Genomic DNA, 72089 nt, shown 5'->3' on the forward strand with positions numbered 1-72089 from the left:
TTGAAGATGGGTGGTCATAAGGGGTTGATGTTGGTTGTAGTGGGGTAGTGTAGTGTGTGTGAGGGCTATCGAATGGGGGCTGTTGGGAGCTTGAAGACTCGTTAATGGCGGTCGGGGTTGAGTTTTGGATGTAAGGGGAATCGGATTATGATGGTATCGATAGATGGGGGTTTTCATGAGGGTTAAAACCGCTGGGTTTTGAGGGGTCAAATGTGGGTGGTTGATGGTGGTTGATCGGTAGAAGTGGTGGAGGAGAGGCTGCTGGTGAGCTGAGGGAGACGACCTGTTGGTCGGTTGGGCTGGATTCTATTATTTTGTTTAGGCCAACATTTCATTTGTTTCTTTGGGCCCGGTTTTAGTTGTTTGGTTGGGCCAGTTCTATTTTGCTCTTCGGTCAGACCACATTAATTTTCTTTGGGCCGAACCAATTAAAGTTTTGGGCCAGTTTCAAGTTTGTTTTGGGGGCTGGTCCACAACTTAATATAGATCCAAATTGGGTCTTTAAATATTTAGACTTTTGGGTTTTGGTTTTGGGCTTTGATTGTGGACGTTTGACTGTTTAATTTTGCTACGTTTTATGTTGTAAATTGTATGGACAAATCAAATGATAGAATGTTGTGGAAGCCTGTATAAACTTGGTTGTCATTATCTAAGACAGATGTGACATTGATATTTTTTATTCTTGACACGTGACGAGATAGAAATTTTAGGAGACATAATATTCCTAAAACACTATAAAAATATTATGTGATATGTTTGAAGCAATTGTGACATTATGTGGTATGTTGAAATTATTGTTCTGTTAAATGATATCATATGTTAGGATATCTATTAAATACAATATTTTTTGGAGATGCTACTAAATGTAAACGCTCCATCATGATATCTGGGAGATGCTACTATGAGGTAATATAGTATTTGTGGATATTTCCCACGAGATTATGGTTTAGTGCAATAATATATTGGCACGTGAAAGAATGAAAGGTGTTATGAGATGTATTGAGATATTTCTAAATATTGTAGCTTAGTGCAATAATGTATTTGACATGTACGTGATATAGGGAAATGATTATGAGATATTTATGTACGACACTTGAATAAATTACGTAACGAAAATCCTAGAACCTAGCTACCACAACTCATGTGATTTGGCCCTTGTGATGGGCGTATGTGATATGATTGGCCCTTCTGGCATTTCAGTGAATCTGAATGGCCCTTCGGGCGTAAGTAATTTAATTGGTCCTTCTGGCGTTTCAGTGAATCTAAATGGCCCTTCTGGCATAGCCGAATAGTGGCTTGATTATTCCATTCGTGAAATTAGAACGAGATGCACGATATTTTATGCCGAATAGTTGCACCTAGTACTCACATAATGGCTTTCGTGTGAGGGTTACCTGGTATGTGATATCCCGCTTAGGGTAGCTACGCACGGAGTGGTTCGGTATATGAGGGGAGGCATGTGGATGTACATGTTCGGTGTTGGATAGCGATTGTGGTAGCTAGGGAAAACTAGGTAAGACATAGAGACAACGTGATTCTAGAGACACTTGAAAAAACTCTAAATAATATTGTGATGACATAACAAAGTGTACGTTAAAGCTCTAATAAATTATTTATCGTAATTTAGGTTGCATTCACAATGGTTTTGCAGAATGGTGAGTTGAATTGATTTTTTATGCAGGTGTGACCCACTCTGTGATTTGGCCTATACCAGTATAAGTAAAGAGTAAGTTTATGTTTATTATTTGATTATTAGATATAGTTGATATAGTACGGTTTTAAGCTAAGGTGCATCGGTGGAGGAACTAAATGTCTTACTATTAATGAATTGGAAGCTAAGGCGCCTCAGTGGAGGAAATACCTGCCTTAATTATGATATTTAAGAATGTTAGATTATTCATTGGAAGTTAAGGCGCCTCGGTGGAGAAACTAACTGCCTTATGGATTGTGTATATATATGTATAAGTATATGTTGTATTTTAGGGCAACTCATACCAGCATTGTTTATAATGATGACCCGATTTGCATGTTTGCTTATCGGGTGTGTTCATTAAATGAACATAGTTGATAAGTCTTGACAGGATTAGTGTTAAAGAAGGTTGGTTGCTGCTTGTGGTTTGGGTTAGCGTCGCATTCATGATATGTTTTTGTATTTTCATTTGTAACTATAATTAAAGAGTTGTTGAAAGGAGATTTGTAACTTAATCAAATTCGTTAATTTTTTAAATGAAGAGGACTGTTGTTTATTTAAATATTTTTTTATTAGTTTCCAATTATTAGAATTATTAAATAGATAATGGGTTTTTTGGAAATGGAGAGTGCATCACACCTTGAAAATCGAAAAGTTGGTAACAAATATTGTTTTTCCAATTCTGTCGAAATTCTGGGTGTGACAGCTATGCTATCTATAGAAAAAGCTTTGGCGGAAGAACTTGACTATGCAAATGTAATAACTGATTTTGCAGCTAAAACTGTGAGACGGGGAAATTTTCGATGATACTTTACTTGATGTAATTAGTCTGTGACTTGGTGGGGTTAGATTTCATTTCCCCTACTTTCAAAATAAATAACGATTTTTTTTTTTTTTTTTTTTTTGCCTATATAATTTTCTTCTTTCTTTCTTTTGTTAAAGCTTAAGGCCCCACTTTGAGAGCTCGCCTAGGGCCTCTCAAATCTCAGGGCCGGCCCTGGGAGGCATGGGTGGAAACGTGAATAATAAGAAACAAAGAATCCATAATGTTCTAGGAAACTCTCATAATTTTTTAGGAGGTAATAGCTTCTCAACTTCGTCTCTTTTGAACGTACAATGAGAAACAGGAACCTTCGACCCATGAGAACAGAGAAGAAAAAAATGGTGCCAAATTTTATGCTCTTGTCAAGAGTCAAGAGAGATCATCAAAGGTTTTACTCTCAATAATCCTGGAACAAGTTGATTAGAATTCCTTCTTCATCAAAACACACACTGATCGACCAAAAAAAAAAAAAAAATAGATAACCTTAAACTACTGCTTAACATTGGTGGTTACACATCGTTGTGGTAACTGAATGATTTTTCACTAGATATTCAATTCTCTCCGGACTATTACACTGTCTCCAAATGGTCTCATTCTAGTTCTGACAAAATATGGTAATTAAATCCTGCTACAAGAGAATACAATGGAGGGTAGCTATAGAGGTAATGTTGGTTTTGGATACGCTGCAAAATCGGATATTTAAAGACGACGTGAAGCTCCAACATGAAGCTCCATCTTTATAGGGTTGACTTGCTAAAGAGACTCTAAATAATTAGGTCTTCAATGCGCTTCTGATGTAATCAACCTGCAGAAGACGTCAAAGGTAAGCAAACTATATGATAAAAAAAATTATACACATAATTCAATACCTACTTCATATGTTAATGGACTTGAACGTACAAAATTCCAGCAAAACAGAGTGTACTATTAGCATAATACACCTTTATAAAAATTAAATTTAATGGATCCAATAAATAGTTAAAACTTATGCCCAATAACAACTCCACAAAAAGAAAACATGTTTCAAAAGGATATTGAAGCACCCAACAACAACATGAGAAGGAGGTATTCTTGCATTAGGTTATTATTGGAGGTAAAGGACGGATGGATAGGATATAATAACTAATAAGAGAGGACAAAAAGACCAAAACAACACTATTTTTTAACACAAACCTACCAAATTCATTAACAACCAAAAGACTGTCATTCACAAAAAAAAATGACAGATCTTTTCAACAACACTTAGTTAAGTGGTAATGAAGTGTTTTCTTTTCAAAGGGTTGACATATATGGCCGAGAGGGAGTAGGAAAGAAGATTAGGACAACTAAGGTTGGGATAAGTGGTTATTGATACTATGAAGATTTATTCAATGTTTGTGGAGCTAGAGTTTATATTATGATTACGACAATGATCACTTAGATACAACCGAAAGTACCCGAATCGAAAGCTTGAATAGAGATTTACTTCTCTCTTATTGTAAGCATGGTTTTCCGCTTTCCAAGTCATTTGTGGCTCTCAATGATGTTATAGAGTTGGCCCTGCATGCCCACTATACTTATTTGTCGAGTTGTTAACTTTTCCTCGACATTAAATGGATAAGCTCTTGATCTCAAATTAATAACTGATTTGAGATGTTTTGAAGCTATCATGTAAGGTTGCAGAATTAAAGAGAATAGGGGCTGCAGAGCAAAATAGAGGAACCCAAACTCAACAGAGAATGAAGTTATCCTGATTTGTGAATGTCCCGATTAATTTCTAGTGAGAAACTAAATTAAATCGTCATCGGTCCCAAACAAAATCCAATAACAATTTACATGTAACTGGCTCTCTTCGGGATCACATAAGATCAACACAGTTTTCAAGTATATATTTTAGGGGTTGGGAATCTGCCACTCACATTTGTTGACTCAAACCACATCTAGACATTCATCTGGTTGACCGGCGATTATATGTGTTTATTCCTGTTGCTTTATAAGTGTATGCATATTCAACATTTGGGGTCTCTAAGTGTGTTGTATAAGTGTATGTATATTCAACATTCCATGAATACAAATGATAAGTATGTCTCTCCTCGGAAGTTCTTGGACCAACTTTTTTCCCTTTTGGAACTATTTCACACAACCAATTTCCTTACTTATTGATCTCTCAATGTATTTAGCAGAAACCATCTTACAAGATTGCAGTGCTCTAGTTCTACGTTTGATCGATCCTTAACATGCCTGCAAATGAAGCTTTTTGTACTGGCCTAACGGCCCTAACCTCCATGAATGTAAGGTTGAAACAAGATATCACGAACCCCTTACTTAAGGTGTTGGATAGACAGGAATACAGATTGGATACAAAATACGGAAAAGATTTTCACTAAAAAAAGGAACGTACCGACCATTATGATTGCAAACCAGATGCCTAGAAGAATCATAAGGGCCTTTCCAAGAGAGATTCATGAGGCTCAGGTTCAGTACCCAGATAGACGAGATAGAAGAAAAGAGAGTTCTAGCGACCTTATGGGGAGAAGATAGCACAAGCTCGGTTGGTCGTAGAAATGAAACAGTTTTAGCTAGTGAAGCTTTAATAGATAGGGTAAGTAGTCGTAAAAATAGACTCAACGCCGGAGACCGACGACAGGACTATGAAAGGTGGTTATTTAGAAAGAAACGAGCTATAAGCCCATTTCTCCCTAGACTTTGATCTTGTTTTAGGACTCTCACTTGAGATTGGACCTTGAAGGTAAAAAACCGTGTTCTAGGCCATAAACTACCATAAACGAATAGGCGTGGGAACAGTAGCTTCTACAGGGAACCGAACGCAACAGAGAGAAAGCGAAATAGGCACAAAGAAAGTATGCTTGCAGCCTTGGCTTGAAGAATCTGTTTCTACGAGTGGAGTTCACCATGGCAGAGTAATCTTCTTCCTATTGATCAAAAGTGCCACGCTGTTTTAGAATTCTAAGGCTCCTCCAGCATCTCAAGTGATTAGGCGGGGACAGGATTCGAACCTGCAGTCTTCAAGTCATGAGCCTAATGAATCGACCAATTCCTCTACCCCGCTTCTTCCCCTTCTATTCCCACCTAGGTCCCCGGCTTTGGTTGCTTGGCCGGGATAGAACAAGCGCTTAGTAAGCGGGTCGGCGCTCCATTCGTTAGGTTGGAGCTATGAAGAGATTCTCCTAGTTACCGAGTAGCTAGTTCATTTACCCGCTTGCTCGCTTCCAACAGTGAAAGTCAGGATAGGATCTTAGGCCACCGGAGCTTTCGTGAAAGCGAGTTTGGGCAACGGTTTCTCGAACACCTTATTTCACATAATAAGGTTGTTGCAACCATTTCTTTGTCGTTTTTACACTGTTGAATCACTAGATCATCTCAATTCTCAATAAAAAAATCCTTATAGGAATAAATTTTCCAAAACTGTCTCTAATATATGCAGTTGGAACAACTCAAAAGAGAATAAGGTACAATATATCCACAAACCAAAAAAAAACGTTACCCTGCTCAATGAATGAACACCCTGGACACATTTTTTTGTCTCCCAAGACATTAGATAGTCATCTTGGGATGTGACATGATGATCAACAAATTCAAATCGTTCTCATGAATGAGTCATAGATAGTCATTTTTAGTAACATGCAAAAGAGCTGATGATATATGGATGAACTTGCAAAAAAAAGGCTTACAAGAAGACTGAAGCCAGTAACATTGGTAAGCGATGTGGCAAACAAGATTAACCTCACCACACCAAATCTGTGTTTGCAAGGCTCGAAAGATTTGATTTTTTTTTTTTGTATCTCGGTAGAAGATAAAGCAAGGAAGACGAAGAAGAATGGCGAATAGGGTTTAGGGTAAGACGTGTTACTATTATTATTGTTTTAAATCCTTTTGCCCCTATTTGGAAATACCCCAGATTAATTTGGGTACATTATTGGATTGAGTTAGTTATTGGGTATGGCAAAAATTTAAGATAATTATGGGATATGGGAATGTTTCTATGGGTGTGTCCAAGATCACTCCTAGTAAGAGAGGGAATATACCTTTTTTTTTTGTTGCTTGTCTGGATTGCCATGATTGGATGATGAGAAACAAAAAAATAACGGCAAAGCTATAATGACAAATATTTTAAAATATATATAATACTTAATGAAACTAACGCCAAAGAACAATTAATGGGGAACCGAAAACTGGATGCAAATTGGATGCAAATGTATCGAACTAACCTCAAATAATATTTAACGGGAAATTGAAAACTGGATGCAAATGCAAGTATTAAACTAATCTTAAAAAGTAATTAATAGAAAATCGAAATATGGATACAACTACATTAAACTAATCTTAAAGAAAAATTAATTATAAATTGGAAACATGATACAAATGCGTAGAACTAATCTTAAAGAATAATTAACAAGAAATCGGAAACCGGATGCAACTGCACTGAACTAATCTTAAAAAATAAACTTGATGCAAATATATTGAACTAACCTCAAGAAATAATTAATAGGAAATTGGAAACTAGATGCAAATTTATTGAATTAACCTCAAACAATAATTAACGGGAAATCGAAAACTAGATGCAAATACAACTTTATCAAATAATAAACGAGAAATCGAAAACTGTATGCAAATGTATTAAACTAATCTCAACAGAATAATTAACGGGAAATCAGAAACTAGATGCAAATGCATTGAGCTGACCTCAAAGAACAATTAACAGGGAATTGGAAATTGGAAATTGAATGCAAATGTATTGAACTAACTGCAAAGAATAATTAACGAGAAATCGGAAACTAGATGCAACCGCATTGAACTAACCTAAAAAAAAATAGCGGGAATCGAAAATTGGATTCAACTGTATTTAACTAACCTCAAAATATAAATAACAGAAAATCAGAAACTGGATGCAAATGTATTGAACTAACCTAAAAACATAGTTGGATTATATGTTGTGAGAATGTCTCGATAAGTATAGTTTTGCATTTAAAATTGTATTTATCTTATCTCTTTCCGTATGATTGGTAACTCTTTGCTATTCAAGTAGCTTTAATATATATGAACTTCGCCTTATTAAGCAATCTCACAAAACTTCAATCAAACTTCTATTATTAAAAAACAAAATGAAGTTAAAGGGTTTTATCAAATATGAGTTTTTTTTTTTAATGGAGAGTGAGGTTTTCACGTTATAAGAAATTTGGATGAGTGATCAATATAATATTAATATATAATAATTATGTATATTTGCAAATATTTTTTAGAATAATTAATATAACAATAACACCCGTTCATAGATAATCATTACATATTCCACATAGTGAGTCATGCATAATTTAAATAATAATTAATAGAAAATTGGGAATTGGATAATCTTTGATGATCCAACATAGTAAATCAAACATAATTTATTTTTTATGTTATGTTTGCAATGACAGTATAGATGGATCAGTAGAAGTTGGTATTACACACCACATTAGATAATTAAAAGGAAATCGAAAACTGGATTCAAATAGATAACTAAGCTCAAAGAGTAATTAACGGGAAATTGAAAACTTTATACAAATGCAACAAACTAAACTCAAAATGTAATTAACTAGAAATCAGAAACTGAATGCAATTGCATTAAACTAAATGTCAGGGAATAACTAACGGAAAATTAGAAATTGGATGCAAATCCTTGAAAAATATTTAATGGAAAATCGTAAACGGTATGCAAATACATCAAACAAACCTCAAATAATAATTAATGAGAAACTAGAAACTGGATGCAAATGCATTGAACTAAACTAAAAAAATAATTAACAAAAAATCAAAAACCGAATGCAACTGCATTGAACTAACCTCATAGAATAATTGGTGGGAAATTAGAAACTAAATGCAAATAATAATTAATGAGAAACTAGAAACTGGATGCAAATGCATTGAACTAAACTAAAAAAATAATTAACAAAAAATCAAAAACCGAATGCAACTGCATTGAACTAACCTCATAGAATAATTGGTGGGAAATTAGAAACTAAATGCAAATATGCATTGAAATAACCTCAAAGAATAGTTAACGGGAAATCAGAAACCGAATGTAATTGCATCAAACTAATTAACCTCAAAGCATAAATAATAAATTGGATGCAAATGCATTAAACTAACCTCAAGAAATAATTAAAGGGAAATCAGAAACTATATGCAAATTCATTGAACAAACCTCAAACAATAATTAACTGGAAATCAGGAACTATATGCAAATGCTTATCAAATAATAAACAAGAAATCGGAAACTGGATGCAAATGCATTAAACTAATCTCACAGAATAATTAACTGGAAATTAGAAACTAGATGCAAATGCATTTAACTGACCTCAAAGAACAATTAACATGAAATTGAAAATTGGATGCAAATGTATTGAACTAACCGCAAATAATAATTAACGAGAAATTGGAAACTGGATGCAACTACATTGAACTAACCTCAAAAAATAAATAACGGGAATCGGAAATTGGATGCAACTGTATTTAATTAAGCTCAAAATATAAATAACGGAAAATTTGAAACTGGATGCAGATGTATTGAACTAATCTCAAAGAGTAATTAACGGGAGATTGGAACCTAGATGCAAATGCATTGAACTAATCTCAAAGACTAATTAACGAAATATCAAAAATTGGATGCAACTGTATTGAATTAACCTTAATGAATAACTAATGAGAAATTATACAGTGGATGTAATTGCACTGAACTAACCTCAAATAATAATTAATGAGAAATCGGAAACTTGATGCAACTGTATTGAATTAACCTCAAAGAATAATTAATGAAAAATTGGAAGCTGAATGCAATGTACTACGACATTGAACTAACCTCAAAGAATAATTAATGAAAAATCAGAAACTTGATGCAAATGTATTGAACTAATAACCCTAAAACATGTTTGTATTATATGTAGGAGGAATAAATGTCTCGACAAATATAGTTTTGCATTTTAAGTAGTGTTTATCATAATTTTTTTATTATGATTAAGAATGTCATGCTATTCAAGTAGCTTCAATATTATCTTCATCATATTGGGCATTCTCACAAAACTTCAGTCAAACTTCTATTATTAAACCTAACAACAAAAAGAAGTCGATGAGTTTTATCAAGGTTTGATGCTTCCTTTTTATAGAGAGTGGTGCAAGAAATTTGAATGACTGATTAATATAATTTTCATATCACCCCAAAACCTCTTACTTCTCCGCTCACTTATTTACTCGTGGAAATTAACAATATTTCTTTAACTTTCAAATTAGAAAAAAAAAAAAAAAAAAAAAAAAAAAAAAACCAAACATAGATTTAGACAAAATACATATCCAGCTTGAAGATTTAGTGTTGTTTGTAGCTTGAAGATTTAGACGTGGGCATGAGAAATGAACAATGTGTTTTCAGGTAACTCGCTGTATGAAAATATTGGAGAGAAGTATGGGATTGCAATAGGAGCAACACGACCAATCAACTTTTTTTACAAGGTTGTGTGGAAGAAAGCAATCCCCTCAAAAATTCGTTCTTTCATGTTGTGCGCTTTTTTAATCGAATCTTGACAGTTGACATTGTACAAAGGCAAGGGATGAGTATTCCAAACAGATGTGTGGTGTGTGGAATTTAAAGAAGACAGTTATGCATCTTTTCATGCATTGCAATGTGGACAGGTTTAAAATGACTTAACAACAGGGATGGCTCCATTTAACTCTCTATAAACCACTTTGACAGGTTAGTGTTTCCATCTTAACCAAAAAAAGAAGAAGGAAAAGTTGGTATCTAACTTTCACTGGAAATTGAAACTTTTGTTGCGTTTGTATCATATTATTTGTCTTTGTTAATGTTTGCATTTGCTTGCACTGCTGTAGAAATCATCTCCTCTGAGGGATCTTCGTTCAAGGAATCAAATGAAAAAGTAACAGTATAATTCCCAACACGTGGTAACCCACTACACTTTTTTTTTTCCTTATCAGAGTCTTTCTAATTGTTTGAGAAATCCAATCCAATAGTCGTGTTTGAACATTTAGGATTATATATTTCGCGTTACGAGTGTGATTGATTATTAAATGGTGTGACATATGCTATTTTTGTTTTTGTCCAATGTTTCTCTACTGTTGATAATTTCACACTGAAAAATATGTTGGCAATATGAGAAGCGGAGTTATTTTGGTTCTTTGTAGCAAATGAATTTCTTCAATTATTTTTCCAAGCTAAGATTGAGAACATATGGATTCTTTTCTAAAATATTAATTTTTATTTTTATATTAGTAGCATGTAAAAGACACCCATTGTTTTCAAATATGCATTGATACATGCCTTTATTTTGCTTATATAGTTGGTTCTGCTTCGACAAACTTTTTTCAACTACGTAGGTAAGATGAGTGAACTTCAGTAGAAATTAAGGTACACTTTAACCTCAAAGCTAAATTAAATAGGTGGATATTGAATGCCTTTGAGCAGTAGTTAGAGTTAAAGTTAAGAAGTTAAGTTTTATTTCTTTGGTCATTCAACGTCAACATGAACCCTGTTACTATGAAAGTCCAGTTAGAGTTGGTAGCTGGATACAAAGTAAATTTCTTACATATGGTTGACCATGTATCATAGGTCTTGATTTCTTTTCTTTTTTTAATTTGTCCCAAATTGTCCAATGTATGACCCATAGATATTATTTTCAGTCAACACACCGAAACTTTCATATGAATACTATCGTGATCTACCATGTTCAAGTTGTAGGACTTTAGCCTTTAGGTTTTGGGATGCAGAATCATTCATATATAAAAGGGCTACCAATGCGTAAATTTTCTTTTGCTCTGTTTGTAGTTCCACAGTCAATGATCTAAGGGCAAGTAAAATAAAATAATTATCAAAAACAATTATCTAAATATCGGTTTTGGGTTTATTTAATAAGCTAATGACATGCTTGAAGCAATTTGATTGGCATATTGAAATCAGCAAGTAGCCACATTGATATCATTCTACTTTCATATATGTTCCTATAATTGTTTATGTTTGATAATGCAGCTTAGCTTTATTACTTTTTTTGATGTTAGAGATCATAATTGCTTTCTTTAGCAATGTGGAAGCAACAAAGCACCAATTAGAGAAGGAGCATGTATGTTTAGCATAAATCAAAGAAAGATATGTGAAGTGAGGTATTTATCTTCATTTCTCTAAACTTATTTCTAATTGTGTTTTCTGCTATTATTTGTTTGGTTTGTCATGGATGGGTGGTTTTAACTTTTGAATGTGGTTTGAGTAGGAGACATGATTATTTGATTTGGAGTAGGGTATTTTGCGGTAGTTAATTTGGAAAGTTTGATAATAAGTGACTTATATAGATGAAATTTGGTTACATCTCAAGCAATGTATATTTAGCAAATGGTTGCCTTTTCTCAAAAAAAATAATATTATTTTCACGCGTGTTGTAACTTGTTGGATATAAATCTTGACATGAGTGTTATGGTTTGATTGATAAAGTTGGTTTGTTCGTTGCTGGTTGTGTGGATTGGTTTTCTTACAATCTTTGTTTGATAGACACCCCATGATAATAGTTTGTTTGGGTGAGAATTTGAGAGTTAAACCGCTATGTTGTCTTGGGTTGTTGAAGTACTAACAACAAAGTTTAACATGGCTTTGAATGCATGAAAGTGGTTACATATTTTTAGACTTTAATGCCAATTGAGCTAATTTGTTCAACTCTGCTTAATACACCCCTAATCTCTGGCATGGGTATTATCGCTCGTGAGTGACGTAGTGTTGGATTTTTCTAGTGTTTTGCTATGACTTTTACATTGAGTAGAAAACTTTTGTCTTTATATATCTCTACTAGTAGCATATATCCTATAATGATTTTAGCCTCTTTAATTCACCCGGGCTTTTTTCTTACACATAATGCCCCTGAATAAATAATTAAATCAAAACACTCAAATACCATTTACAAGGATGATTTGGTCTTTTTCTGCTTTTGTAAATATATGGTACCCATATTGTCCTTAAATGAAACTATTGGTTAGTACTTTAATTAGGAGTAATTGGTCATTTCATGTGGCTGGTGAATAAAAAAAAACAAAACCACGCCATCATTTCAATTGTACGCACCATAAATGCATTTAATCAAGCAATTTATTAGCCGTTACAAAAAAAAAACAAAAAGTCCTTAAACCTTCTCTCTCACCAACGAAAGGTTGCTCTCCTTTTTTCAATATTCCATCTGACCAGATAAGAAGAAAAAATAAAAAAAGAAAGAATCATCGGTATATTCGTATCCATCACTTCGTCGATTAGCAAGTTGCATAATTTGAAATCAGGTACGTTTCTTTTTTTTTTCCCAAATCTCTCAGTCAATCAATTGTCAAAATCAATTACAACTCTCTTATTCAATTGCTTCTGTTTCCTTGATTCTATGACTATCTCTCTCTTGGTTTCTCCTCACCCCTCAGGTCGCCATCAAAACTTCTTTAAGCCTTTAGTGATACCAACTTTTTTTCAATTTAAGTTTTATAAGAGCCACACTATAGTACGACAGTAGAACTTCATTCTTCCATACTACTATGTTTATTTGGTCAATCACAACTGAACATTATTGAGAAATGACTTCACCATGTCGACTAGCACTGGTGAATGTTCTTCAATGAAATACAAATTAATTTGTCTTGCAATGGTAGTCTCATTCTCATGCACATTATGCATAATTTTTCGGATGAGCAAAATTAACGGTTGTACCACTTGTACAAACTACAATATATAGAGAAAATTCTGGAAATACATGATGCATGGCTGGACCATGTACCAAATTCTTGATGTGTGTGAGTGTGTTTGTAACTTTGTATGTGTCTGTGCGTGTTTTTGGTTAGTTTTCAAAGTGAGACGTAAGTATGATCTTACAACCAAACAAAACTCATGAAGAGAAAGGCTTTTGAGTTTTGAGACAAAAAGGACTACTAAGTCAAAGATGAATTAATTGCTTCAATAATGCAACAAGGATTACAACCCAAAAAGACCTAAGATCTAACCTACCAGAGGCATGTTAATGACTTCAATGTAATGGCTTTTCCTGATTTTTTTTCGACTTGATACAAAAATCTCACTTTATTGATCTGCTACCTGGTTCTTTCTGTAGGTTATCTGACAAAGTTTACTCTGAAAGGAAATCTACAACTCGTGTTCTCCATCTGTGTTGGGTTCTTTGAAAAAAGAAAAAAGAACATATACATTTAGCATCAATCTGGATAAGGAACTCAAAGTGCAATGTCGGAGAGATATCTTGCTTATTCAAGGTCAATGCTATTAGGGACTCTTTTTTGTTTACTCTTACAATAACTCTCTCAATGGACCAGTTCTGATGATTTGTTGTTTTTTGAGATTTTTTTTGATGCTTTGCTTTTTAGATTAAAGAGAAAGAATATCATTCGATTTGATTGGTGTTTTACCAAATCGTGGTCACAACCAAGTAAATACGCTCTCCTTATTCGAATTGTTTCTTTTATTTGTCTCATCACTTACCATTGGTTCATTATATATGTTGATTATACCTTTAAACGCGAGTTTGATGCTACGTAATTCGAGTTTTAGTTTTAACATCGGTAAGACATTACATTTCATGACTTCTCTACATCTTATATTATTATTATACATGTAATTGTTTTACTCCTTCCAATTTTGCTGCTTTCATCCCTTCTTCTATTCCCATAAGTTCTAGGTACATAATAGATCTCTTTTTTGAACCTCCATCATACATCAGAACCACATGACCTTGGTCGTCTCTTATCATTCCTCCATAACTAGCCTTGTGTTGTTAAAGTGAGCCATCAGCATTAAGCATAAAAGCTTGAGGTGATCTTAAGTTTTCACGATACTGATATTGCTATCTTGATATGCAGTTTTCCATCAAATGTCAAGAAGGTGCTTCATCCAATCATTAGTTGTACACTATCAGCAGATTTGGCAGCATTTGCACATGGATATTTTTCGCTGTTAGGAATGGATTCAGTTCTAGGTTTACTACTCGATCAATACTATTCTGACAACCTCTTATTCAATTGTAAGTGTTTTTGTTTCATCTTTATTCTAATAATGTTATTCGTGCTTATATCTGTATCAACAATATCATATACTACTCCTCCTAAGATCAGCTTTAAAGCATGAATTCTCTATCCAAACAGTTCATTATGTGGTATATCATTTCATTACAGACTTATTGACATATATTTAACACTCACAAGTAACAAAGTCATACTCTTATGTGGTCTTACGATTTTCCTAGTGGATGTAATCTGATCTTCATATTTACTATTAAAGGCATTGCCATAAAGAAGAGCATAGATCAGTAAGTATGAACTCATAATCATGGAATCGATTTGATCAACTATTAGTCTATTACCATGTGCGAAGGAAAGGGCCTTGGCCACTTCAAATATATTCGGGGGAACTCGCACGTGTGGTTCCCCTGAACATATACTCAGAGATTGGAATATAAGTTGCCGTTGAGTATTCCTTACAATGATACCATGCATATTCAGTACATAGTCTTGATGTCTTTGATAGTATTCAAATGTAGGTTGAGCTAACAGTTGATGTTAGTGTTTGATTGAGTGGTAATTGAGTAATGATTGATGTATCAATGTATCAACATAATAGAGTTATCATTGCTATTTTCAACAATCTAGAATAGCAAAACAATAAAAACAGAGTGGACAGTGTATACATATGAACAGAGTAGACTTTTATCTAAATGTAGTTCATAGCTGATTAGTACCATGCTCCATAAATGTTATACTAATATGAAAATTGTGTAGACACAATGAAATATTATTTTACCTAGCTTGAACGATCTCACAGACAGTATGGGCATGAGGAGCTTTCCATTTAATCTCAATAGCCATAATACCAAACAGAAGTACCTGGTTGGAATAAACAAAAAATAAAGTTTTATTTTCCAAAACTGAAATATCGATTATGGTAATGTGATAAGGTTCTAGGAAGACCTGAATGGTAGCTCCACTTGCATACCAGAATGGTCCACTAACGCCATACTCTCACGCGACATTATAATCTCCCTTATTGTGTAAAAAAACCCACTGAATTATAGTTAGCAATCATCTTATTGGCTCTATGTGTTTGTATAACATATAACCTCGCGTACGTATCGACTCCTTCCGTATTGCTGATAGATGATATCAATGGTATTCATAGTATTACTGATGGTGAAAATGACATCAACTATGAATTTCTAAGTTGATTGCTGCTAAATGCTTACATAAGGAGGCAGCTTGCACGCTCGAGTTTTTTTTTTACAGGTGTTAAACTATTCTGAGACATATCTTGATGAGTGTTTTGTAGCTCATACCATTTTCATTCCTTCCTTGCTACGGTAAATGGATTAGACCTATATTAAATATTGAATGCAATTGTTCACATATAAGGTTGCTTATACTTAATATATTAATTGTAGGAACATGCAATGGAGACTTTGCATTGTTTACTTGGCACAGAAGCTGACAGAGCATTATATCATATATTTTAATGCTTGCTGCAAGTGTACTATTCCAATATCATTTGGTTTTGAGATTGTTCTTTTTTTTTTGGAGTTCACTATACCTACATTCTCAGGTAAACACCTTATTAGTATCACAATTGGTCACCAATTTACTATGCTTTCTAAATGCATAGCTAGACTCCGACATTCATATAGCCTATGTGTATATGATCAGAGCCTATAGCCTATGTGTCTTGGTATGTATTGGATGTGTCCTTCGAATTCTATAAAGCTGTATTGAATCATTTTACAAATGTGCAATAACATTGTGTGAAGATTTTATAGCTGCGTGTTTCATCTCTACTCAGTATCTCTTTTGTTGGAATTACAAGCAGGAGCCTACTACCTAACTCCTGCTTTTTGGGATTGTGCTTTTTACAACATCTGCTTACATGATGAACAAAGCGTGTATTCTTTTGCAGGTACCCATGTAGTACATGTTCTTTTGCCGTGTTATTTCTTTTACTTCTATGTTGTTCTATTTATCTATTTCTATCTATCTAAGTGTTATTCTGTTAGGATCATTAAGACTACGTCTATTACATCTACACAAAAACTACCTGTTTCCACATTCATATACTATACATTTTATTAGTAGTTTATTTATCACTTTGTTTGTATGGGCCGGGTTTACCTCTATAGGTTATATATATAAAGGTGAAGATAGATCAGAAAAGGAGCTTGGATACAACTCATCGGGTTAGATTTTTATATTCATTCGTTAACACATTGAAGCTTTAGCTTTTTCAAATCTGTAATCACCTTTCAAACACTTACTAAACTTGCTATTACTATGTCTGAGGCAGATACATGTGTGGCGTATATAAAACCTACCTTCTCCTACTTTTGGCCACGAGTTTTTGCAACTTCTTATTATATATCAAACATGATTTCTATGCATGACACTTTACATGATGATCCGCTTTGCAGTTCTCCTAGCTTGCTGAGATTTAAGACTACTATCTTTTTATGAATTTGGTTAGTACTGTGATAAACTTACAGGTACAAGCTAAGTGTAATCTATTATGCATATGAACATCACTCTGTTAATGGCTTGCATTAACAGAGAGTCATTCAAGATAGTAGTGTATTTCAGTATCTGGCGAGTTTGTATTGTGATACCAGTCATACTGGTCTCATATGTTCAAAGTAGTTTATGTTTTGATAATGTGTGATCAAATGGTGTCATATAAGCTACATGTTTTTCAGTTTCCGTCAACTTGCTGTTTTCGCAATTATTTCATTTCGGAGAGCCCTCCATATATCGACATCAACTGTTCCGGGCAATGATAATGCACTGGGACTCCAAAGGCGCTCCAGTGTTGATGCTCTCAAGCAAGTTAAATTAAAGGGTGTCCAATTTTCTCGAGCTACGTTATCAGAAAGTGAGGAGTTTGGAGCTGCTAAAATCAAGTCTGAGGACAAAGTTAAAAAGTCTAATGAGAGAGGTGGACAGAATGTTGAAATAGTTGCAACTCAGGTTTTGCCATCAAGGTGTCTCATGAAGAGCTTCGACATAAAGATGGCGTTTGGAGACAAGGAAGGACATTGAGGGGATTTACTGATATGGGGTCTAGCAATCCCACGTCACTTGAGAAGCAAGACAATGCAGGCACTGCAAAACAGCTTAGAAGTTCAAGATTTGGTCTTAATAAGATTGAAAGGTGTGATCTCTTTACTTACAATACTTAAAGGGTTAAAGGTTCTCCTACTCATAGACTTTTCTTGAATATATATAATCTTATATATGATGTTACAACTGATAGAAAAAATTATTCTATAATATGTCTTACTTTGTTAGTTGTTTGGCTCAGTAAAACAGGCCATCCACCAACTAATAAGAAGCTTTCGGACTGCATATACATGGGCACCCTTATCAAGTGTCATCTAATAAGATGGAACCAATTATTGCTATTCATGGTAGAACTTCATCTGTCAACCGTTTTATAGGATTGCTAGCGTATATTTTGAAGGCCAATGTAGCAGGCTGCTACCAAGAGTTTTTTCAGGCATCCTATTCTAATTTACATTTTGAAAACTTATTGAGCCTTTGTAAGGTTCAAACGTAGTGTACAAGAGAACGACTAAGACGGATGGTGTAGCATAACTTTTTACCAAAACAATGTAAACTGTGTGAAGTATGTAAATTTTTTCCTATTAGTTTTTTATTCTACTACCTAGCTTCCATCAAGTTTACACCTAATAAACAAATGGAAGAGCACTTGATGATAGTTCAATAGAAAACATTTCAAGAGATGGTGGTTCAAATCCACTAAGATTCTATCCTAATTTTGAGGTATTGCTTTATTAAAGACGTCTTTTATTAAATACAAGTGAAAATTCAATTTCATGTATGCGACTTGGTGTGCTAAACAAAATAATAAACAATTGCAATAAACCAAATCTAAAAGAAATTGAGACTGAAATTATTTTCAAAATATTTTTCAATATTTTCTGTTAGTCATCTTCATGCAGAGCACGTGCATTTTGCTAGTATATATAATAGCAGTCCTTTTTCCTAGTTTCTGAGAGTGTCCCGTCAGTAAATTGTAAGTACTCACGGGAAATAAGGATGACAAAAAAGGAATATTACGAAAGTACTTCTCTGAAAATCAGGAGAGAAAAAAGGAAGATTATGAGGAAAAAAACTGCCAATAAAAAAGAAAAACAAGCTACGAGAAAAAAAAACTAAATAGGAAGTAAGAATCCCACTAAACCTTCGTTTTAAAACACTCCGTCTCTATTCTCAATTAGATTGTATCTCTTCGAATACCAAATCTTTTATTAGAAGACAAAAACGCGTGAAACTATAGTTGAGTCTTGTTCAAGGGTTTATGCACCAGTGTCGTGGTTTGTACAAATTAGAGTTGGGTTTAAGGGAAATCTAATTGTAATGAATAATACAAATCAGTTTTTCTCACATAAGAACCTCTGTGATTCTTATCCATTGCTTGGATTCTCTTCCCATAACTCTCTCTCTTCTTTGGACGAACACAGGCAGGTTAGCCAAATTTTTATTGTTATTTTTTATTTTTATTTTTCATTTTTTTCCCAGTGAAATCCATCTTCAGATAATGGGTTGGTTTATTTCTCTATTCATCTTTGTTTTTTTGAAGTGGAAAGCTTCGCCACATTGAACGTTTACAGTATTGCTTGATAGTTCAACACGAAATTGCAGTAGTATCATGGAAAGCTATCATTCTGTTTAAAGTCGGGGTTCTATAGTGGTCATGTGCTTTCTTTGTCACAATACTTGATCTTGATGTACTTAATCTTTTGAGTTTTGAAATAGGTATCTCCATGTGGTTCTTTATATGGCAAAGAGGGCTTGGAGTCATGCCATGGAGAAAAGACAGTTGCCATATGGGCCAAATCCGTAAAGGTTCATTCTTCAAACATTCACAATGTCTGAATTTCACTATTCAAACTATAACACCCCATTTATTTTTCTTTTATTTTTTCTATTTATTAAGGTTTAAAAAGTAATAATAATATTAAAAAAGATAAAGATAAAGATAAAGATAAAATAAGATAAGATAAAAATGTGGGAGAGTTAGAGGGGTTTGGTTACAACCGAACTCTTTTTTTTTTGTTAGTTTTTTTTGGGGGTTTTGAAATAGAAGAGAAAAACAAAGAGACGAAAAAAAAAAGACAGGGAGAGAGAGATAGCTATTGCTTGAGAGTGTTTGAAAAAGAAAGGGGCGGAGGAAAACAACACTTTACCGTTGGTTTTCGAGTTCAGCAGTTATTTCGCTTTCATTAAAGTTTTCGTTTACGATTAATTCTGGTGAGTGGGCTAATCTTTCTTTCTTTTAAGAAAACTATTTGATTTAATTATATATGTGTTCTACTCGAAATTTTAGTTCTTTGATTTATTGGAACCTTAATATGAAATCAAGTATGGTTAGTTTGATCGATCATGCTGTGTTACTGCTATTGCGAAATTATCCTTATTGTCTATATACCTATGTATTTCGTGTGGTATATAACTATATATATTTAGATGCTAACTGTTGGTCATTCATTAGAAGTACTTTGGAAACTTAGACGTGTCATAACTTACTACACGTGAGATAGCTTCGGGTAATATCTTCGGGTATTCGTTTTTATTTTTGGTGAATGGTTTCCGGGTGGCTATCTAAAGTACTTGTTTACTGTTGAGGTAATAAAGCAAGATGGGGTCCTGTTGATGTTGTCAGATCATATTAGATAGGTTAACTTTGGAAATGGCTTTGGGTAACTTTACTGTTTTTATATATGTGGTCATGTAACCATGTTTGTTTTATGATATTAGTTTCGGACCATAGATATGCTGCTATTGGGAAATGTTTGGTTTTTACTTTTTACACATGATATAGCTACGAGGTAAAGCAAATTAATATACAATTGAATGATCTGTGGTCAAAAGTGGAAAGGTTTTACTGAGATACATGAATATATTTTATGTGTTCCATGATTAAATACAATGTGGTTTTAGTTGAATTGAAAAAAAAAAAAAGATAGTGTTAGTGAAGGGTGATAACGTGTGATTGGAATACTCTATCAAGGATTTATTTGGCTGTGATATTCATTCATACCTATTTATTTCTCCGTGTACATATTTGTGGACAATGGAACGTGTTATATCTTATTAGCTAAAAAAATTCTATTGTCGTTTGGGTTTATAAAAATTAATCGGTTTAGTTGATATAAGAACTACAAAGGCTTGATTCCACTCTTGAAAGATTTGGATACGTAGGCAGCTTTAAGTAAAAGTGCAGCCACTACACCATATTATATATTATATATTAGTTTTAGTGATAACTATATATGTACAATGTTAGTATTACATTGGGTACGTTATAGTGGTTGTTTAAAACGGTATTTCTTGAATGTGGCGGAAATGACCCAAGATATTCTTTGAATGTGTCATGAATGACCTGTTAGTGTAATGATAAATGATATTTCCTAATAGGCAGGACGAACCATGTGGTATCACTTAGACTTAAATGTCTTAAATGAGGTTTTGATTATGAATTGAAAGTTGACTGGTTGAGATAAATTTTTATTGTGATGTCTAACTCTATTTTGCAGGAGGGTAGGACTCAATAATATTTTGTACAGGGACGCTGTCCTACCCTTATACAGAAGTGTATATCGGTAAGATTTAATTCAATTATTAAGTTATTAAGATGAGTTATTATAATGAGTTAATAGAATGGAAGTCTTGTTTGGGAAGAAACTATGCCGGTTGAAATGACGGAACTACCTGTTTTTCAAGCTGAGAATGGTTAAGTTATAGGTACATATAAAGTGTTTGTTTGAATAATTAGAGTCTGCAAATATTTTTTATGTGGTTAGTATACTCATACTAGCAAATTCCATTTTGCTGACCCATGTTTGCTTTGTTTTGGCAACGTGGGTGTGTTCTTGGGAACATAGGTGGAAGGCAGTGGAACCACGGCGTTTGATTTGGATTTATTTCTGGAGCAGTCCGGGAGTTTATTTTATTAGGTCTGATCTTTTGGAAGTATGTAATAACGTAGTTTCCTATTCATATGATATGAGAATACAATGTTGAAGACCTATTATTCTTAGAATGTTATATTGATGATTTTTGGGATGGAAGGTAGTCTTTTAATAAAGTGATGGTTGATAAATTTTGGAGATTATTGTTGTTAAGTTGATTCTTTATGATGTAGGTTTTCGGTTTTAGCATGGGTTGTATCTACCCCGTCATAGCCTTGGTTTTTAGACAATTGAACATAGTGATGTTTGAGATATTTATATTTCAAATATTCACTTGGTAATTGTTTAGAAATTCGGACTGTGACACAAACATAGCGTAGTTGGTATTATAGTTTATTTATCAATATTTGAGAAATTAATTAGTTTTGAAAAGTTCTTGTCTTTTGGTAGTTTGATTTATTTAATGTAATATAGGTTACTCTTTAAATCTATCATGAATTCCCATATACTATAATTCTGTGTGTGCATTTCACCCTTTCTCTTACCAGCCGTCATTTCATATCCAGGTTCATTGAAGTAAGGTTTCTCAAGTATAATAAAAACAAGGGTTAACTAGTATTACACCCACCCCCTAGATGAGCCAATTAGGATTTCCCCACTTGGATGGGAAATTAGGGTCTCCCCTAAAATACACACAAAAAAAAAAGTCAAAATGGGTTGACCGAAATTTTTTTGTGTGTATTTAGGCGGGAGACCCTAATTTTCCATCTAGTGGGGGGGAAATCCTAATTGTCTCATCTAGTGGGGGGTAATACTAGTTCACCCTAAAAACAATTAGTATTGAAAAATACTCACCTAAGTGCAACATCCATGACTTAAGTTAAGACTGTAAATGAGTTTTGTATGGCTGAAGCAAAAGTTGGTGAAGAAGTTTCTAGAAAATTTAGATTTTATTGCGAGTCAGACTTACTTATTTGGAGTTGCTTAAGGACCACTGGCATGTGTAGTTTGTTTTGGCTTCTTCAAGTCTGTTGCATCACTTTTCTGTCATTCTGATGTTAAGTAAGTAGGAAGTAGTATAAAGACTTAGGTGTAGCACAACACAATCTTAAAAGAGTTTGGGACAACGTAAATAACGGCTTAGCTTTTACAGACAATCTTGATTTGGCTGTAATTGAAATTAAAGGTTTGTTTTTGAAGTAGAGATGTAGACATTGAAGGTACTAGCAATGTCATATGTGGTGAGTGGATGCCTAGAACTATTATTACGTTGAGAACTAGCTTTAAGCATGTCAAGTGGATTTCTATAACTATTGTTACAGCACGGTTTATGATCTGTTTCTATTTTCTACATGCTACAGTTCTACACAGATAGTGGTGAGACTTCAAATACCTTCAATAGAAAACCTAATGACATCCCACGATTATTAATTTATTAAGGTAATTGGTACGTGCATATATTCAGACAATAGTAAGTGATCAACTGAATTTGGTATAACCTGAGTTTTAAGTTGAGCTCGAGTTTAAAATTATATTGCCTTATTAACTAGATAATCTTAGTTCAAGTGTCTCGGTCACTACATTTATGTAATTATATGTTGGTTCGTTTCTCTTTTTTTTCATTAGAAATATAATCTTTGATCATAAGCAAGGGCTGAAGCTTTATCTTACATTGCAGGTGGATGACTATAGCTGAAATGGGTCAGTAGTATGTACAAGATTAAACATAATGGAGTTACTCTGACAATGACTATTCAAACAGTTAGTTAATTGGTTATGGATAGCAAGAACAGCATCAGTTAGCAAAGAATGCACAGCATTCCAGTAAGTGAGTTTTTTGTTGTACTATATTGTATGTTATTCAAGGATTTTGTAGGATGAATTTGTTTGTTATTAAATATATATAGAATAAGGAGGAATTGTCTTAAATAGATCCAGACTTGAAACAGGTTGGTTTGGAAAAAAAAACCCTAATTACAATGTCTTACCTTATTGAATTTAAGTTTCTTATGTTATGTTTTTTCTTGCAAGTTTATTTATTTCACTATAATGATATATCATAATAATATTGGCATAGTAGTTATTGAAATGATTATTATGAAATGATTATTAAAAAATTGACACACCTCTCAGATCAAATCCGCATATAAATTTACTTGGAACAAAGAACAATGCTTAGTAAATTGATAGACAAATATCATAATGTGAAAGAGTATCCGTTACTATAGAATATACTAAATATACTACTTGGAACAAGAACAATGCCTAGTCAATTTCCTGTATTCTTCATGCCGCATGTCGAGTAACAGTTTGTGTAACACCATGCTGAAAACTTAAAGCTATCCCTGCGTCTGACCTGAATATTTGGAGCAATCCTGTGAACTCCAAAATCTGTTCACCAGGGAGGCAGAAAGCGCCGCACTTTAAACACTTCATTTCCTAACCATAACTTGTATCACGCCCCAATTTGTAAACCTTTAACCATAGATTGTAAACGTCATCCTTAAGTTTGAAAAAATCCTATCGAAAAAAAACAAAATACACTTTGAAGATGATGTTTAGGTTAAAAAATGATATCCCTCGTCTAGTCGTTCTATATTCATTTTCACTTCATTGCAAACCGTCCTATTCGTTTTCATATCTCAGGCTTTACGTTTGAAAACTAAGTTACCAAAATATTCCGACCACGACTCTAATTGACTGGACGGTGGAGTGTTACTTCCTTGTATATGGTGAGTGCTTGTTCCATGACATGAGCTTGAGCCAAGGAGTTTGCTCGTTCCTCAATAGATGGATGGTCATGATCTCCTTTCGAAAAATCAGGATAACTCAAATTGATATTCTTCCAAAGTTCTACTGCAATTCGAGGATTATATCCTGCTGAAGCCATCAATAGTAGCCCAATGTAATCTGCTTCCAATTCTCTCTTACGTCTATTTAGTAACATGTGTTGGAATTCAACAAGATGTCGAGCTACAACATGCCCAACTTCATGGGCAATGACTGCTGACACTTCACCATCGGTAAGCGCTTGCAGCGTTCCTACACAAATGAAAATAGTTCCACCAGGGATACAGAACGCATCCATAACAAAGTTATCTATTACTAATATATTCCAATTAAATCCATCATAATAATACCCCGAAGCATTACTATTTGGATTACACTTCACCTGTCTTTCTAATCCTTGAATAATATTTTTAAGTATCAACTTTGCCCTCACACTATGAGGATCCTTCTCATCTAAGAGTTTTCCTTTATATTTAATCATACAACCTTCCAAAATAAAATCTCCTAGTCGTTTCTGCATCATAGTTGACATAATGAGACATTTCCGATTTGTAAACGGAACATTTACAATACGCATACCATGATAACAAAACATATAAGATAGAGTACCAATCCAAGAAGAAACCACAATCCCAGAAGCAACCGCAATCGCAGAATCTACATTGTAATATCTTTGAAAACTAGAAGTAGGAGGCTTACAAGTAGGAATAATAGTGTTACCATAAAGTTGAGTAGTTGAATTAGTGAGATTGTGAAATGAGGTGATTCCAAGCTTTGCTCTCCTGTACCAATTCATGATTCTGATGGAGTTGTGCCGGGATTGAGTCTGAAATGTCAACTTTTGTAGACGAGACAAGAAGGCTTGTGGATCCGTTAGCTCTCTTCAGCCCATATTAGGCCCGTAACTGGCAGCCCCAATTTGCTCCGAATGAAATCGCAATGCGAGAATTTCAATTTAGATGTAAGCAATTAAGTACTCAGCTCATTTGAAATTGATCTCAACATTTTAGGAGTGTCCATAAATATTGGTTCCTTGAGCCATTCAACTGATTCAAGTCTAGATAGATAGTGCTAGTTGAACCATGTTACAGGGTTTAAGTTGTTGCTAATCCCGACCATTGATCATAATGCAATGTCGAGAGTTTATTTACTTTCTAAGTTTCTAGTAGCCTATAAATTTGTTTTGCTGACTTCTTGGGAAGGGAAGCAGCAAGCAGGTTTCAGGCATTGAAAATTGGTTTAAGCCAGGCTAAGAACTGATATTCTACCGGTTCTTTTTCTTGGATCTTAAAAATTCTTAAAATGCATAAAATCACTAGGTACTAGGGAATGAATTATTTATATTGAAAGAAAAAGTGTATTATATTGACCAAATTAGCCATCTCTTGAAAGGGGTTCAAATCCTTGTTTTTTTATTGGCCAGAGAGGTCCCCCACTCCTTTTCATTGATAATAAAAAGATGATTACATTTTTAAATTCTTTTTCCCTATTACATTCTCATATATAAATTTTTTCATATCCTCTGAAAAAGGAACTAGGAATAATCTCAATATATCTAACAGATGGAATGTTAGATGCTAATGAGTCCACAAGTCTGTTACATTCTCTATATATGTGCTGGATAGAGAATAAGTCCATTTGAATCATTGCCATTACAGTATGCTTTGCCTGCCATGGAAACTCCTTAGACTTGAGAAAGGACGCTACATTAGTGGAATCTGTTTGGGCATTTATTTTTCTAATGTTGTGCGTCACTGCTGGTTGTAACCCCTTTTCAACACCTTGAAGTTCAATGAGAGCTATTGAAGAAAAATCAGATTTCCCCTTTGCTGCACAAATAACGTCACCTTGATCATACCGGATAGTTGCTGCCCATCCTCCTAAGTTGTCTTGTACTTGTAGGGTGCCATCAGTGTTGAGTGCATGCGTCCCTAACTCTGGTTTAGCCCAAGTACAAAATTGATCCTACTTTTCTTGAAATGGGATAGATCATAGATGTGAATATTCCATATGTGCATTTGTTGCTTTCTCGGGTCCATTTTGCATTTTGTAGTTGACTGAGTGAAGCTTGGTCTTAACATCTTGGAATATCAACCGAGCTAACTGTGCTGCTGTACAATTCTTGATGCTGAAAATTCTCTCGTTCCCCTCCTTCCACACCCAATACATGAACCCATTAAAGCTCAATCGAAGTGCATCCTTTTTAACTCCTTTCCCATATCCATGCTCAGTTACCCATTTCAATTCCTCCAACCAAGTTGCTGCCCTCGACTTGTTATATCCCCCATGCCAGTAAGATTGCCCACACTGTTTGAGAATAAGAACAACGAAAAAACAGATGTTCTTCAGTTTCCGCGTGCTGCCCACATAGGATACACATCATCAGCAACCACATGCCATTGCATCAGTTTCTGCCTTGTTTTCAAACCATCCAGTAAAGCTATTCGACATATGAAAGAGTGCCGGGAAATTTTGTTTGGAAACCACACAAGTTTGGACCATTTACATGAATAATGCTTAGTAAATTTCCTGAATAGTTCTGCCGCATGTCGAGCAACAGTGTGTGTAACGCCATGCTGAAAACTTAAAGCTATCCAAGTGTCTGACCTGAAAATTTTGAGCAATCCTATGAACTCCATAATCTGTCCACCAGGGAGGCACAAAGCACCGCACTTTAAACACTTCATTTCCTAACCATAACTTGCATCACACCCTAATTTGTAAACCTTTAACCATAGATTGTAAACCTCATCCGTAACTTTGAAAATATTCTATCGAAAGAAAAAAAAAATACACTTTGAAGATGATGTTCAGGTAAAAACATCTACTCATCTACATTCGTTTTCACTTCATTGCAATCCGTCCTATTCGTTTCCGTATCTCAGGCTTTACGTTTGAAAACTAAGTTACCAAAATATTCCAACCACAACTCTAATTGACTGGACGGTGGGGTGTTACTTCCTTGTATATGGTGAGTGCTTGTTCCATGACATGAGCTTGAGCCAAGGAGTTTGCTCGTTCCTCATAAGATGGATAGTTACCTTTTGAAAAATTAGGATTACTCAAACTGATAATCTCCCAAAATTCTACTGCAATTCGAGGATTATATCCTGCTGAAGCCATCAATAGTAGCCCAATGTAATCTGCTTCCAATTCTATCTTACATCTACTTACTAACTGTGGGATTTCATTAGGATGTCGAGCTACAATATGCCCAACTTCGTGGGCAATGACTGTTGCCACGTCACCATCGATAAGCGCTTCTAGCGTTCCTCTAAAAATACAAATAGTTCCCCCAGCGAAAGAGATTGCATGAATCCCTAACTCATCCACTACTAATATATTCCAATTAAATTTATCATAATGATTAAACCCCGAAGCATTACTATTTGGATTACGCTTCACCTCTCTTTCTAATCCTTGAATAATATTTTTCAGTATCAACTTTTCCCTCACACTATGAGGTTCCTTCTCATCTAAGAGTTATCCTTTATATTTAGTCTTATACGCTTCCAACCGAAAATTTGCTTGTTTCTCCTTCACAGGGGAACAACGAACGAAATATTTCCGATTTGTATACAGAACATTTTCAATACGTCCACCAAGATAACAAAAAACATAATATAGACTACCAATCCAATAAGAAACCAAAATCCCAGAAGCAACCAAAATTACAGAAGCACGATCAGACAAGTAATATCTTTGAAAACTAGTAGTGGGACTGGGAGGCTTACAAGTAGGAATAATAGTCTTACCATAAAGTTGAGTACTTGAATTAGTGAGATTGCGAAATGAGGTGATTCTGATGTTTAAAACTTGTTTGAGTATTAAGGGTTTTGGAAATATGTTTGTGGAGTTGGAGTTGGAGAGAGGGTGTTTTAGAACTAGGGTATTTGTTCTAGAAGTAGGAATATTACCATCAAGTTGAGTAGTTGAATTAGTGAGATTGTGAAATGAGGTGATTCCAAGCTTTGTTCTCCTGTACCAACTCATGATTCTGATGTTTAAAACTTGTTTGGAAATATGTTTGTGGAGTTGGAGTTGGAGTTGGTGTTTTAGATCTAGGGTTTTAGATTTTAGATCTTGGAAAACTAGAAGTAGGAATCTTCCAACTCATGATTCTGATGTTTGTGGTTTGCTGGAGTTGAGTTGAGTTGGAGTTGGTGAAAAGTGAAAATAGAGAGGTTTGCATCTATTCTATAAAATTAGTTTATCCCCCATTAGTCAAAATTGTGAAATAAATATATTTTTTGATCTACATGCATCACTTTTAATTTCATAATAATATATAATAATATTTTTAAATAGTACATATGAATCAGTTTGAACTTCTAAAAGAATATGTGACATATTTTAGGAGAGAAAACAATATACAAAAAAAAGTTAATATGAAATATGTAATGAAATATACCTGATATGCTGCTCTGAAAGTTGGATAAATTTGTCCATTAACAGTTTTAATATCTTCATAAGACAAAGGACCTTTGACGATATTCAACAACAGCCGCAGATAAAATCTCTCTCCTAAAGTAGGATGTGCATAGTAGACACGTCCAATTTTCTTCCCATTTTTTCTTGGCTTCCACTTTCTTTCTTTTTTATCTCATACGAATTTAGTAGGAAAATCAACATACATAAGACCCCTAGCTAATTCTGGATACTCAACATTTGCTTTAAACCACTCTGTGAACTTGGTTTTTTATGAAGATTTCCTCTTTACTACATCTCTTGCATCATCTCTCTCATTATAATAAACCAAATGCTCACCTTCAAGATGGAATGGTAACCTTTCAACGCCTGGTCTTATGTACTAAATATCAAATTTCAATAGTCTCCAAACCGCTTCAGAAGCAGATAAGAATCGGCAGTCTAAGAAATTTGCAACTTCATCAACATCCTTTACTATTTGATGATTACTATCTTTGTCTGTAACCATGTTTTCAACAATAATTGCAGTAGCCCTATCCCTTCCCTTGTTAATGTATTTGAAAAGGTATTTGATTGATCTTCCCTTGTTGCAGTGTTCCACATTAATATGAGCTTGGTACTTAACTATCAAATCAACATTGTGTGGAACAACCCATCTGTTATCAACTTCGATCTATATTCTTTTTCATTCCCTTTCGATTGTTATTCCGCCTCCTGTAAACTGTGAAGTCATTGTCGTCAATAGTTGTTTCTTCACTAAACGGTCTTGGATAGAACTTAGTACACTTTTTCTCATTCATGCAAGGGGAATCTAAGTTTTCTATTCCACATGGCCCATATATCATGAATTCTAGAACTGAATCATAGGCAATTTTGTCACCAATTGGGTCAGGTAACACTGCTGATATGAGCTTATTGATTAGTGAAGGAGTAGTAGGCTTCGAAGCGTTGTCTAGAAAAAGTAAAATGTGAGCGTGTGGTAAACCTCTCTTTTGGAATTCAATAGTGTATAATGCTGCAAAACATTAACAAAAACCGTGTTTATTAATATTTTCATAAAATATTTTGACTTTTTAAATTATTTAAAACAGTATAGTATATAGGTTACCTGCCCAAGCCTTTCCAAATTTCTTGCGCTTTTGTAAATTAGTCATCAGTTCATGCAATTTCATCTCAAAAACTCTTGCAACAATATCGGGAAAGTCTTCTGGTTTATAACCAGGAGCTATCATGTCAATACATCTTTGGATTTCTGGCCATTTAGGGTTGCATGTAAAAGTAATGAAGAGATCTGGGGAACCTGTGTGTATGCATATTGCAATGGCATCTTGATAGTTTTGTACCATGTACCACGGATCACCTGTGAAAGATGAAGGAAGAACTAACCGTTTGCCTACAGTACTAGGCCTCGTGTCACCAGCAACAACTGCATCTACTAATCCTTGATACAATTCTGCCTGAATCGTTTGTTGATTATTTCGAACCCAATCCATTCTATTTTGTTCAACAACTGTATAAGCATCTACACAAAGTTGCTGCCTCAATTTTTTCGCACAAACTATAGTCTGGCCTTCATTGTGTCTAAGTTGTAATCTAAAAGCATAGTATTCTCTCATGCTAATATTTTTCTTTTTCCAACTACTGCATTGTTTTCTATATGGAATGTCAAGTCTGTATCCATCTTCAGCATGGGGGAACAAAAGTGGATACTGCATTGCCATGAAACTTGGAAGCAATTCGTTGATTCTCTTCAAGCCAAATCCTTTCTTGTCCACAATAACATCTTTGTGCTCGTTAAATTCATCACCATTGCCAACGATTAGACCAGCTATCTCTTTTGATGATGGCAAATTATAAAGTCTTCTATCTTTTTGTCTTCTATTAATCAATTGTATACTGACGTCGGCCACATGACATTCTTTAAATCTATCCCTTGCCATTATGTAAGTCTTGCTGAGTTCGTTGGTAACATTCAACATATTTATCAATCTTTAAACAATGCTAGAATCTAAAGCATATTTTGGATTCCTCTTAACAATTTTCTTATTAAGAGAGTTCAATTACCTGTGGGTGACTTCATTTTTAGTATCATGTATGTACAACTGTGCAAATCTTGGACGCACTCCTTCAGCTAGAAGCAATGTCCCAATTTTGTGGTGATTTTACCCTTTTATTTTATAAACAAAGGGTGCCTTTCCATCATTAACTGAGCTCTGAACTTGTCCACCAGTAGATGTGAACGCGAAGATTGAGTTGTAATGCTAATGTTTTCCATGTAATTTAACAATTTTGACTCTCCATTGCAATCCAAAAGATTCTTCAAAAATTCTGGAGTATCTTTTAGAAGAGGCAATTGAACTTTTCCATTCTGACAACATATGGAGAATTTAGGATTAATAGGTTTTTTGCTCCTATCATTCATTTCTTCGTACTAGACAATAGCTCCACAGTGAGAATATATGGATGTTGGACATCCAAAATCCAAAGGCTCAAAACAACTTCTTGCAAGGCAAAAAGTTAATTAAAATTAAAGAATTTAATTATAAAAAGAATATAAAACATTGCTGTAAGAAAATTACTTTTATGTGAGACATCTATTCCACCTGAAATGGAAAGTTCAGTTTCATTGTCCACTTCAATGTCAGAATCTGATCCACTCATTTGTGATAAGTAATCATTATCACTTTCATCGTCAATGTAATTATTGTTTCCAAGGCTCTTCAAATTTAGCATCTCTTTTCATTTAGCTCTATTTATTTTAGCTTCTTCTTCACTTGTTCTGGGCATAGATACTGTTTAAAAAATAATAATATGTCATTTAATAAAGTATTTGATGCTATAAGAACAATAAATTGAATACATAAGAAGAAAATATTTACCAAAATGTTTCATTATACTAAGACGATTAGATTTATAACTTCTCTTTTGTGTTTTCCTCCTTTGTTTTCTTTTGGCTAGGGTAGACTTTGTAATTGTTGTTCTTCTAACTGATACTTGATGCTGACCTGCAATTTAAAAGTAATATTAGTATGATGAATATATAAAGTACTTGTCAAAATCGTTGTAAGTTAAGACATACTTTCTTGTGAAGGAACAATGTCACCAGAAGTTTCTTCCATATCATTAGGCTTGGTCTTCTTTGGAGAAGTTTGAATCTCTACTTGAATTTCATCTGAATCTTTCTCTACATTAATGAGTGCTTTTCTTTTCAACTTAGCATGCATGTTGCGAAACCAAGTAACTATGTTTTTTTCTGAAACATTACCGTGTTGATTTAGTTCAACTTTCAAATTTATTTGGACTTCCATTGAATTAATCAAATACTTGATGCAGTTTTTCAAGTTGGATTGTTGTTGGTGTCCATTGCTTTCTGCTGGATAAATTCTCGTCAACCGAAATCATGTAGAACAGAATACTGTTGGAAGCCTAGAAAGAAAAGGAGTCAGTTAACTCAGAAGCACCCAAATGTGTTGTGTTGGACCAAATTTGAGTTGAACACTGTAAAACTCGATGTTAATTGGAGGTGTCAGTGTGGATAAATCTAGAATTGGTGGACTTGGGCGTATTAGTGATGGTGGTGGTCAGAGTGGTGAAGCAATAAAATCAGCAAAGCAGCAAAATCGCAGCTTGTGGAGAGTTTCTTCAACAGTGAGTGAAGCCAATTTGCTCAATCTTTATATAATACTTGACAAATATTACTTTATAAGCAATTGACTTGTGTTTATTCTGATGTACTCAGCTGTTTGCACATATTGCTTCCGATTCTATACTGAAGCCCCTAGTCCACTTTGCAGAGTTCCCAGTAGCGACCAATTACCCATCCACATCTGTAGGAGAGTTTGTCGAGCTAGAACTTGCAGTGATCAATTTGAAAGGGAAAGCGGAAGTAAAGGCTTTTCCTTTGCCATGCATGAGGTCGAAGCATGAGAAAACATTTTGATTAAGTGTGTTTGTGTTTCTTATGTACCAAAAAATATGTACTAACAATAAAAAAATACTAACCTTAAAAAAATACTAACATTCAGTGGAAGGAATTTGGAGTCCTTTCAAAGATGGTGTACCAGGGAAAAACCTTCAGTCTAGGAAAAAAAACGAACCTTCAGTGGAAGGAATTCGTAAACCTTTCAATGATGGTGTGTGCTTCGTGAATATTGATGTGTTTTCTTAGGATTTCTTTATGTATATTGGCGTATGCTTTCAATAGGTTTTTGTTGAATGCTTTGTGAATATTGATGTCTTTATATATATATTTTAATATGACATCAGTTGTATAGCATAAGAATTCTGTCGTTGATCCATTAACTAATCCGTATCCATATCTATTAACTAATCCATATCCATATCCAATAACTAATACATATCAATTAACTAATCTATTAAGAGTTGGGCAGTTAGTGTTTTAATGTAATATGCTGAAAATATGGGTATAAGCAAATTTAAATAGGTATAAGCAACTCAAAGCAATATGCAAACAGTTTAGCACTATAAGCTTTGCCTATATTGCTAGAGCAGTCACAAAGCAAAATTATGCATTTTTTTATCGAACTTGTTCACGGGATACCCTAATGACAACTATAGACGATTGTATTACACGTATATTTTCTGAATTGTTGCTTGCATTTTCTGTATGTTCCTTCGATGTTTCTGTTGTGCTAGGACATTATACATTCATTGTGTTATTGTTAGTTTCTCACCACGTTCTCATGGCGGGATTCTGGAAAAGGATTCTTTGTGATCTATCACTTGCATTAGGTACATATAAGTTGCAAGAAAGTATTAATAACTTGTGATTTTGTGAATGATTCGAGCGAGCAAAACGTTTCATAATCAAGGGAATAGACCATTGAGATGTTGGAGTAAACCATGATAATTCCTATTATTAGTAAATCTGACTGGCTAGCATAAATCGGCAATAGTTCTCTTATATGAAACAACAACTAATATCTTTAATCATAGAAACATGTCTGAAAACCTTGTACAAAAATTATGAGAAATGTCCACAGGAGTAAAATTTTATATATACCAACAGCCAACCACATCCATTAACTAAACTTTTGACATTACCATTACATATTAATGACAACAGAATTCTTTCCTAACCATAAATATTTTCTCAAAGTTCATATTGTCAATTCCAAGTTGGTTCACTGCAGTGACAAACTGTTGATGGAGCTCAACTGACCACACTACACGTGGTTTCTTAGACGTAGAAAGGTCGTCATTTTCCAATTCTCCTTCATCTTCTTCTTCTTTAGCATCTTTCCTCTTCTTCTGAATTTTTCAGCTGCAATCGGTTCCTTCATTAGCAGATGAAGCATATTCAACATCATCACCAACTCATTTATGTCGATCAGTGTCCTCCAATGCTATTGATTGTTCAGGATCTCTACTTACACTCCACCTTTTTCTAACGACATGTTGCCATACATTTTTCAACTCTACCAGTCTTACACACTAATCAAATAATCACAGGCTCCATGCTTAACTCCTCTCATTACCGCACTTGTCCTCCCATCAGCCGACATCACTGCAAAAAGAAAGTTTGAATTTGTCTATAAAGTGTAAAAGCTAACATCTTTAATAGGAAATGGTACTCACTGATAACAGGAAGGTCCATTTCCAGTCCAACGTGTTCAAGGAGTCTGAATCCGTCACTATTTTCTTATGTATATGAAACTTCACACTCCTTTCATAACCAAGGAACAACTTGGGTGTCCTTCCTTTTGAAGAATGATCAGATTTTGTGATCACAATAATGGAACCAATTTACTTCCCTATTCGCCCAGCCCATCCGATAAGTTCTTCATGACTCTCAAAGACCTACAATTCAAACAAAAAACATATAATTTTAACAAATCATAAAGAGAAAAACTAAAACTCATAAGAAGGAAAAGTACCCTGTCTGTTATGAAATGTTCTGTCAGATCAACATTCATAAATTCATTCTCAAAATTCCACTTTTAAAAGCGAGATGTATACAAATATGTACAAAGAGATGTCTATACATCTTGTAGGTCTAGCATATTTTCAAAAGAGCTAAAGATGATTTTGCATGAGGTGAGGCAACATTGAGTTTTAGACACTATCAGTTGTTGAGTTTCATGCATTCTCACAACATTAAACGAGTTGAAAAAGAAGTTATTCATTGATGAAGCAAGTTTCATTTCCTATATGCTATCAAACACAGGATAAACAATCCTCTTCTACAAAAAAGAAATTGGAGCATGGGGAGAAGATTGGAAGTTTCGTCAAATGGTCCAACTTTCTAGTAAGTCACAACCATCAATCTTGACGCAAGTAAATTTTAACTTGGTCTACGTACAGCTGTAAATGGAGTAGTTTACCTTAGCCTGGCGATAGCCTCCAAGTATGCGTCTGTATTGCTGGCGAGCATCAGGAGACTCAACCATAGATAACAAATCACTGATGAACTCATATGTAAATAACGATTAAAAGTTAGTGAAGTAAAATCATCTAAAAATTAAATCAAAGTAGTTATGCACTCATACAAGCTAGAGCTGCCAGAATTGTTGAGAAATAATCAGTGATTAACAATGGTATGTATGACCTCTATCTCTCTTTGCCCCACTTTTCAAATAAAAATAAATAGTTATAAATTCTAAAATACATACCAACTCAATATTATGATTGGCGATTATTTGCTTAGATTATTAACAATATTTAAACAATTCCTGGAAAGTGAATCAATTGAGGGATTAGCTCTGATGGTTCATGGGATTACAAATCTTTTTCGTGTAATAAAATTCATATATGAAAGAGAATGTGGAGATTGTAGAGTGTTTGTGAAGTTTTTTTTTTACATAATATAGAAATTGATGTGCACCTGTTGTGCTGATGACCTATATGTTTAAACTTTAAATATGAGAAGCTTTCACCACCACTAAAGCAGCACTGAAAAACTGCTTATGTGCTGAGTGGTAGTTGCATTTGTTTCAGTATGTGTACTTAAATGGTTTTCATTTTATTTTTAGATTGTTTTGCATGGCGTGGTAAATATAATTGCTGAACCAATTGGTGAAAGAGATGGGATAGAGCTAACAAAGATTTGTCTGTGCTTTGATTTAATCAAGAAGGTAACATGAATAACTATAGGCATTGATCATTCACTTTGGTTTCTTATACCATAATGTCAGGTCAACAGTACGTCGACTCTTCAAATTCAAGCACCGCCAATATGTTCTCTAAGAGGTGTTGTCTTCTACACAACCACATTTTATTTGATCTACGTCTTCTTTTAGTTGTGCATCTTCTTCACGACTCCATAGAGAATTTTTTTTTTCAAGGTATTGTTCTAGCATATTGTTCTTGATTGCTTAATGACTTCTTAGATTTTTTGGGTTCTCAATTGTTGTGTTTGATTGTGTTCTTTATGGGTTTATGGTTAATCTTTGATATTTGGATTAAAGTTTTAGTAGATTGTTTAATTTCTTTTACACTCATATACAATGTTAGTATCCTTTAAATTGGTTTATGAAAAGTAGAGAAAATATATAATATAAAATAAGGAGTTGTGGTGTCTAGTGGTGCATTTAGATTGATTGTTTCTTTATTGTTTGAATTTCGTTGAGACCAAAATTGGTTTTTTACAAAAGATTTAATGATTGTATCGTAAGTGTGTGGTATGACTAATTAGGCACTTTTGATGTGAGGAAAACTGATCAAATCTCAAATCTCTTTTTTGGGAGTGCACTCGACATATAGAATGAACAACTTATATATTGATATTTAAGCGACTCTTTTTTCACTTTATTTATTGTCTTTAGGTTGTTTGAAGTAGTGATTTTATTATGTTTGTATGAAATGGTAACTTAGTGTGTCTTGGGCTTAAGGCTCCTAAGTTTGAAGATCTGAATGTTTTTTCACTTTGTATATTGTCTTTGGGTTGTTTGAAGTAGTGATTTTATTATGTTAGTATGAAATGGTAACGTAGTGTGTCTCGGGCTTAAGGCTCCCAAGTCTGAAGTTCTAAATGTTTTTGCCTTAGTGTGTCCAAGCAAGGGCCCTAATTAGGTAAACCCTGAATATATGCCAACGATATAGCAATAATATAGGTTTATTTACTCGTGCATGTAATCCACTATTCTCTTTGTTGTTGTTTCTTTGCATGCCAAGTGAGGATGAGATATTTTATTCTTTAATTGAGATTTTTTCATGTATACAAGTATTTTTGTTATTAAAGGATTTTGATTTTTCATGTGTGACATTATTTTTGATGCAATGACCTTATATGCCTATATCTTTGAGCATTAACCATCAAGAAACAGTGTCAATAATAACATAGTGTATCATCACTACGTGGCAGATCATCTAAAAAATCCGGCTAAGCATAATTGTCTTGGTCAGCTTCACCTGACTAACTACTCCATTAACTACTTACAAATCGGGCTACATTCTTGCTACTAATTTGTAAAAACACGTGTTGCACCTTGAGCATTTATCTTTTTTTTCTATTAAAATATTAATTATGTTATCTTCTTAACAATTCTTATGAAAGAAAGCAAGACTAACCGAAAATCATTACAATATCTTGGAGAATTTTGTTGCCAAAACACTAGCAATCATTTTTAAACTCCTTCTCATGTTGTTGTTGGGTGCTTCAATATCCTTTTGAAACATGTTTTCTTTTTGTAGAATTGTTATTGGGCATAAGTTTTAACTATTTATTGGATCCATTAAATTTAATTTTTATAAAGGTGTATTGTGCTAATAGTACACTCTATTTTGCTGTAATTTTGTACGTTCAAGTCCATTAACATATGAAGTAGGTATTGAATTATGTGTATAATTTTTTTTATCATATAGTCTGCTTACCTTTGACGTCTTCTGCAGGTTGATTACATCAGAAGCGCATTGAAGACCAAGTTTGTTTTCTAATTCAGCTGTGGAGTGTGGAGTGAGGAGTGAGTTGAGCAACCTTCTCATCCAGTCATCCCTGAACACTACTTTATTCTGTTATGATGACAAGTGATTTCTTACTCCTGGGAAATGTGTGCATGGGCTGGCATAACCGTGTTTGGCTACTACCCTAATCTCAATTCTCAACTAATACATACAAGGACTGGGTTATCCGTGTATTTGGCTGAATGTTATCTACCTAACATTTAAAGGATTTTTCTTTTACAATCCTATGTCAAGTAACTGGACATTTTTAGTATTAGTATTAGTATTTTAGTCCATGACTAGTTTATTTTAATAATTTCTTAATAAACAACCAACGATTTTTATGTGTAGGTATATATTTGTCATTGCTACAATTTGTGAAATATTGTTTTGGATGACTAACATCAAAGAAATCTATTTGCAATGTTTGATGCTACTGATATTGGGTTATTGTGTTTGTTCAATTATTAGTTAACCGAGAAAGTGTGAACTTGGGGTTTAATACTTTGTCGCATGATTTTACTTGCAAGTTCTTCTCAGATTGAAATATATATTTTAATACACCTTTGATTTGTTTTATTTTATTTTATTTTTTAAATACATATTGAATGAAGAATGTGAAACCCCGTTTGATGGAATTTAAAGACGACGTGAAGCTCCAACATGAAGCTCCATCTTTACAGGGTTAACTTGCTAAAGAGACTCTAAATAATTAGGTCTTCATGCCAAAAACAGAATGTACCAAAACACAGGCAGTTCCAAGGGTAACTAAATGCATCCAAAACCAAAAAAACTTACTCATACACCCACAAACAAATTATAAATGTGTTGTATGTGTTAATCTGTTTATACGAGCCTTTGCACAGAGAATTTCACGAATCTATGTCTATACCTTTCTGAGGAAATTATAAAGGTTTTATCTCACACACACATTTAAATTGGAAAAGTCATTGAATTCAAAATTTAACAGTTGAAATGATTTTATAGTGGAACCTGTTCACTTTATATTTTTTACAAAAAAAAAATATATTTATTAATTTTTTCTTCCCTTACATAAATTAAGTAAAACGGCACCCATGCAATGCATGGTAAAGTGTATATTAAGTTACATAACTTCTCTATATTGTCCATTGATACAAAAAACAGCCTTTTAGTCTAACAAATTATTGGCAATGAGAACTTTATCAATTAATTTACTATCTGAGTTTCAATATAGTTTGGAAATAAGTTTTTTGATACATAATAATAAAATAAAAAAAATTATATAAAAACGGTTTCCATTCGTTAAACGTGTCAAAAAATCTAGTGATATTTAATTGATTAATCAAAGTCAACACAAAGGCACAAATCCTTAGATATATATTATAGCTCTACCCTATTGGCTCTATTTTTTGAGCATTTCACAGAGTCTCCAATATTTTGTAAAATTCTTTGGCTAATTACGAAAAAGTAAGAGACTAATATAGAAAAATCAGACAATTGACAATCACATAGACTCCAGTTTTTTCTAAACTCTATTACTAATTACGAAAAAATATGATATAAAGAAGGAAACAATCTCATCTAGAGTTTCATAGATTCTCCAACTTTTCCTAAACATTATAGCTAATTACGAAAAAATAGAAAACAAAAAAACTAAATTGCTAAAAATAATAGTTTCCACCGAAAATGATTTTCCTAAAACTCTTACGCCACAAAGAATAGTTTCCACACTAATCTTAGGTGAAGTTTAACATAATAAAATTTCTTTCTAGAAAAAGACAATGAAATAACGAATGAAAAAATGAATTGAGTTGCCTAAACATTTACTTTATACATTTGTTAATCTCACATGTGACTGAGACAAAAAAAAAATAAAATAAAAGTCAACTAATCATAAAATAAGTAACAATGTACACCAAAAACTAAGTGGACAACAAATAAAATTGTATTGTATGCACTATATGTCTATATGGGCCTAAACAAATAAACTTGGATAGATTTAATGCACTATCCACTTTGGGATTTAGACATTTAGTCATCGTTAAGGATTTCAAAAACCACAGTAATTACGACATATTCCAATTAAATTTCTGAATTTATAATTTTTTTTTCAACACTATAATGTAATTTCAACACTATATATATATACCAAACCAAAACAAATTCCAATGGATTGGAAAATTAAATTATACAAAAAATAACATCACAAAACATATAATAGAAAATTTTGCATTCATTCTAATGCAAGCTCACATGTATATAAAAAAATAAAAAAATAACGGCAAACCAATAATGACAAATATTTTAAAATATATATAATACTACATAAAACTAAGCTCAAAAAACAATTAATGTGAAACCGAAAACTGGATGCAAATACATCGAACTAACCTCAAATAATATTTAACGGAAAATCAGAAATTGGATGCAAATGCAAACATTAAACTAATCTTAAAATGTAATTAATGGGAAAATGGACTATGGATACAACTGCATTAAACTAATCTCAAAGAATAATTAACAGGAAATCAAAACTTGGATGCAAATACATCGAATTAACATAAAAAAAAAATTGTTGGGAAATCAAAAACTGGTTGGAAATGCATTGAACTAACCCTCAATGATTAAATTAATGGGAAATCGAAAACTGGATGCAACTGTATTGAATTAACATCAAAGAAAAATTAACTATAAATTGGGAACAGGATGCAAATTCATAGAATTAATCTTAAATAATAATTCATGGGAAATCGGAAACTAGATGCAACTGTATTGAACTAATCTAAAAAAATAAACTGGATGCAAATGCATTGAACTAACATCAAGAAATAATTAATGGAAAATCGAAAACTGGATGCAAATTCATTGAACTAACCTCAAACAATAATTAACGGAAAATCAGAAACTAGATGCCAATGCAACCTTATCGAATAATAAACGAGAAATAAAAAACTGGATACAAATGCATTAAAATAATCTCAAAAAATAATTAACGGAAAATCGGAAATTGGATGCAAATGCATTGAACTGACCTCGAAGAACAATTAATAGGAAATTGGAAATTTGATGTAAATGCATTGAACTAACCTCAAAAAATAAATAACAGGAAATCGGAAACTATATGCAACTGCATTGAACTAACATAAAAAAAATAAATAATGGAATTGAAAATCAGAAACTGGATGCAAATGGATTGAACTAACCTCAAAACATAGTTGTGTTATATGTTGTGGGAATGTCTCGATAAATATAGTTTTGTATTTAAAATAGTGTTTATTTTATCTCTTTTCATATGATTGAGAACGCCTTGCTATTCAAGTAGCTTCAATATGAACTTCGCCTTATTAGGCAATCTCACAAAACTTTAATCAAACTTCTATTATTAAACAACAAAATGAAGTTGAAGGGTTTTATCAAGGGTGAGTTCTTTTTTTTTTAATGGATAATGGGCTTTTCACGTTATAAGAAATTTTTTACGAGTTATCAATATAATATTCATATATAATAGTTCTGCATATATAGTTGCAAATATTTTTCAGAATAATTAATATAACATCACACGTTCGTAGATAATATTTAAAGATCCCACATAGTGAGTCATGTATAATTTAAAGAATAATTAACGGAAAATCGGGAACTAGATAATTTTTTATGATCCCACATAGTAAATGAAACATAATTTATTTTTATATCCTGTTTGAAGTTGGTATTACACACCACATTGGATAATTAAAAGAAAATTAAAAACTGGATTCAAATACATTGAATTGAGTTCAAAGAGTAATTAACAGGAAATTGGAAACTTTATGCAAATACAATAAACCAGACTCAAAAAGTAATTAACTAAAAATCGGAAACTGGATGTAACTGCATTAAACTAACGTCAGAGAATAACTAACGAGAAATTAGAAATTGGATGCAAATCCTTGAAAAATATTTAACAGGAAATTGGAAACAATATGCAAATACATCAAACAAACTTCAAATAATAATTAACGGAAATTTGAAACCGATGCAAATGCATTGAACTAATCTCAAAAAATAATTAACGAAAATTAAAAACGAATGCAAATCTGCGTTGAACTAACCTCATAGAATAATTGGTGGGAAATCAGAAACTAGATGCAAATGCATTGAAATTAAATAACCTCACAGAATAGTTAACGAAAAATCAGAAACCGAATGTAATTGCATCGAACTAACCTTAAAGCATAAATAATAAAAAACTAGATGCAAATATATTGAACTAACTTCAAAGAGTTATTAACGGGAAGTTAGAAACTGTATGCAAATACAATGAACTAATCTCAAAGACTAATTAACGAAAGATTGAAAAATGGATGCAACTGCTTTGAACTAATCTCAATGAATAATTAACGGAAAATCATAAATTTTGATACAACTACATTAAACTAACCTCAAAAAATGATTAATGAGAAATCGAAAACTTGATGCAAATGCATTGAACTAACCTCAAAGAGCAATTAACTAGAAATCGAAAATTGGATGCAACTACATTGAGTTAACCTCAAAGAATAATTAACGGAAAATCAGAAACTTGATGCAATTGCATTAAACTAAAATTAGAGATTAACTAATGGTAAATCAGAATTTGGATGTAATATCTTGAGGAATATTTAACGGAAAATCAAAAACTTGATACAAATGCATTGAAATAACCTCAAAAGATAGTTAACAAGAAATAAGAAATCGGATGTAACTAGTCGAACTAACTTCAAAGTATAAATAACTTGAAATTTGAAACTAGATGCAAATGCATTGAACATCGAACTAACCTCTAAAAATAATTAACTGAAAATAAGAAAATGGATGCAGATGTTTTGAACTAATCTGAAATAGTAATTAATAAGAAATTAGAACCTGGATGGAAATGCAATGAACTAATCTCAAAAACTAATTAATGAAACATCGAAAACTAGATGCAACTGCACTGAATTAACCTTAATGAATAACTAACGAGAAATCATAAACCTGATACAACTGCACTGAATTAACCTCAAAGAATAATTAACGGGAAATCGAAAATTTGATGTAACTGCATTGAACTAACCTCAAAGAATAAGTAATGGGGAATCGGAAACTAGATGTAATAACTACATTGAACTAACCACAATGAATAATTAACAGAAAATCGGAAACTTGATGCAAATGCATTAAACTAACCTCGAAACATAGTTGTATTATTTGTAGAGGGAATATAATGTCTCGACAAGTATAGTTTTGCATTTTAAATAATGTTTATCATAATTATTTTATTATGATTGAGGCCGCTTCTATTTATTCAGTAGTTTCAATATCATTTTCGTCACATTGAAAGATTCTCATCAAACTTCAATTATTAAAAGAAGTCGATAGGTTTTATCGAGGTTTGGTGTTTTCTTTTATTGAGAGTTGTCTGAAATTTAAATTAGTGATTAATATAATTTTATATATATCTTATATACTTTGTATAATTACTAACATTTTTTAGAATAATAATTTAATATAACGGCACCGTTCGTAAGACGGGTTTGAAAGCTAGTCCATATCTCATTTATCTCCAATTAAACCTTCCACGTGTCAAACATTGGAAATGCGACGATCTTTTGGAAGATGCTACCGGAGTCACTTGCCCACCTTAATAAACCAGCTTTCCAAAGTCTCCACGAACAGAGGACTGAAAACAAAATGGTTATTGAGGTGAGCATCTCCTTTTGTACAGTGCACGTACATGTTAGACTTGATCAAATTTGTTTTACTGTCACGTACTGATGATGAAATATTGAGCTTATTTTTTTTTATGCCACATTGTTTTCAGGCTTGGCGTATGGAAGAAAGTAATGAGGATCAAAGACTCCCTCACCATCGAAACCCCAAAGAATTTGTCTCTATGAATAAACTAGCTGGTTGGAGTTTTTACTAATTACTTTATTATTGATTCTTTATAAATCTAATTTCGAATTAACTACTTTATTATAGCAGATCTTGGGGTCTTATATTGGCATCTCAATCCAAAAATTACGACAACGACAAAGAATTGCAGAAAATTAGAGAAGAAAGAGGATATAATTACATGGTTGTTAATAAAAATTTAATTTGTTATTAGTCTTAATTAGTTCATTTTTGTTATTTTGTACAATTCTTATTAATTTTGTGACTATTGTAGGATTTTTTGGATTTATGTCCAGAGAAAGTTGAAAATTATGAGCAAAAACTGAAAAACTTTTTCACTGAACACATTCACGGTGACGAAGAAATTCGTTACTGTCTAGAAGGCAGTGGCTACTTTGATGTTCGTGATAACGATGACCGTTGGATTCGAATATGGATTAGAGAAGGAGATATGATTGTCCTACCTGCTGGAATTTACCATAGATTTACTCTAGACGCTGGTAACTATGTTAAGGTAAACTTCGTTGTATCATTTGTTTCAATGGTTGTATGGATGGTTTGGAGCAATTTGAAACCGTTGATTGTTATGTGATTTGTTTGATGTGGAACAAATTTTGGGTGCAGTTGATGAGATTGTTTCTGGGAGAACCAGTTTGGACAGCTTATAATCGTCCACAAGAAGAGCATCCAGCCAGGAAGGAGTACACTAGAAACTTTGTGGAGAAAGCTGGAGTGGCACTTGAAGCTCATTAAAGTGTGTGAAGTGTTCGTTATCTGGGATATATGCAATACAGTGCAAGTATGTTTTATAAGCATGTCTTCCAAATCATAAAGTTAATAATCAGGCTATATATACTGCCTGTATTTGATAATTGTGTACTTCTTTGATGTATCCTAGTGTACAAGTTCAAACGCCGTGGGGTCATGCCTGAAAAATTGAAATAGTATTTTAACTATTTTGAGTTGGTATGCTGTGAGAAATGATTTGCTAGCTGTTTGCACTTTAATTCGTGAGCACTTCTAGTGAGAGACTGAGAGTCTTATGGCCATTGAAGAAGAGTTGCACCATTATTCCGAAGCATAAGAGCCTTGTAAAGTCCGAGCGTACAGGGCGCTGACTTTCATTTTAATGCTACGGCTTGGTCCAAGATCTATGGAAACTGTAATTCTTCATCACCCATACCTCTATACCAAATTTAGATTGATGAAATGTACAAAGGTATCTCTACTGCGTCAGTAACGATTTACAACACATTAGGATTATCATCAATATCATAATCAGGACAGCTGACGGAGCTTTCTGTGTTCCAAGTCGAAAGCAATGATTATATTTAGCCCTCTTGGACGTACGTAAGAAGTTGCTAACCAATTAATAGCGCCATTAACAAGTACCCGAGGATGATATCAGTGAGCAAATTGATCTGTAAGGAACACCTTCGAATTTTCGATCCTTATCTGTACATGTATAATTTCTTTTCTTTCTATAGGCGTGGATTTTTGTTTTGGGTGGGGAGCCAACGTCTGAGTTGCCCTCCCCTTCTAGTAGGTGCAACTTGCAAGGAGTATAACTCGAGATAAGAATGGAAGCGCTGCACCGTTATAAAATATCCGATTTTGCAGCGTATCCAAAACCAACATTACCTCTATAGCTACCCCCCACTGTATTCTCTTGTAGCAGGATTTAATTACCATATTTTGTCAGAACTAGAATGAGACCATTTGGAGACGGTGTAATAGTCCGGAGAGAATTGAATATCTAGTGAGAAATCATTCAGTTACCACAACGATGTGTAACCACCAATGTTAAGCAGTAGTTTAAAGGTTATCTAATTTTTTTTTTTTCTTTTTTGGGTTCGATCAGTGTGTGTTTTGATGAAGAAGGAATTCTAATCAACTTGTTCCAGGATTATTGAGAGTAAAACCTTCGATGATCTCTCTTGACTCTTGACAAGAGCATACAATTTGGCACCATTTTTTTCTTCTCTGTTCTCATGGGTCGAAGGTTCCTGTTTCTCCTTGTACGTTCAAAAGAGACGAAGTTGAGAAGCTCCTCCTCAAAAATTATGAGAGTTTCCTTAGAACGTTATGGACTCTTTGTTTCTTATTATTCACGTTTCCACCCATGCCTCCCAGGGCCGGCCCTGAGATTTGAGAGGCCCTAGGCGAGCTCTCAAAGCGGGGCCTTAAGCTTTAACAAAGAAAATTATATAGGCAAAAAAAAAAAAAAAAATTATTATTTATTTTGAAAGTAGGGGAAATGAAATCTAACCCCACCAAGTCACAAACTAATTACATCAAGTAAAGTATCATCGAAAATTTCCCCGTCTCATAGTTTTAGCTGTAAAATCAGTTATTATATTTGCATAGTCAAGTTCCTCTGCCAAAGCTTTTTCAATAGATAGCATAGCTAATCCATTTAATTTATCTTGCGACATGATCGATCGAAGGTAAGACTTAATCATCTTCAACTTTGAAAAGCTCCTCTCCATGTAGAAATCAAGCGTAATGGGTATAGTTAATAATATTTTGTAAGCAATCCACGCATTTGGAAAGCAACTAGCCCTTAAGTTCAAATGATTTAGCACTTCAATTGTCTTCTTTTCGTCATCTGGTAAAACTTCTTTCAAGAGTTGCAATTCCAAAAATAACTCTGTCTCGTCAATATCGTAAATGTTGTCATGTTTCAAAAACTACTACTAAGTTGCCACAAGAAGCCTTTTAAACTATCTCTGCCTCTTCATAGACTTCAACTTCTCCAAATTAAAAACCTACAAGAACCCAAAAAAATGTTTCTCATATACTTGAAACTGTTCAAATCTACTCTTAAGAAAAGAAAGAGCTTGGTCAACAATAAAAATGAAGTAGTTGACTCTAAATGATTCTTCAAACAATTATACCAATCAAGAACTCAAAATTCTCTCAGCTTTGTATGTCTCAATGTGGCTAGGGCACCACTTTATCCACGTTTTCATCAAATTGTCTCTTTCTTTCCACGAATGATGTTTGTTTTTCAAAGTAAGATTGGGACCTCTTTTCATATGTTCTTAGGCTCAATTTGCATAACACTTGCAACTTCTTTAGCTTCTATTATTATCCTTTCATATTAGATCCATTGTCATAGCCTTGTCCCCTTACATCATTAATATAAAGTTGAAGAGTGCTCAATACAGCTTTCAGCTCATTAAAGAGTCTCAAACCCGATGTATCGCCCACCTTCATAAATTCTAAAAAGAACTCTTCAATCTTAACTAGATTTGTTAAGACATCCATACATCGTATCACCAACGACATTTGTTCTTCATGGCTTACATCTGGAGTGCAATCAAGAATAACTGAAAAGTACTTAGCCGCTTGAATTTTCTTAAGAATTGCATTTTTCACCTCACCTACAAAAAAAATTATGATAACTCTTATAGTAATAGAATGTCACGGATTATCTACCCAAAAGAAAATGCATTAATAACGTCACCTACGAACATCTAAATTAGTTCATTCTGAATGTTGTGGCCAAGATAATGATAGTGAATTTCATGACTTTCAATACGTCGGATGTGCTCTTGCAATATTGGATCAAATTCTGCAATCATTTCAATCATGCTCAAAAAAATACCGTTGTTTTTTTCCTTAATCTTCTCATTGTCCCCGCGAAATGCCAAAGTATTTTTAGCAAGAGCTTTCACAAGAGCAAGTATCCTCAATAATAGTTGTTCTTTTGTTCCCGAATCTTGTGACGACTCTCCACTTTGTTGTTTAAATATGCATAATTAAAACCAATAAAATTTTAACTTAAACAAAGTCATCTTCATTTGAAAATTTACAAATGAAAATGCAAATAACATTGTCAAAGGAAAACAAAGCCTATCTTTGAAATTTGTTTTGCAAAACCACAAGCAAAGACCAATCTTCAACACTAAACACATTCATTTCAATGAACATTTGGGTCTTATAAAAATCTTCCCTAACAACGTATTCTTATTTTCTAACTTTCACCATTAAATTCTTAACTACTGATAAGGCGGATCCTCAAACCACTTTAATGATGGTTTTTGAGGTTCAGGTTCTTCAAATAATTTTATCTTTCTTTTGTCCACAAAATCCTTCACTATCTAATACAACAAAACCAAAATCGTTGTACATCCAAATGAAATCCCACTACATAATAACCCAAGTCCATTTGCGAATGCACTTGGGGTAACCCTCACACGGAAGCCATTATCAAAATTTGCCCACATTATCAGAGTCTCATTTTGGTTGAATAATCAAGCCCTTATTCATCTCTATTGAATTGAAAGAAAATCATTTCCCGAAGGCCATTTAGATTCACTCAATCTCTTCATTCATAAAAAATTGTTAATGAGTTGTGGTAGTCAGGATTTTCATTCATCATACATTTATGACATAATTTTCACTCACCAAATACATTATTGCCCAATTTAGAAATTCTCACTTATATCTGGTCCACTTTCATTCTTTCGTGCCAATGTATTATTGCTTATTTTAGAAATATCTCAATTAATCTCAAACTACTTTTTATTAAGTTCTTGTCAATAGTGACTTTCCGCACATACTTTCTTCATAGTAATACATAATTTTAATTGATGTTTATACATTTATTTCTCCAAACTATTGCATTCAATATATATATTTCAAAACATTATCATAACAAGCTTTCAATATTTTAGCATTTGATTTGTCCATCAAAATATATAAAAGCGTAACACAATTAAACTTGAATCTAAAGTCCGTATTTCTTATTATAGAATTCTCTCGTGTTTTGTTTTTATCATTAATAACGCTATTTATGTCTCAATCTTTTAGATAATTCAAAAGTAATACAAAGGGTTCGACAATATTTTATTCTCTATCTTTAATATAGTAATTCTGATCGGCGGTCATTAAGATCCGGTCAAAGTCAAAGTCGAAAGTCCACTTTCAACACATATGGTCAAAGTCAAACAAAAGTCAAACTGGCTGTTTCAAATATTTTTCAAAGGTCGAGGTTTTGTGAATCACTTGTTTTGAATTGTTCAACCATATAAAATTAGAAAATACACTAATTAGTTTTGGCCCATCATTCAAAAACTTTGGTTCCCAAAAGGTTAAGTGGTTTCGAATTGAACAAACCTCAAAAAACTTTAAATTAAAAGCTCCACAACTATTTTTCAAACCCGTTTTTGGCCCCAAGCCCCGGTCGTCTTCAAAATATAATGTTAAACATCCTTACTGGGGAAAAATTACAACAAAAATCAAATTCAATCTAGATAAGATTAATTCCAGAAAAAACACCACTAACCAACATCTGAAAAACACAACAACCAATTGTTTAGGCAATTTCGCGAAATCAATAAATAGGCCAACCACCAATTCAACCACCCGTTTTAAACCCATTCTCTAAACTCCCGGTCCAAAACAAAACAACCCACGCAATCCAAATACTTTTTCTATGACCCACCCGTAGGTTTGGCGGTTTAATATTCATCTTAGTTTAGCCTTTAATGAAAGCGTGCAACAAATTGATTCAAAGACAATAAACTGTTTTAGTGGTTAACTGGATTAGGCTCTTTTTCACCAAGATTTTCCAAAAAATTTAAACATTTCACTAATCTTCTGATTGAAAAAGTTTTCGGCCAAATCGGTTTCCAGCCAGATTTTTTAAATAACTAATTAAATTAATAAATAAATAAATAAAAAAGTATTTTAAATAGAGCTTTACAAGAAGTATCCTCAATAATAGTTGTCTCCACTTTGTTCTTTTTCTCGATTGATTTGTTGTTGCACACTTTTTATCGATTGTTTCATTCTTTTCCTAACCTATTTTCTAACTCACACCAACTATTTAAGCGTCATTTGTGCTTTGTTTTTGAAGCTTTTCACCAAGATTTTTCCAATTTAAACATCCTTCACTATCCAATTGAGAAAGCTTTCCTCGTTGCTTGAACAACTTACAACAAAAACAAAATATCTTGTCCACCGAATGAGAATAAACAAGCCACTTTCGATCCTGCTTCAAACCATTATCCATACGTCGCACGTAATGGAAGGTTGAAAAATGTCCACCTTCATCATCTCTAGGAAAATCAGTAACATTGTTTCTTATTGGACCTTTTTCGACCAATAAATCCCTATATTTTTTATCAATCTTATCCCAATTTGCTGGATCAAAATAGTTTGTCGGTCCATATTCTCCATTCTCAATCATAGCTTCATTAAGTTCTTCTTGACTTTCAATATTCATTGTCTCTTCATCTTCAGCATTTACTCTCTCTTCTAATTCAACATTATTCATCTCCTTTTCAGCTTCAACATTTGATCTCTCTTCAAATTCATCATTCCCCCTCTCATCATGTTCCATATTCACTATATTTTCAACATCCTCATGCGCAATATCTTCATTAGAAGTCTCTGTTTGTCCACTAGTAGAAAGAAATTTAAGAATACTTCCCGCCTGAGATTGAGCGAGTTTTTCTTGTTTTTGCTTCTTTTTTCTCTTAGCACTATCCGATGGATATTTTCTAGCGCTACTCATAATACTAACCACTCAACAGAATTTCTGAACAACAAAGACTAGCAAGTCAAACAACTAGCTTAGAATATTTTTCAAACTTTTGAGCCATTCAAAATATAGCATACATAAAACGAAAAATTCAATCAAATTCATATAAGATTATTGCTACAAAAAATTCAATCAAATTCATCCAATTTAAAAAGAAAAACAATAAATAGAGAATTGATAAGGGTTAAGGGAACATACAAAGCATGTATATTGGGATCACCTCTGGTAGCGTAGCAGTCTTGTTTGCAACTCTTCAAAGACTAGTGGTTCTCTCTTCTATTTGTTTTTTTAGTTTCTCTGTTTATTTTAAACTAACCTTAAACCCTTCGGTTTTTTTGAAATAGAAAAGACCGAAAGAGAAGACCTCCAGGAGATCGAATAGAACCGTATTGTTTGGGTTTGTTTTTTGTTGGCTGGGCTTAAATCAGTTGGGTCAATCTAATGTTTGGCCTTTTATTGCTTTAAATAAGTTGGGTCAATCTAATGTTTGGATATGGGATTTATTAGATAGTGGGTGGAGAATTGGGGGCCTTTTTTCTTGTCAACAAGTGGGGCCCTAGGTGGTCGCCTAGTTGGCCTTGCCCCAGAGCCGACCCTGTGCTCTCCTTCCTAGTCTCTATTTAGGCTACCTTTGAACCCTAAAATAGTTTCTAAGTAAATACAAAAACCCTAAGATTCAGACCTCCTCTTTTTCGTTAAAAATGTCATCACTCTCTCGCCTTCTCAACCGAAAGTTTTCCGTCTCAAATTTCCACCCCAATTTCTTAAGACCTAAACTCAAAACCATTCTTCCCAAATATAGTGAGAAGAGATGGGTGACTGGTACTGGGGAGAAGAAAGCGCAATGAGCCAATGGGGAATCAGATAAGGGTAATGTTCAATCATATTTCAATGGTGCTTTAGAGCATCTTTAATGGTGATAGCTCCAAAACACCAATTTTTTTACCAAACCAAATCTCAAATTACTCAAATACCAAACATCTTCAGTCCAAACATCAAAGATTCGACACCAAACTGTGCTGTTTTGGATAAACCGCACCAAAATAGTTAATGCGGCTTTCAAAACACCGCGCCAGAATCCAAACCGCACCAAAATAGCTAATGCGGCTTTCGAAACACCGCGCCAGAAAGCCCAATGCCCACTGCAGTGTTTCGAACACCGCACGACTTTTGAAACACTTTGAAACACAGTGTCGTATAGTTTAGCCCAAAGCCCATGTTGTTTTGAAGCCCATGATGCTTTCTAAAAACCACACCTAGAAACCCATAATGCATCCAAAGCCTACGTGGTGTTGGAAAAACCGGACAGTGTTTTGCAAAGTGTAAACAGAGTCGTACGTTTGATACAATATCAAACCAAACACCAAATGGGAGCTCATTTGATGTTTGGTTTTGTGTTTTTTTATGTTGGAATTATTTAGTCTCACCACTAAAGATGGTTTTTTACCAAATTTTCAAGGATTTGATGTTTGGTCATGAATTGGTGTCACCATTAACTATGCTCCTCGAGTTGTTTGATTTCAAAAAATATGAGAAATGCCTAGCTTGTTTATTTGGACTCAGTGTAATTAAATTTAAAGCTTTTAAGCCATTTACGGTTGGTTTGGAACACTATGTAAAGCTCACAAAACATATTGAGAAATTCGATCGTATAGATACGAGAAAATACCGTGGGGTCGTAACAGATATTTGGCCATTTGGTATTCTTCTACACGAATCATCTGGACTGAGTAGACTGATCTGGTATCGTGATCTCACGTTGGCTGATATGTGGTTTGTAAAAGTAAACCAAACTCCAAATGTTTACCCCGATTTCTGCTATGAATTCGATGTGAAAGTTAATTCATGGCAGTCTGCATGTGTGATGGTTGAGGAGATTGACAAGTACATAATAAACCATGTTCCCGTTGCTAGGAAGCAACAATGCTTCATCAAAGACGCTTCTCGACAAGTTATGACGTTCCAAGTTGAAGCCCATCAACAGCATTGCAACGGGTAGGGACGGAGCCAGGAATCTAACCTAGGGAGGCGAGTGTAAACACATAATCAAAATACAGGGTCGGTCGGACGGCCAGAAATCCGGGGGGGGTGGGAGTTCGACTATGTAATTAACAAGGGATATTATAACAAAACATATTAGTAGATAAAGGAAATAATTCAAATTATGAACACACCCCATGGATCTCGAAAAGGAACAATCAAGGCAGACTCGGAGAAAGCAAAGGCTTGACCACTTTAAGCTCCCCACAGTCACTTATATAGACTATTTTAAGAGGCCTGTTCCATATATTACGATTACGTGAACTCTGAACTCTTTCGTCTCCAAAAAACTCAGCGAAATCGTTTAGTTGTTAATATCAGGGTCTTAAAATGCTTACATCTTCTTATAACATAATTTCTTGGCTTCTTTCCATTGGAATTAGCAAATTCTTGTTGTGAATTGAAATAAATTAGTTTAAGAAGTTATGGAAGGATAAAAATGAGCAATTTCCCCCATTTTTTTTTTCAAAACTCAGAAAGGTAAAGTGAATAGTAAAGACAGAATGTGACTTTATTAAAGAAAGTTATAAATAAATGGTATAATAAGGCTTTACTTTTGGATATTTGGAGAGAGCAAGTAAGCCGTGACTTTGCAAGGATTTTCTGCTAGACTTAATTGTGTGTTACTTGACTTCTATTCTCGGTCCCGTGGACAACCAAACACCCTATTTCTCACATTATCATTGAGAATTCAATTATCCGAGAATTTTATTAATTCTCATTAGAATTCTAATTCCCGTTCCCAAACATACCCTCGACAGTGAAAAACCAAACCACGAATTTCATTGTTCAAACATTTTTATACAAAAGAATCACTCAAATTACATTGTCAATTGCCTAGAATTAATTATTACCACAATACCGTAGGTCCCTTTATATTCTCTAAGAGTAGATTAATGATAAAACATTTGGGTTTGATATGACGCTCTACACCTATTATAAGAAGATTATGTTGTGGCTTCACGCTTAAAAACATAGTCAAAAGTGTAAGGGTGGTAGTAAAATATTTGAACTTATTTTGAGGGGGATCGAACGCCTATGTATTCAGAAATTTTCATACTTGATAATACATAGAACATAATGGTTCTTCAAAACCTTGGGTGGGTGGGGTAGGAACCGTTATTTCAGAATGAATATTTCTACAAACCGTGAAAACCACGCGCAACGAAATTAATGGTTCTCACGATTTTGGATTGGAAAACATACCTGTAAATCCGACTTCTTGATATCTCTGAGAATCCATTAGCTATGAAATCAACAATCAACCTCTTGATCTTCTGTTGTATTCCTTTCAATAGATTGGATGTTGTGTGGGCAACGATCTACCAACCCTTTTCTCTCTCACAAAGCTAGAACCAATTTTGGATCTATCTTTCCTTGCGTCTTTTTTCAATCTAGATGAATAGTAAAAACAGCCAGGAGAGAAGGGTTTCTATTTATAGGCTACAACATGGACCATGAGGAGAAATTAGGGTTGGGCCTCTCCGGGCTTGTGCTTCTCATGTTCGCCCAGAATACACGCCCAAGTCCATCAACAAATGGCTTATTCCACTAAAGACCATTGTTGCACTACCGCCCTAATCCCAAATTACGTGTTACGTTTATGGGCTCTATATTATATGCTTGTGGATCTCCCCATGTTTAAGATATCGAATGTCCATTGATTAAGTCAAGTTACTGACAACTACATTAATCAACTTCTTATGTCCTTGAGTAGTACCACTCAACCTCATTGTCATGTCAAATCAAATCCACCTACAGAGTTTACATGACAATCCTTATGAGCTCCTCAAGGGGGATATCATCAGCCCGACTTCTTGCGGGACACGGATTCCTTCTATAATCAACAGCACACCTTATATACAATGTCATTACCCAATCCATCGAGCTTGTTAATTCACAAATGAATCTCACTCATTGATGATTTAAAACAATGTACAATGCACATAAGTGCCCGTTATTATATCTGGATTAAGAGGACAAGCATCCATAATAACATAGGCGTTTGTTCTCTTATATAGTCAGTATAAAGATAAACAACCTCACTTGGTTCTGTTCAATACACACAAAGTGTACTAGTGTAATCCTATAATCAAGATAGACTAATACTAGATTATACTACAACCATACCAATGACTTGTCCAAATCCATTTAGGCTGTGAACGTTTACTTATACTTTATAAAGGTATGCGATGATATGATCTTCCTGCGGTGTCCACACCATATCATCTACAACATAAAGTATTAGACACATGCATATAACTAATAACATATATAATATGCATAACATTTTCCCATATGATTCTCATTCAAAATATAAAGAATTAGAGTTAATACAAAAGTAATGTTTTTAGTATATAACCCTATCAGGGGGGGGGGGGTTAATCTAGAGGGGAAAGGTAAGGAATGTGCTTTTATCACCTTATTGGAGGAAGACTGGAAGAAGATTGGGAAGATTGGACAAGGCTCAAACTTTGACCAAAAGGAGTGAAGAGGAGAGAGGGGCAGTGCAGTACTACCTCCTGGTGGTGCTCAGACGATGTAGTGCAAGAAACTACTGATGCCAGACTTGGCTAAAAAAGCAAACATTTAAGGCTGTAATAGTGTGTCTTAAAGAAAAAAAAACCCTACGGTCCCAGCATATCTTACTAGGAAAGTTCATCTTGTTAGTATTCTATTTTCTCTTCAGTAATAATGAATAACTAATGGCGGAGCTGGACGTTGTCAGGTATCCAATACACCGCTCGAACTAGTTCTAGATTGGGTCTTTTGGGAAGCAAGGTTAAGTCCGCGGCTCCATATACTATTATCTTCGGTAATATCACGCTCTGGCTCAAAGGTCACCATCTTGAAGAGATAGCAAGGCAGACCATCAGCCAAGTAGGTAATTTCCCAAGCTTGGTCATTGCGAACATCCCTATCAGATGTCAAGGCCGAGGTGGAGGTAACCCTTACTTCAGACTTGGTGTCTTCACTCGACATCTCGAAATCACTAGACACAATAAATTTAGAATTAAAATTATATCCCATATCCGTACTACTATCAATATATTCATTACGGTCATATAATATATTATTTATAATACACGTGTTGAAATGTCGAGGTGGTGGTGACGAAGTTCTCAGAGGGTGGAATCCGACGTTTTGTTATGAGACCTCAGTTTCGTAGCCAGAAATGCATGGAGGTAATTTTTCTCCAAAGGTTTTTCGTCTAACCATACTGAAACAAGTAAAAACGTAATGTTTAAAATCCCTAATATCTAAGATGGTGTTCAAGAATAATAACGTACTCAAACATAAACGCTCAACCCTAAGTACTGATAAAGTAATTCAAGATAATAACAGTTTTTCTTTTTGATAGCATACAAATCAAGTTTGTGTCTTTTATAACCTATTTTTGAGTTTGCAGAGAGTGCTGGAAATTTTATTCGTGGAGGGTCCGGAGAGTTAATTCAAAAAGAAGTTTTTGAGGTTTTTCTTTAATGGTGGTGGGGTTTTTATGTTTTCAGATTTGCGAATAAGATAAGAGAGCGAGTTTTTATACTCACAATTTTGGGCCCGACGTTTCATTTTCCAAAAAGTAATTACTGGTTTTTTGAATTTTAAAAATGTTTTTTCACATATTCATTCTCAAAATATTCAAATTTCAATTTTGAAATGTAAAAGTTTCGAGAGGGGGCGATGTCGTCGGCAAATATCGTCAGTTGATATTTCAGCCCACATATATAGTTAAATATCGAGATATCGACATAAGGGTCGATATCTCTCTATAAGTTGAATGTTGCAGGTATGAGTAGGAAGAAAGTGGAGAAGAAGAAGATGGACACGCATCATCATATGATTGGAGTGAAGCTAACTTGGAAGACTATAAAAAGACTAAAGGAGGAGAGAAAAATCATTATCTTCTTCCCACAAAAAACATTGTAAACCAAAGAGAAAGAGAGAGAAACAGAGCGATCTTGTAATCTTCATTACTAAATCAATAAAACTTATATTTTGTTCATCTCAAATCATAAATATCAAGTAAACTACTTAGATTCTTCGAGAAGCAAGCTTGAATACCACAGATAAGACATCTAATTAACAAACTACAAGCGGAGAAACTCCTGCTATTTATGCTAGCCCTGCTATCGATGTAGTGCAAGAAACTACTAATGCCAGACTTGGATAAAGAAGCAAACATTTAAGTCGGTAAGCATCTTCAATGCTACTTTATAATCCTACGTGTCAAGTGGGCACCTCAAATTTTCCACACCAACACATGCTCTATATCAAGTGGACTACTCATTGTAGAGGTTTGGTATTACTGGACCTACGACCTGAGGTTGGGATTGATAGGAAGTGGCTGCACTCTTTCTTGGGGATAAGAGTTGCCTACGTATCAAGTTTCTCGGGCTAAACTTGAATCCAGCCTTTATGTAGTTCATCTCTCTACTTATAGATATTTGAGCTGACCTTTCTTATTTGCTCCAGGTCATTGTCAAGGGTAGATCCACATTGTGTGCTATCTTGATGATTCACCATTACTCCTGATGTTACAAAATAAATGTCTCTTTGATTGGTACGTTAATTGAACTCCCAGATTGCACTAGATGATTTGCTTCCATATATGGTTGTAACTGAGATTTGGGACAACCTGAGTTTGGGTCATTATGACATGTTAGTAAAGTAATACGAGCTGGTGGAGATACGACCTGGTGTGGACACATGTGTTGTAGTGACATGAGCACAAAACGGAGGGTACTTACACAGCCCCCTTTATTTTATTTGTTCTTTGGACAGCTGTATTGTGAAAAGGCAAAATTAGAATAAAGCGTTCAACACGTGTCGCACAGCTGGCCTTGCTTGGTTTGAAAAATGTGCGGGAACTGTTGGATCTGACCTATGGGCCCAAATCACAGCGATTTGTGGGCGAGTTAAGGGTTTTGGTTTCATTTGAATACGAAAAGGTTTTGTCAGTTTTCAAGGTTTGGGCAGCTAAGGGTTTTGGTTTGTGAAAGGTTTTCGTCTCTTCATTCTACCAACAAAGGAAAAGCAGAGCAAAAGAAAGAAAGAAAAGAAAAAAAACTTTTCCACCCTTTGTTCTCAGGTGTGTCTTTTTATCTCAAAAACTTGATCTTTTGTTTTGTTTCTATTTTAGTAATATCAATCATTAGTGATAGCTTGAGTGGGGAAGTTGAGGTTGATCAGTGGAGAGAGAGAACTGTAAGTGATGGTGATGATGGTGCTAGGGCTTGTAGTGGAGGTGAGGCGTCATCGCCCTCTTCATTGGAAAAGATGACTGACGTGACGATGTCCAGGTCGGTGTGGGATAACTTTGGGGATTTGAGGAGGGAGTTTGGGATTGATAGCCCCGACCTGATGATATACGACCTGAGTGGTGAGAAGAATGTGTTTGGCTGTGATTATGTGCCTCGAAACGATGGGGTTGTAATTACGTATGGCCAACTGAAGGCGGGGTTAAGGTTGCCGTTCTCACGTCTGACTTTGAACATTCTGAACTTTTGTGGTAAGCCACCCTTGCAATTTGTGGGTAATAGTTGGAGGGTGCTCCGCGTGCTGGATTTGTTGAGACTAAGAGGTTATAACATATGTTTGTCTGACATGCTGGAGTATTTCACTATAAAAATATTTTCTTCTTTGAATTTTGGTTTTCAAGTGATGAGGGGTAAGTCACCGGTGATTGTTGGTGTGAGTAAAGAGAAGTGGTGGCGTAGGCCTCTATTGATTGTGGGGAATTATTGTCCTCCTAGGTATGAGGTGGAGAATTGTAGTGTGATGATTGATGGTAGGTCGCTTGATAAGCACCCAAAAGTGTATTATGAAACCCCATTGAGACATATAAATTTGGTTAATTATGTGTTTAATAATCATGAAATAAATATGTTTTCATACTTTTGCGGTATTTGCGGTAAAAATGGAAATATTGGTTAAACTGCGATAAAGCACGAGGAACGCATATATATGAATTCTTCCAAATCCGCCCGCGAGGAAGCATCAAACTTCCAAAGCTCCTACCTCCTCTCCCGGGACTCGAATCGACAATAGAATTTCTTTCGGACAATCGTATGATGAACTCTACGATAGGCGGGAAGTTGTAAAAGCTGCCCAAAATATCGGACCCATGCTTGGACTGCATTATGGACCACTATCTTGGGGCCACAAGATTGGATGAGTCATCAATCATGGAGCATGTCAAGACAAAAATAACAAATTATTGGTGCAAAGTTGACACCTTGCATGTAATAAATTAGATTAGGTGTTAATAGTGAAAAAAGGCAAGGTGTCACTTTGTTTTAATGTGGTGGATAAAAATGAATTAATGTGGTTTGATGATTCCGTGGGAGGAAATGAGATTTCTCTCAAATGGAGAAAAAATTAGTCAAGGGGGGGGACACTCCATTTACTCCCTTGACTTATTTTCCTTACATGGCATTATTTTAGTTCTTTAGTGAAAAAAAATCATAGGTTAGTTTTTAGTTTTGGTAAGAAGCTTGTAATAGTTTTAATGGAGGAAACACTTGTTTTCTTCTAGAAAATAAATAGAAGTGAGTTTGATTGTTTATCTTCTTCCTTTTTCTCTCTTTCTTTGTTTCTCTAGTTTAAATTCCTTGTCTCAAGGATCATGACCTAACTTCCCTTTTGGGGAGTTAATCCAACTCATGTGAGGGAAAAGCAATTGTTGTTGGTTTGGTAGGTTTTTAGGAAGAATAACTAACTCTACATCCTATCCTAAAATGGTAGTTGGTGTAGTGTCTAGTTAGGAATCAAGCAATGAGCTTAGAGATATAAGTCATTGCTTGGTTTCACTTACTAGCATGTATGAGCTCTTTAGTGAGCCATACATGCTAGGGATCAAATCTTTTTTTCCATTAGGGACTTGTCTAGGAGTCTAGGAAGAATCAATAAACCTTTTCAAATCAATAAACTAAATGTTAGTTTCACATGAGGAGGATTAACTCTCCACCTTTTTCTTAGTAATTTGTATTTTGTTTAAGTGCATGATTTCAAACTTAATGTTTTTCTAAATGTTGTGTAGGAAAGAAAACATAGCATTAGTATTATAACCTTACTCCTTAGTTCCCTTTATTGTAACAACCAATTTGTAGTTGTCCTAGACTTTAGGTTGGTTCGAATCCTTATTCCAACTCTCTAATCGAAGATCAAGAGTAAGGACCTTGAGTTGCTTTTGCATCAATTTAGAGAGTTCAAACCTCTAAGTAGTAATAAAGAAGCATATATCAAATGGCGCCGCTGCTGTTCTAAAGCCATAGAACTTGTGCTACATATCAGAAGTTGCATCAAGGGGGAACCCCCATTCTCTTCTTTCCTTTCCTTTTCGTTTGTTTACATTTTTTTTGTTCAAATTCGTATTTTTACCTCGCAATAGACCTGTTCGCTCACAAATTTTTCGTTCCACTTCCAGGTACCAAAAGTTAGGACTGAGAAAGATAAATACAGGCGATTATAAGACTTCTGAGAAAATTTGAAAGTATTCTGAATTACTGGACAAGCGTGCACGGGTGTGGAGTCGCGTCTTGTGAGTGGGACCAGCGTCAGCGGGTGAATTTCTTCGGTTTTTGTTCTCTGTTCAACCACCAAAGATCTCCCCGATCTACCTTGATCCATTTTCATGCCTAAATATCTGGCCCTGTACCTGAAAAATTTGATAATCCTTTGGGATTAATCGTGTCGACGAATTGAAACGTTTGTTTCAGTTCACAGGCGGAAAAGCGGGAAGCTACAGGTTCCAAATTTTCAGTATTATTGTAATTTTTTTATGTTTTTTTCTGCATGTATGCCATGTATATAGTATTAGGAAAAATTTATGGATTATTATTTAAGTTTTAGCCTAGAATTATGCATGAATCAAGTTAATTACACGGTAAATATTTATATCACGATTACACGGACATGAATTGCATATTAATGTATATTTACATATTAATGGTACTGCTTTTTTGCATGGGTATATGTCTTTCTCATTATAAATGTTTCTTGTTACATGTTTAATATTTCTCTCGATATCATTACCGGTATTGTCTAATAAGTCGATTTTGTCAAGAAAGTGGAGAACATTCCAACGAGGGTTAAAATCGAGTTTGGTAAGTTGTTTCTAAACCTACGGGGTAAAAGCTGCTCTCTATATGACATTCGCAATCTCAATGAGTATTGTCGAAATCGAATTATTATGCAATACAAAGTCATTTTTTAGTTTATGTATAATACCTTGCATGTTTAGTTTTGTCAGTATTTATCTGCATTATGTATACTATATCCATGCTTATGTATTTAGATCGTATTATGAGTGATTCAAATTTGCACATTCTTGTTGATATCGTTTACGTAATATCGATTTACAAATTAAGCGCATACATATCATTATTACCGATGTATATTTGCTTTGTATGTATGGAAATATTTATCGATGACACAAGCTTGCTTATTAAGTATAGCTATCATTATGAGTAGAATACCTTCACATGCTCGCGCACCTAGTATTGTATGAGTAGATTGTATTTGCATGTTTGTATTTTCACCCTTGCATAAATCTTAAAAATAATAAAAATAATAAAAATTAATAAATTAAGAAATTAAGAAATTAATAAATTAATAAATAAATTAAATTAAAATTAATACCGCCTTTGCATAAATTTTAATTCCTTAAATCTTTATCATATTCCGATGGTGTCTAGGAAACTTGAAAGATTGAGGTTACTTAATTATAACCGTGCTTGCGGAAAAACCTCCCCATATCTCTCTTGTGACTGGCTATTGGTTTATGCACCGCGTATTCCTAGCTTCAATCTTCGTTAGCGTTGAAATTAGGCATATGTTGTTAAACTCTAATGCTTAAGATAATAATAAACTTGAGTCCTACTAAATTCCTTCTATAAGTTAGATCTAATTTTATGCTTGCATGAGATTAAAGGTCCGGTTCCACTAAAGAAATTGAACACGACTATCGTCGAAAAAATCACGATAAGCAATTGCGTAAGCTCTCACCTAAAAATTGTTCTTCTTACGCTAATTACCTTCATCACAATCCTTCGCCGCCATCAACTTCGTCATTATGGCCGACGATCCTCCACCAATGAGAGAAGCCCTCTCGGACTTCTATCTTTGCATTCTGGGGAAGGACCTTCTTCCTGCATCAAACTTGAGGACATTGTCGGTGATTTTAAATCCCACCAAACGTTTTCAGTTTGTTACCTATATATCATGGTTTGGAGCACGAAAAACCTTACAATCATCTTAAGTAGGCTTCAACAAGTGGCAACAACATTTCACCATCCAAATGATCTCTAAGGAAACAACTTTTGCCCATTTGTTTCCATTCACTTTAACTAAAAGCGTCAATCGGCTAGCGGGACCAGCCCACCCATAGACACATGGAATAAACTAGTTCAAGCTTTCATGCTTCAATTTTACACTCGAAGAAACAACAAGAAATGCTTGAAAAATTCAATTCTTTTCGTCAAAATCCTCATGAATCCTTTTGAGGAAGCATGGAGTCGTTTTTTTTGATCTTACGTTAGAATGTCCTCATCACCAACCGGACAAAGTTGTCCTTGTTAGTTCATTCTTTAATGGTCTTTACGATCATCAAAAGAAACTCTTGATATAATGAGCGGCGGTTGTTTCATGGACAAAGGAGCTACCGAAGCTTATACTTTTCTTGAAAAACAAAGCGAAAAAAGGTACACTGCTTGGGGTAACAACGAAGTCGTCCCCGGTCATCAAAAGACAATGTTACAAAGGCCACATCTATTTTTGAGGTAAAACCCGATCCCGATAAAAATTTGATAGAATCCCTAACTAAAAGTAGATGCCCTTGCGGTTCAAGTAAGCGAGCAACTATCAAAACCATTCATGAACGTTGACACGCCCGCTTGTGTCCTTTGTCTTAGTCCCCACCATCCCGACATATTGTCCCTTTGTTGTATGCTTCCCCTACTCAATTGGAGGAGGCATGTGCATTCAACATTCCCAATGCACCGTGGAGACAACATCCGAATTTAAGCGAAGCCAAAATAACCAACAAATGGGGGCTCCTCGGGTTTTTAATAATCCATCCGTTTGACCTACCAACAATTTTATTCCATACCGCCAAGGAAATAATCAACAATACCAACAAGGTCAATTTCAAAATAATTCCAATGCTAACTATCAAACCAACCGCAACCTTGTTCCAGCTAATCCGGATCGAACTATAATCAACAACTTCTAAGCAATAATCGAGAACTACTACTGTTTGCCTGACTGCGCCAACCATTCACGGATAGGACAAATGAGACTTTCTTGGCTTACATGAACCAACAAATCTCAAATTTTAACGTCTATCCAACAATCACTTCAAAATTGGGCAAGAAAAAGTCGAAAAGTGCGTTTCCTGCCTGGCGGTTCAAAACCCTAAACCAGCAAACCCAACCTTTGAACTCACCAATGCCCCCGTGAGGTGAAAGGTGCATGCAATCACTACTCTACGATCTGGAAAAAGCGTAGACAATCGATCATTATGCGGATGATCAACCAAAGGAAAAAGAGGATTCCAAGGAATCTATTTCTAATAATGAACCTACATAAGATTCCCCGATTCAACAAAGTCAACACCTCCAAATGTAGGAAACAAGCAAGTAGACCCTTTGCCAAATTCAGCCCTAAGGCACCGTTTCCTGCGACGCAGGCAAAGAATAAACTGATGAGAATTTTTCTTTGAAATTCGAGACTTTTCAAAATTTAACAATCAACTTACCTTTTCTCGATGCCTTAAAACTATTACCAAAACATGCAAAATTTCTGAAGATATGTGCACCACAAAAGGAGAACTAATGTTCCTTAACAAAGCGTTCCTCAGAGCGGTTTTCCTCCATCCATCAAGAACCTGATGGTATAGTAAAATACAAGGACCACGGTAGACCAATGGTTCCATGCACCTTAGGTGACAAATGCCGCGACTCTTGCACTTACTAGACCTAGGAGCTAGTGTGAACTTACTTCCATATTATTTATTTAAACAACTAGGTCTTCATGAGCTCAAACCTACCACCATGACTCTACAGGTTAGCCGATCGTTCCATAAAGTATCCAAAAGGAATTGTGGAAAAGCGTCCTTGTAAAGTCCAAGATTTCTTCTCCTGTAGACTTTGTTATTTTGGATCTGAAGTTGCATGTGATTCCATTCCTATCATCTTAGGGCGTCCGTTCCTCGCATGCTGCTAATGCTCTTTATTAATCAGTAGAAATGGTTCCATGACCATGTCCTTCGAAAATCTTTCGGTCGAGGTGAATGTGTTCAAGTTGATGAAACAACTTCGAGCGACATTGATGGTGATGGTCAATCAGGCGGGGTTAATGACATTCATGAAGAGTATTTCACAAACTCTTTCACGAAGATGAAGTGTACCAATTTCTTTCCTTTAAGCGAATCTGAGTTTGAGGGGCGATGATTATACACAAGAAATAAATGAGTTATTAGAGTCGATTACCATTATTTGACCACTAACGGTGATGTCAAGTAACTTGATGATCATCAATCTATTTCTTGCATGGATGATGACCTTCCTCAAGAATCTTTAATACCCACTCCCTCCACCCCCCTGATTTAAAACCTCTTCCTTCAAATTAAAATCGACGCATTACTTGATCACGGATGGTGCGTCACCCGGTTATTATTTCTTCACAATTGACCGGCGATCGGGAAGCTCGTTTAATTAAAGTCATTCAACAAAGATCGTTCGCTATTGGATGGTCCCTCGATGACATTAAAGGCATTGAACCTAATGTATTGCACCCATCGCATACACGGAAGAAAATGCTAAGGCGTCGCGTGAACCCACCGCCGTACCCTAAACCCTACCATGAAAGATGTGGTCCGAGAGGAAGTGTTAAAATTACTAGATGCAGGCATTATTTACCCTATCTCTGATAGTGTTTGGGTGAGTCCTGTACACGTAGTTCCAAAGAAATCTGGCATTACAGTTGTGCGAAATGATAAAGATGAATGCATTTCCGCTCGTATCCCAGTAAAATGGCGAATATGCATTGACTATCGCAAACTTAATGCCGTCACTCGTAAGGATCACTTTCCACTTCCATTCATCGATCAGATGCTCGAACGTTTAGCCGGTCATGCCTATTACTGTTTTCTTGATGGTTATTCAGGTTATTTTCAGATAGTCATAGATCCTGCTGATCAAGAAAAGACAACGTTCACTGTCCCTTTGGTACATTTGCATATAGACGAATGCCTTTTCGGCCTTTGCAATGCACAGTACTTTCCAACGCTGCATGCTTCATATTTTCAATGATATGGTTGAACGGTTTATGGAAGTATTCATGGACGACTTCTCAATATATGGGGATTCTTTCGATAGCTGTCTATCAAATCTTGAAAAGGTCTTTACACGTTGTGAAGAGAAAAACCTTGTTCTTAATTGAGAAAAATGTCATTTCATGGTTACTAAAGGAATAGTTTTAGGACACATCGTTTCAAAGGACAGAATCGAAGTTGACAAAGCTAAGATAGAAAAAATTGCTTCACTTCCTATACCAAAAATAGTTCGAGACATTCGCGCATTCTTAGGACACGCAGGTTTCTATAGGAGATTTATTCAAGATTTCTCAAAGGTTGCTAGACCTTTAACCAATCTCCCTGCTTAAAGATTCCATTTTTATTTCGGTTTAGGTTGCAAACAAGCCTTTGAGATATTAAAACCGCGATTAACTACCGCTCCCATAATTCAACCACCATTGGTCTAAACCTTTTGAATTAATGTGTGACGAAGCGACTATGCTATATAGGAGCTCTTAGGAACAACGCCGAGAAGATAAGCCGGTTGTCATTTACTATCACGAGTAAAACCCTTAATGAAGCTCAACGTAACTATACCACCAAAAAGAGTTTCACCGGCGTTGTATATCGCGTTGGATAAGTTTCGATCCTTACCTAGTGGGTTCTCCAACTATTGTCTATACACCGACCATCGCGGCGCTTCGTTATCTATTAGCGAAAAAAGATGTAAAACAAAGGTTGATCCGATGGATTCTCCTTTTGCAAGAGTTTACTCTCGAAATTAGAGATAAAAAGGTTCGCGAAAATGTGGTTGCAGACCATTTATCAAAACTTGTCGGTGATGTTGATACTTGATAATCAACCTATCTGTGATTCCTTTCCGGATGAACACTTGTACTCTATTTTTCGTCCCCTTGATGCGACATAGTAAATTACTTAGTTACCGAGGGAAGTTCCTTTATCTTGGTCTCCGTAATGATCGGAAAAAGTTTTTATCCAACGTGAAATTCTATTTCTTGGATGATCCCTACCTCTTCAAGTATTGTTCCGGACCAACTAATCCATCGCGTTGCATTCCCGACCGGGAACACAACGATGTGTTATCCTTTTCCATGAACAATCTTGTGGTGGTCATTTTAGTGGTAAGAAAAAACTGGTAAGGTTCTACAATGTGGTTTTATTGGCCACACCGCTTAGAGATGCACATGAGCATTGCAAAGCATGCAATCGCTGCCAGCCGATTATGTCGCATTACTCAACGCAATATGATGCCCTTAAATCCCATTCTAATTGTGGAAATCTTTGATGTATGGGGCATCGACTTCATGGGTCCATTTCCAAATTCTCATGGCTTCCTATACATACTTGTAGCAGTTGACTATGTGTCAAAATGGATTGAGGCATTGGCATGTCGTCTTTAACGATCATAAAACGGTCGTTTTGTTAAGTAAAAGAAAATATTTTCTCGATTTGGTGTTCCAAAAGCTATAATTAGTGGCCCGGGGAAAATATTTCTGCAATAAATTTTTGAATCATTAGTAAAGAAATATGGAGTCACGCGCAAAAGTGGCAACTCCGTATCATCCTCAAACCGGTGGTCAAGTAGAAGTCTCTAATCGAAAATCAAATCCATTTTGGAAAAAAGCTGTCAATCCATCTAGGAAAGACTGGTCTCTCACGATTATCGATGCCTTGTGGGCATCTGAAGCGACTTTTAAGACACCTATAGGGATGTCTCCGTATCGCCTCGTTTTTGGAAAACCTTGTCATCTGCCGGTTGAACTTGAGCACCGTGCTCTCATGGGCCATCAAAAGCCTCAATTATAACACTAACGTGGCGGTGAAAAGAAAAAATTGCGGTTAAATGAGCTTGAGGAAATTCGAGTGATGCCTATGATCTCTCGAAATCTATAAAGCCAACATGAAAAGAGTGCATGACAAGCACATATTGAGAAAAGAGTTCAAAGTCGGTCAAAAGTTTTGATGTACAACTCAAGATTACACATTTTTCCGGGAAAATTAAAAACTTCGATGGTCCGGGTCCTTTCATCGTGGCTTGCCACCCTTATGGGGCTATCTCTTTGGAAAACGTAAATGATGGTAGCGAATTTCAAGTAAATGGCGGTAGCTTTAAACATTATCATGAGTTGCGCTCTCCGATGTCGAAAGAGACTTCTTCTCAATGATCCAGTCTACACGGACTAATAGATTCACTGACAGTACTTCTTTCCATGTATTTAAATAGGAAAAGTATGTCATTTAGGGTAGCCGGGCCCTCTTCTATTTTCTTTTCTAAAATCCCTAGAGTGTGTGGTTGCAAAGTTTTAAACCTTAGTCCACAAAACTCTACTTCGCATAACCGAAAGTATAAATGTCTTCCGATAATCGAGCAAAGCGTGCCTTACGGAAAACAATGGGTACCAAAATTTCAAATCCTTCTTTTTCTTCCCTTTTCTATTCTCTTCCTCGCGAACTCCAACTCATCATTTGGTGTAAATCTCACCCATCTCGAATTGGTAATGGTCGTAGTACTTTTGCTTTCGAAAAGCGGCGTCAAAAAAGGATGGGGTGGTGTATGAACCGGCAAACTCCTTTCTCGTCCGTGTCTTGATCTTCTATCCAGATGAGCGGTATAAAGGTATATTATTGTCCGACACCGGCTCGGTTAGGGATAAACTGTCGTCGTCCCGTTATTCCCACAGGTTGGGAATCGTCTTGAGGATCTGACGTTAAAAGACTCACAATCGTCTTGAGGATCTGACGTTAAAAGACTCACATTCGTCTTGAGGATCTGACGTTAAAAGACTCACAATCGTCTTGAGGATCTGACGTTAAAAGACTCACATTATCTTGCCTGCGATCTAACGTAAAAAGACTCAACATGTATATACTCGTTTTTTTTTATTATTAGCACCCATCATGGTGCCCAAAGAGAGTCGTGATATGCACCATCGGACATTTCCTAGTTCGTACGGGCAATTGATTCCACCAGGCCAACCCCGATCAGTTTTCTATGTGACTATTTCGGGGCGGTTTGAGGCTATACCATATGTACTAAGGGTAATATTATTATTAGACCATTGCACATTGGTCGGGGATGGTACCGCCCGAACCCTAGGCCCCCAAACATAAAGGATAAACCACAGGTCCGGGCTGGATTGGGTTAAGCCAGGCCGACGATGAAAGTTGCCCTCGAGTTAAAGGCGTTTTGATGTGTTGTTTTATTTGGACTTCGATGTTGTTGACACATTCTTCTCGAATTGTACATTTGTATATAAAAGTGTAAATAAATAAAACCAAAGTTAGTAAAAATATATATATATATATATACCTTATACGATCGTTTTGAATGTGATTTTTTTCATATATATATATATATATATATATATATATATATATATATATATATATATATATATATATATATATATATATATATATAATATGATTTTTTCATATTCTAGTGGATGGCATTTTAATGCCGATCGTTTTGATATCTCATCCGTTCAATTTGGGTTGAAACGAATCGAATTTTCATGTTTGAAATTTCGAACATTTCGGGACATAAAGGGAATTTCTGATATTCATTTGGGCTTGGGCCAAAATTTTGACCCGACCAAAAAATCAAAATCCGGTTACAAAGCCCACGCTTGTGAGGCACCCACGTCCACCTCTCTCATTTCTTCTCCCACAAAAATCGGATCTTGTCCCCCGTGGTTTTGGGCGTAGAAAGGTCGCCATTTTCCACCTTCATCTTCTTTCTTTGTGCATCTTTTCCTTCTTCTCAATTTTTCACCGCAATCGGTTCCTTCATTAGCGGATGAAGCATATATTCAACATCATCACCAACTCATTTATGTCGATCGTTGTCCTCCAATGCTGTTGATTGTTCAGATCTCTACTTACACTCCACCTTTTTTCTAACCCATATGTCGTTTTACATTTTCAACTCTACCAAATTTTACACACTAATCAAATAATCAAAGTTCCATGCTTAAATCCTCTCATTACCCTTGTCCTCCCAAACATCAAAAAAGTTTGAATTTGTCTATAAAGTGTAAAAGCTAACATTCTTTTAATAGAAATGGTACTCACCGATAACAGAAGGTCCATTTCCACCAACGGTTCAAAAGTCTCAATCCGCCACTATTTTTCTTATGTATATGAAACTTCACACTCAACTTTCATAACCAAGGAACAACTTGTGTTCCTTCCTTTTAAAGAATGATCCAGATTTTGTGATCACAATAATGGAACCAATTGCTTCCCTATTCCGTGCCCATCCGATAAGTTCTTCATGACTTTCTCAAAAGACTCTACAATTCAAACAAAAACATATAATTTTAACAAATCATAAAGAGAAAAACTAAAACTCGTAAGAAGGGAAAAGTACCCTCGTCTGTTATGAAATGTTCTCACGTGGATCAACATTCATAAATTCATTCTCAAAAATTCCACTTTTAAAAGCGGATGTATACAAATATGTACAAAGAGATGTCTAACATCTTGTGGTCTAGTATATTTTCAAAAAAGAGCTAAAGATGTCAGATGAGTGAGGGCAACATTGAGTTTTAGACACAATCGCTTGAGTTTCATGCATTCTCACAACATTAAACGAAGTTGAAAAAAAGAAATTTATTCATCGATGAAGCAAGTTTCATTTCATATGCTATCAAACACAGGATAAACAATCTCTTCTACAAAAAGAAATTGGACGCATGGGAAGATTGAAGTTTCACAAATGGTCCAACTTTTCTAGTAAGTCCTGACCATCAATCTTGACGCCCCGTAAATTTTAACTTGGTCTACTGATACGGTTGTAAATGGAGTAGTTTATCTTAGCACAAGGATTAGCCTCCAAGTATCCTCAGATTCGGGCGAAAGCATCAGAGACTCAACCATAGATAACAAATCACCGATGAACTCATATGTAAATAACGATTAAAAGTTAGTGAAGTAAAATCATCTAAAAATTAAATCAAAGTAGTTATGCACTCATACAAGCTAGAGCTGCCAGAATTGTTGAGAAATAATCAGTGATTAACAATGGTATGTATGACCTCTATCTCTCTTTGCCCCACTTTTCAAATAAAAATAAATAGTTATAAATTCTAAAATACATACCAACTCAATATTATGATTGGCGATTATTTGCTTAGATTATTAACAATATTTAAACAATTCCGAAAGTAATCAATTGAGGATTAGCCTCTGATGGTTCATGGGATTACAAATCTTTTTTTCGTAATAAAATTCATATATGAAAGAGAATGTGGAGATTGTAGAGTGTTTGTGAAGTTTTTTTACATAATATAGAAATTGATGTGCACCTCACAGGTCGATGACCTATATGTTTAAACTTTAAATATGAGAAGCTTTCACCAATTACTAAAAGCAAAGACCAAAACTGCTTTTATGTGCTGAGTGGTAGTTGCATTTGTTTCAAAGATGTACTTAAATGGTTTTCATTTTATTTTTTAGATTGTTTTGCATGGCGTGGTAAATATAATTGCTGGAACCAATTGGTGAAAGAGATGGGATAGAGCTAACAAAGATTTGTCTCAGGCTTTGATTTAATCAAGAAGGTAACATGAATAACTATAGGCATTGATCATTCACTTTGGTTTCTTATACCATAATGTCGTGTCAACAAGACGTCGACTCTTCAAATTCAAGCAATCGCCAATATGTTCTCTAAGAGGTGTTGTCTTCTACACAACCACATTTTATTTGATCTAAATGCCTCTTTTAGTTGTGCATCTTCTTCAATTTAATCCATAGAGAATTTTTTTTTCAAGGTATTGTTCTAGCATATTGTTCTTGATTGCTTAATGACTTCTTAGATTTTGGGTTCTCAATTGTTGTGTTTGATTGTGTTCTTTATGGGTTTATGGTTAATCTTTGATATTTTGGATTAAAGTTTTAGTAGATTGTTTAATTTCTTTTTACACTCATATACAATGTTAGTATCCTTTAAATTGGTTTATGAAAAGTAGAGAAAATATATAATATAAAATAAGGAGTTGTGGTGTCTAGTGGTGCATTTAGATTGATTGTTTCTTTATTGTTTGAATTTCTGAGACCAAAATTGGTTTTTTACAAAAAAAGATTTAATGATTGTATCGTAAGTGTGTGGTATGACTAATTAGGCACTTTTGATGTGAGGAAAACCTGATCAAATCTCAAATCTCTTTTTTTGGGAGTGCACTCTATTATATAGAATGAACAACTTATATATTGATATTTAAGTTTAATTTTTTCACTTTTATTTATTGTCTTTTAGGTTGTTTGAAGTAGTGATTTTATTATGTTTGTATGAAATGGTAACTTAGTGTGTCTTGGGCTTAAGGCTCCTAAGTTTGAAGATCCTAATGTTTTTCACTTTGTATATTGTCTTTTGGGTTGTTTTGAAGTAGTGATTTTATTATGTTAGTATGAAATGGTAACGTAGTGTGTCTCGGGCTTAAGGCTCCCAAGTCCTAAGTTCTAAATGTTTTGCCTTAGTGTGTCCAAGCAAGGGCCCTAATTAGGTAAACCCTGAATATATGCCAACCATATAGCAATAATATAGGTTTATTTACTTTCGTGCATGTAATCCACTATTCTCTTTGTTGTTGTTTCTTTGCATGCCAAGTGAGGATGAGATATTTTATTCTTTAATTGAGATTTTTTCATGTATACAAGTATTTTTGTTATTAAAGGATTTTGATTTTTCATGTGTGACATTATTTTTGATGCAATGACCTTATATGCCTATATCTTTGAGCATTAACCATCAAGAAACAAGTGTCAATAATAACATAGTGTATCATCACTACGCAAGGCATCATCTAAAAAATCCGCTAAGCATAATTGTCTTGGTCAGCTTCACCTGACTAACTACTCCATTAACTACTTACAAATCGGGCTACATTCTTGCTACTAATTTGTAAAAACACGTGTTGCACCTTGAGCATTTATCTTTTTTTTCTATTAAAATATTAATTATGTTATCTTCTTAACAATTCTTATGAAAGAAAGCAAGACTAACCGAAAATCATTACAATATCTTGGAGAATTTTGTTGCAAAACACTAGCAATCATTTTTAAACTCCTTCTCATGTTGTTGTTGGGTGCTTCAATATCCTTTTGAAACATGTTTTCTTTTGTAGAATTGTTATTGGGCATAAGTTTTAACTATTTATTGATCCATTAAATTTAATTTTTATAAAGGTGTATTGTGCTAATAGTACACTCTATTTTGCTGTAATTTTGTAATGCTCAAGTCCATTAACATATGAAGTAGGTATTGAATTATGTGTATAATTTTTTTATCATATAGTCTCAAGCACCTTTGACGCCTTCTTAGTTGATTACATCGGGTTTATTGAAGACCAAGTTTGTTTTCTAATTCAGCCGTGGAGTGTGGGTGAGGAGTGAGTTGAGCAACCTTCTCATCCAGTCATCCCCTAACACTACTTTATTCTGTTATGATGACAAGTGATTTCTTACTCCTGGGAAATGTGTGCATGGGCTGGCATAACCGTTTTGGCTACTACCCTAATCTCAATTCTCAACTAATACATACAAGGACTGGGTTATCCGTGTATTTGGTCTGAATGTTATCTACCTAACATTTAAAGGATTTTTCTTTTACAATCCTATGTCAAGTAACTTGGACATTTTTAGTATTAGTATTAGTATTTTAGTCCATGACTAGTTTATTTTAATAATTTCTTAATAAA

At 34.5% G+C, this 72089-nt stretch overlaps 2 protein-coding genes, 1 long non-coding RNA gene and 1 pseudogene across 4 annotated transcripts; 2 read left to right on the plus strand and 2 right to left on the minus strand.

The window, feature by feature from the left end:
- Window positions 1–19621: 19621 nt before the first annotated feature.
- Window positions 19622–23414, plus strand: LOC147499833 (uncharacterized). Its single transcript, XR_015194551.1, has 3 exons — window positions 19622–19823; window positions 21458–21529; window positions 23163–23414. It is a non-coding gene; the product is annotated as an uncharacterized LOC147499833 (long non-coding RNA).
- A 762-nt stretch (window positions 23415–24176) lies between these two features.
- LOC147499834 (mitochondrial metalloendopeptidase OMA1-like) lies at window positions 24177–25070 on the minus strand. Its single transcript, XM_086563543.1, has one exon. The coding sequence runs from the start codon at window positions 25068–25070 to the stop codon at window positions 24177–24179; it is 894 nt and encodes a 297-aa protein (XP_086419669.1).
- Window positions 25071–29364: 4294 nt separating this feature from the next.
- LOC147499835 (uncharacterized) lies at window positions 29365–30642 on the minus strand. The gene is made up of 2 exons (XM_086563544.1): window positions 29811–30642; window positions 29365–29717 (listed from the first exon to the last, which is right to left on the minus strand). Exons 1-2 carry the CDS (start codon window positions 30640–30642, stop codon window positions 29365–29367), a joined length of 1185 nt encoding a protein of 394 aa, XP_086419670.1.
- A 12491-nt stretch (window positions 30643–43133) lies between these two features.
- Window positions 43134–44442, plus strand: LOC147499836 (acireductone dioxygenase 1-like; annotated as a pseudogene). Its single transcript, XR_015196098.1, has 5 exons — window positions 43134–43285; window positions 43404–43491; window positions 43568–43661; window positions 43752–43991; window positions 44102–44442. The product of XR_015196098.1 is annotated as an acireductone dioxygenase 1-like (transcript).
- Window positions 44443–72089: the final 27647 nt, after the last annotated feature.

Source organism: Coptis chinensis, chromosome 5 (genome assembly GCF_015680905.1).
Source record: "Coptis chinensis isolate HL-2020 chromosome 5, ASM1568090v1, whole genome shotgun sequence".
NCBI classification, from domain to species: domain Eukaryota; kingdom Viridiplantae; phylum Streptophyta; class Magnoliopsida; order Ranunculales; family Ranunculaceae; genus Coptis; species Coptis chinensis.

Coding starts and splice junctions, on each gene's coding strand:
- LOC147499835 (XM_086563544.1), bottom strand. CDS start 30,642: ATGGCAAGGGATAGATTTAAAGAATGTCATGTGGCCGACGTCAGTATA. Junction 29,718..29,810: donor ATTTGGAAAGGCTTGGGCAG/GTAACCTATATA, acceptor AATGTTTTGCAG/CATTATACACTATTGAATTC.
- LOC147499834 (XM_086563543.1), bottom strand. CDS start 25,070: ATGAATTGGTACAGGAGAGCAAAGCTTGGAATCACCTCATTTCACAAT.